At 43.7% G+C, this 69,945-nt stretch overlaps 1 protein-coding gene across 1 annotated transcript; it reads left to right on the forward strand.

Moving 5' to 3' along the window:
- The first annotated feature begins 32,841 nt into the window (after positions 1 to 32,841).
- On the forward strand, positions 32,842 to 54,933 carry LOC114043408 (lysophosphatidic acid phosphatase type 6-like). Its single transcript, XM_027862513.1, has 10 exons — positions 32,842 to 33,075; positions 40,273 to 40,401; positions 40,547 to 40,677; positions 41,037 to 41,116; positions 44,300 to 44,387; positions 48,100 to 48,232; positions 51,026 to 51,126; positions 53,314 to 53,409; positions 53,756 to 53,921; positions 54,735 to 54,933. Exons 1-10 carry the CDS (start codon positions 32,857 to 32,859, stop codon positions 54,903 to 54,905), a joined length of 1,314 nt encoding a protein of 437 aa, XP_027718314.1. The 5' UTR covers positions 32,842 to 32,856; the 3' UTR covers positions 54,906 to 54,933.
- The last annotated feature ends 15,012 nt before the right edge of the window (positions 54,934 to 69,945 follow it).

The following is a 69,945-nucleotide window of genomic DNA, read 5'->3' on the forward strand; positions in this document are numbered from 1 at the left end:
AGGAGGGAGAGATCATTTCTAGTTTCATAGAAGATAGGATATAGCACCTCTCTGGAAACTGGAAGGATAGATAGGATTTCAACAAGGTTGGCAAAGAGGGTAAAAAAAAGTGAAAAGAACACATTTTAGGCATGGTAAACAATATTGTTGAGGTTTAGAGGGTTAGGGGTACTGGGACCCCAAAATCACATGGGTCCTGCCGAAATGAATTTGACTCAAGCCTTCTTTCTTTTTTTTTAATTTTTTTTTTTTAAATTTTAACATGTGTTTTTAAAACTTTGGGTTACAAATTTTCTCCTTTCCTCTCTCCCCACCCACCCTCATTGAAAAGGAAAGCATCTCGATACAGGTTATAGACGTGCAGTCACGTAAAACACTTCCATAGTAGTCTGGTTTTGAAAAACTAAGTATATTTCCCTTCATCCTATCCTACCCCCATTTATTCTATTCTCTCTTTTGACCCTGTCCCTCCTCAGAAGTGTTTGCTTCTGATTATCCCCTCTCTCAATCTGTCCTCCCCCCATCAACCCCCTGCTCTCTTGTCCCCTTCTCCCCTTATTTTCCTGTAGGGTAAGATAGATTTCCACACCCCATTGTGTATGTTATTCCCTCCTTAAGCCAAATCCTATGAGAATAAGATTCACTCATTCCCTCTCTCTCACCTTCCCCCATTTCCCCTCCAGTGTAAAAGCCTTTTCTTGTCTGTTTCATGTGAGATATTTTACCTCATTCTACTTCTCCCTTTCTCCTTCTCCCAGTATAATCCTCTCTCACCCCTTAATTTTATTTTCCAGATATCACTCCTTCATCTTCAACTCACCCTGTGCCCTCTATCTGTCTATCTATACATACATATAATTTTTTTCCCTCCTACTACCCTAATACTGACAAAGGACTCATGAGTTACAAATATCATCTTTCCCTGCAGGAATGTAAACAGTTCAACCTTAATAAGTCTCTTATGATTTCTCTTTCCTGTTTACCTCTTCCATGTTTCACCTGAGTCTTGCATTTGAAGGTCAGATTTTCTATTCAGCTCTGGTCTTTTCCACAGGAATGCTTGAAAGTCCCCTATTTCATTGAATGACCATTTTCTACCCTGAAGTATTATACTCAGTTTTGCTGGGTAGGTGATTCTAGGTTGTAGTCCTAACTCCTTTGCCCTCCAGAATATCATACTCCATGCCCCTGGACCCTTAATGTAGAAGCTGCTAAATCTCATGTTATCCTGATTGTGTTTCCACAATACTTGAATTGTTTCCTTCTGGCTGCTCGCAATATCTTCTCCTTGACCTGGGAGTTCTGGAATTTGGCTACAACATTCCTATGAGTTTTGTTTTGGGGATCTCTTTCAAGAGGTGATTGGTGGATTCTTTCAATTTCTATTTTGCCCTCTGGTTCTAAAATATCAGGGCAGTTTTCCTTGATAATTTCTTGAAAGATGATGTCTAGGCTCTTTTTTTGATCATGGCTTTCAGATAGACCAATAATTTTTAAGTTCTCTCTGCTGGATCTATTTTCCAGGTCAGTTGTTTTTCCAATGAGATATTTTACATTCTCTTCTATTTTTTCATTCCTTTGGATTAGTGTTACAATGCCTTGATTTCTCAAATTGTCACTAGCTTCCAATTTCTCCATTCTAATTTTTAAGGAAGTATTTTCTTCAGTAAGCTTTTGGACTTCCTTTTCCATTTGGCCAATTTTGATTTTTAGGGCATTCTTCTCCTCATTGGCTTTTTGGACCTCTTTTGCCATTTGGGTTAGGCTATTTTTTAAGGTGTTATTTTCTTCAGTATTTTTTGGGTCTCCTTTAGCATCACTCTCAGTTTTTCCTCTACTTCTCTTACTTGCTTCTCAAAATCCTTTTTGAGCTCTTCCATGGCCTGGGACCAATTCATATTTTTCTTGAAGGCTTTGGATGTAGGAGCTTTGGCTTCCTTGTCTTCTTCTGGTTGTATGTTTTGATCTTCTTTGTCATCAAAGTAAGATAATATAGTCTGACTCTTTTTGTGCTATTTGCTCATGATCTCGGTCAATTATTTGAGTTATAAACTCTTTGTTAAGGTAGGAGTCTGTTTCCAGTGTGGAGAATGTACTGTCCCAAGCTTCAGGAGTTTTGTGCAGCTATGTTCAGAGATACTTCTAGGGACCCATAAATTTTCAGTTCTTCCAAGGTGATATGATCAAGGGCGAGGTGTTTACTCCTTTCCTGGCCTGTGCTCTGGTGTATGAGCACTCCTTTCTGTCTTGGAACTGTGAAGATGGTTTCCTCTCCACAGCCACTACAAGCTCCACCACACCAGCGCTCCTCCTTGCCCCAGGACCACCACCCAGAACTGTGACCCAGATCTAAGCACGGGCAAAGCAAGAGAATCCTGCACCAGCAGAGAGATCCCTGCAATCCCCCTCTGATCAGCAACTCGATTCCTCCTCAGTCTGTGGGCCAGAAGCTTAGGAGGCAGCTGCTGCCCCGGGGAATGGGGCTGGAACCCCACCTTCCTCTCTCAGCACCACAGAAACAGACTTTTCCCACTGACCTTCTAAGTTGTCTTTAGCGTTCATGGGTTGAGAAATCTGGAAACTGCCACAGCTGCCTGTGATTCAGTCCTCTGAGGCCTGCTCCAGGTTTGCTGCAGCTTGTGTACCCATGGCAAACTGTGCTCCTCTCCCCGCCCAGCGAGATATACATTTCTGATCAACCATCCAGGCTTTCTTTGGCTGGAAATTTGTTTCACTCTCTCTTTTGGTGGGTTCTGCTGCTTTAGAATTTGTTTAGAGCCATTTTTGATAGGTATTTGGAGGGGTTTGGGTCAGAGCTCAAACAAGTCACTGCTTTTACTCCACCACCTTGGCTCCACACCCTCAAGCTTTCTTCAGCCAAAGACAAGGTTATTAAAGATCCACCTCATTGGCCAGACTCTTAAGGAATCTGAGCCTTGACCAGATTATAAGAATCTGAGCATTGGCTAGACTTTAAGAATCTGAGCATCTTAATGGAGACAAGATGGACTTTATATGCAGAAAGACTGTGGGAGGGATCTAGGAGTGGCTAGTAGTTTGGGGTGACTGGAGAAGGGGTCTGGGAGAAGGGGATCTAGAAGGAGGTCCCATCTTGATGGGAGTGGATAGGAGGCAAGGGTGACTGGAGGAGGGGTCTAGGGAGGATCTTGATGGGAGTGACTGGGAGGTCCAGAACAGGGTCTAGATAGGATCAAGGGTGGGAAGTAGCCTGGGGCCATCAGACAATGGTAACAGACAATAGGGAGATAGGCTAAATTAAGGGTGACAAAGAACTGGGAGATTGGGCTAGGTGATCAGGAAAGGCCAGGTGATAAGATGATAGCCTCAGGCAAACGCTAGAGACATCCTTGATCAAGTAGGAGAATTCAAAGAGAGTTCAAGGAGGGGTTCCCTAGGACCAGCAGACAAATAGGACCCAAATTCTTTTTGGGATAAGGGGCAAAGGTCTCAGCTTGGGCCTGTACTCCATCAATGTGAGCAAAGGTACTAAGGAAGAAGGGTTCTAGATGAGTTTAGGAAATTTTGAAAGGAGCTGGAGTTCATGAAGGAGAATAGTGAGAAAGGAAGAAATGAGTGGAAATGAATTCCTGATCCAGAATGGGGACCATGGTGATGGGAAGGGAGGGACAGGGAGGAGGGTCATGCCACTAATGAGATGACCTTGTTGTGAGGAAGAGGAAAAATCAAAGATCTAAAGTTTCAAGGTTTGGTAACTAAGATAAAAGATAATATCAGAAAGAGAAAAGTATGGAGGAAGGGCAGATTTGGGGGGTGGGGTAAGATGGAACATTTATGTTTGGACATTGGAGTGCCAGTAGGAAGCCTAGATAGCTACATTTGCATCTGTAATGCCCATAGTCAAGAGTAATTTGTCTAATGGAAACATGGCATCAGTTGAGGTTTGGTTGGGGGATAGAATCTGTTAGTAGAAGACGTAACTGATGAGGTTGGAATCTGAGCCCCAGAAAGGAAAAACTCTGGCCCCCAGACCATTTCCCACCCCTGAGAATTCTATTACCTCACGGACACCCAATCTCCCCTCCATTGTCTTGTCTCCCTATGGCCCCTGGCCATTTCCCACCCTTGGTCCCACCTAGGCTCCATTTCCCACCCTTGGGAATTCTATTACTTCATGGACTACCTGGCCACTCTCCCACAATCTTTCTGTATATAAAATCCATCTTGTCTCCATTAAGATGTGCAGATTTTCACAATCTAGCCAATAGTCCACAGATGCTTAGATTCCTTAAGAATCTAGCTAATATGGTGAATCTTCAATAAACCTTTTTGGCTGCAAGAAGGCTTGGGTCAAATTCTTTTGGGCAGGACCGGGTGTCATGATTTTGGGATTCCAGGACCCCTAACCTCTAGACCGTATCATATGGTTCCCTGCACTGGGAAAAACTGCCTATACCAAGCTAGAAGGACTAGAAGGTATGGTATGCCTCCCCTCTTCCCCTAATCCCTTTTTTTTAACCCTTCAATTGGGTGGATTTCCAAGCAACTAGAAAGGCTTGGCTTGGAAGTACTTTTCAGGCCTGACCTCTCAGGTCCCATTAGGTCAGACAGCTACGAGGTTGTCTTGAACTCAGCCTGATGCTGTCAGGCTCTTGGTCCAGTGGTTCTGTTTAAGACCATGGATGTGGGCAGAATCATAGGCCCAATCCTCTCAATTCTCTCAGCGCCAGGGACTTGGGAAAACTTAACATACTTCTTTGGGTTTTTTACTTTTTTGTCTGTTTCCCAAGTCCTATTCCTAAATCTTCTTTTAAGGAGGGAGGGACTTCCAGTCCCTGCACCCGCAAAGGGTCAATCCTCTTCAATTCCTGAAGATTCGCCTTTGGGCTGTATTTTATGAAATCGGGAAAAATTTAGTTTCTCTAAAGAACTACAAAAGACAAGGCTGGTGTTCTTTTGCAACACCATTTGGCCTCAGTATCACCTGGAAAATTATGAGGCATGGCCTGTTTTTGGGACATTACAGCAAAATATGCTCTCAGAGTTAAAACGATATTGTAGCAGAGAAGGAAAATGGGTGGAGATTGTCTACATAATGACTTTTGTAGAACTTTTTCAGGACCCCATTCTCAGAAAAGATTGTAGGATGCTCATAGCTAGAGCCACCCCACAAATGGGAAATGGGGATCAATTAGACTTTTTGGATGACCCTCTTTTTATGGCTCCCAGGGCTATAGCACCTCCCCAGTCCCTATCCCTTCCCTATTCTCCCCATTTTCCCTCAGCCCCCCCCTGTTTCCCATCCCTCTCCCTCCTTGCCTAACTCCTCTTTCCCTTGCATTTTCTCCCCTTTTCCTCCATCCCAACCCCCTTCCCAACCTGCAATTTCTCCTCAGATCCCTGCTCAGGTTTTGGCAACACCTCCTCCCCAGGCCCTTTACCCAGAGGCAAGGACCACCCAGACCTTGGCCTCAGCCCCAGCCTCAGTGGTATCTCCTCCCTTGATCCCTCCCCCTCCTCCAGTGTCAGCTGATTTTAACCCTTGCCAGTCGGGTCCCCTCACCAGTCGGATCCCCTGGCTTTGCAGTCCAGTCCAGTTCAGTCAGCATTTCCCAGTCCCTCAGTCACAAGAAGTGGGACTTCCTAACTCCCTACCTCCCTAGCCCCAGTTCCCACAGCGCCTTCCGGGTTTTTTTCCCCAAGGGAAGTTCCTGTCTCCCCTAATGGGACAATTAGGGTGCATGTTCCTTTCTCCATTTCAGACCTCATTCAGGTCAAAGAGAAACTGGGGCAATACTCAGAAGGTCCCACTAAGTTTACTGAGGGCTTTAGGGATGTGTCCCCACAATTTGAGCTTTCTTGGGATGATTTGCATATCCTCTTCTCCACCTGTTGTACCACTGAAGAGAAGAGGAGAAGCTGGGAACAAGCCCAAAAATTTGGGGATTGTTTTGCTACTTATGACCCCACAAAATACCCCCCAGGAACAGCTACTGTTCCCACTACTGACCCAGGATGGGATTATCAGAAGAGTGAGGATAGGGCAAGGAGAGATCACATGGTAATTTGCCTATTAGAAGGACTAAGAACTGCATTCCAAAAGCAAGTAAATTTTCAAAAAATTAAGGAAATTACTCAGGGAGAAAAGGAAAACCCTGTCCTTTTCCAAGACAGGCTAGTAGAAGCTATTAAAAAGTATATGAATTTAGATCTCCTCTCTATAGAAGGGGCAAAAATCCTTAGCACATGTTTCATTAATCAGTCTGCCCCAGATATTAGAAGGAAATTGCAGAAATTGGCAATGGGACCCCAAACACCTCAGGCCCAATTACTGGAGAAGGCCTTTGGAGTTTTTAACAACAGAGACTTAGTAGCAACAGAGGAAAGAAAAAGAAGGGAAAGGGCTAGAGACAGAGAACATGCTCAATTCTTGGCTGTTACCACGGCCAGGAAAAGATCCAAGGGTACTCCTGGCAACTCTGGCAGTGGGAAAACCTGCTTTTGATGCCACCAGGATGGTCACTGGTCCAAGAAGTGCCCCACTAGGGTGTCTCCTCAGAGGAAGCCCATCAACTCAGGCAGTGAGAGCCACAAGGAGGCCCGCTGGTCCAAGGAATGCCCCTCCAGGGCACCCCCCCAGAGGGAGCCCCCATGACCAATGCCTCTGGGACTGTGCCCAAGATGTGACCAGGAGAGACATTGGAGGAAGGATTGTCCTCGAGGTTGGAAAAGTGGTGGAGTCGCCCCTCAGTACCCCATCCTCCAGTCTTCTCAAGATTGGGAATGACAAGGGAGCCTGAGGCTTGGTAGTACTCCCACTTTCTCCATCTCTCTCACTGAGCCCTGGGCAAAATCAAAGGTAAGGTTACCCACTTTATCTTGGCTATGTTCTCTGTTCTACTCTGGCCCTACTTGCCCCTCTACCTGTTGGGTCATGGGCATCGAAGGGACATACCCTCTCCCTTGCCTACTTGAGGATCTGTTGTTTGAACACTCCCTTTTTATGCTCTCTTCTTGCCCTGCTCCTTTGTTGGGAAGGAACCTGATGGTGAATTTGGGGAGCCAATCTTCTCTAGTTCTCTCTTTTCCCTCTGTGCACCAGACCTTCCCATGTTCTCCAGAAGTGTGAGAGACAGTTGAGCTAAATTTTTTTGACATCAGGGAATTATGTCAAGCAACTTGTCATAATTTGGTTACCGCTAAAATTGGCTATTGTGGGTTATTGTTTTAATGTGTAAATTTGAAAAAAAAACTTGTTTGGATTTTGTATAGAAATCTCTAATGATTGGCTTTTTACACCAGGACAAATTTAAGTTTGAGATGTAAATCCTGGAAAAGTTTCCTAAGGTGTGATTAGTAAAACTTGCTGTTTGAGGTAAAAGCTCATAGGCTGGATCCAAACAGAGTTAAGGATATTTTATCCTCTCAAAGTTGGGCCCTAAATCTGGGACCTGCAGTCTTTTCTGTCAGATTTGTGTTTTCCAGACTACAGGCCATTCACCTACAGTTGGTAGCAAACAGCCAGTACCAGCCAATGTCCCCACAGTGTTCCCTGGATGCAGCCTGTGCTCGGTTCCAGTCAACCTCCTCTTTAGGACCCCCTCGAGGCAGGGACAGCTCTATGCCCTGTGTCATCAGGAAGCAATTTCAGAAGCCAAGACCTTCGCCCTTACTCCAAAAGAATTTGAGTTCCATTTGTTTGAGGGGGGAATGATGGAGTTGGAATCTGAGTCCCAGAAAGGAAAAGATCTGGCCCCCAGACCATTTCCCACCCTTGGGAATTCCATTACCTCATGGACACCCAATCTCTCCTCCATTGCCTTGCCTCCCTATGGCCCCTGGCCATTTCCCACCCTTGGGAATTCTATTACCTCATGGGCTACTTGGCCATTCTCCCACAATCTTTCTGTATATAAAGTCCATCTTGTCTCCATTAAGATGTGCAGATTTTCACAATCTAGCCAATAGCCCACAGATGCTTAGATTCCTTAAGAATCTAGCTAATATGGCGACTCTTCAATAAACTTTGTTTTTGGCTGCAAGAAGGCTTGGGTCGAATTCTTTCAGGCAGGACCCGGGTGTCGTGATTTTGGGATTCCAGGACCCCTAATCTCTAGACCGCATCATAACCAGATCCTTTACCCCCTTTCCCCCCTCTCCCTCCAAACCTCACTCGGGGCCATGTTTCCATTAGGCAAATTGCTCTTGAGTACAGGCATTATGAATGCATATGTGAGACCAAGGAACATTTTCTTCCCTTCTGCAAAATAAGACAAAAAGACAGTCAAAATAAGCTTCTCTCTTGGAATGGTAACTGAAATGCTACTTGTCCCAAAACAAATTCATCCTTTCTAAAAACTGAATTCTCTTGCCCACTTCCTCATTTTGATCAATGGCATCACCATTCCCTCAGTCACAGAGGTTCTTGGAGCAGCTTTCCTTCATGCCCCATAGCTAATTACTAAGGTCCTTTCATTTTTCCGTCTCTTTCTTCCTCTTCACCCACTGCTATTTCTCTCTATGAGTACTCTTCTGTCATTGCCATTTCTGACAGGTTGTGTCTTCTAGATAACCATTTCCACTGCATCTATAAAATCAGCTGAAGAATTTATGTTGGGTAGTGATTACAGGAGGTTTCTACGTCCAGATGAATTATTGGAAATTGGAATGGAACAAGCATAAAGCTAGGATAAATAAAGAATCTGGAAAGGAGCATAAGGAGAGATTTTTGTCCTCCGTTTGTCCAGGAAGTGTCTTATGGGAATACCTCATAAAAACTGGGGACGCACAGACTAGGGCCAACCATATGTCATTTCTCAGGGTTGTTATGAAGCAGCTTGAAAGGGTAGAAAGAGGAATGAATTTGGAATGATATCATCTTTGTTCAAATCCTGTCTCCTACTTATTAACTGTGTGATCTTGGGCAAATTAGAACTTCTCTGGGCCTCAATTTCTTCATTAGTAAAATGAGAAGATTGGCCTATATGTCTCTTTCCGCCTTGAAACTTATGTCAGGAAGAAAATACTCTACAAACCTCAAACACTATACAAATGTGGGTGATTATTATTACTTTCCACTTAAAAGAAAGTAGAATTTGAATACTCCTACATAAATTTGTAACCAGTGTTAGAATCCTCCTACATTCCTCTTCTCTGAAGAAAAGTTAGGAAGATGAGCAGATTTGGGGGGAAAGATGAAAGGCTGCACTTTACTCTGGAATTTTCTCTCTAAAAATGATCTGTATAACTCTTTTTGTTCTTACACAGGGCTAAGATCTGGGAATAACTGAACTTGTGTCTAGATCTGGCATATAAGCGTTCGATTCTTCTGCAGTCAATCCAGGCTAACAAGGCATGAAGCACAGGATAGACAAAGAATGCAGAAATGACCGTGCCTGAGTTCATAGACAGAAATGCAGAGAAAGGAAACTTTTGCTTCTGATGGGCCTCACTTTCCCTGCAGATTGGTACAGTTATTCCACACTTACAATACTGTTCTGGAGTTGACACCTTCCCCAAATAGGAAAAAAAGGTAATATTGATAATCACTCCACATAACTCAGTACCAATGAAGAGCAAGGGCTAGGTTTGTGCTTTTACTGGCTTGAACCTGTGAACATCTGTAATGTTTGTACTAACCGCTTAAATATACTAGAGCAGGGGTGCACAACCTGCAGCCTCAAGGCCACATGTGGCCCTCTAAGTCCTCGAGTGAGGCCTTTTGGCTGAGTCTAAGTTTTACAGAACAAATCCTTTTATTAAGGGGATTTAATCCCAAGCACCTAGCAGGTCCCATGTGGTCTTGAGGCTGCAGGTTCCCCACCCCTGTGCTAGAGCTTCCCTTTTTCACAGGAGAATCAGATAATGGGTTAGCACAACTAGCCAATCAGGAGGACTTCTGATGCCCAGGGCTGCTTAACATACCAGTGATCCTTTGCAAAGTAAACTTTAGCTGAACTCAGAGATGCCTGCAACTGCTGACACCAGTCTTGACCAACTCAAAAAGAAAAGCAAACATTGCTTTCTGACTTATCGAAAGAGCAGCAATCCTCCTGCTTTCTGGTTTATTGTATTTACAGATATCTTCTCTCTAGAACCCCACTTTCCACCTGACTTCCCAATTTATTGTTTTTCCCTTAACCCTGACTTAGCCATAAATACCTCCAAAAGTCCTAAATACCTTAAATATATATAAATACTTCACCCTTTCCCACTCCCCGTTGAACAGATGAAAATATTGCCTCACAGATGTAGCTCGCAAGCTTCTTCTCCTCAGGCAATGAATGCAATTATAATCTTTGTAAACTGTGATCAGACTCTGGTTCATTTCAGGTCCCCCTTTTGGACCTGGGGTTTCTTCTGTTTTAGCAGTTCATGGGGGTTTTTATTTTAACAAACCAGAAGGTCCTCTACCTGGTCCAGCAGAAGCTCCATGACTCTGTTATTTCCATTTATGTCCCTGTAGCTCCCAGCTAGTCCCAGAAACTGCTTGCCTTGGTACAAGAGTTCTTCTGTTTAGTCCAAGAACATTACATTATTCCATTGCTCCAACATTACTTGACATCTGATCCTGCTCCTCTGGGAAATACACCAGCCCTTAACCATGGCCAGATGTGTCTGGTCCAGTTAACACATTTCTAGATCTCTTGTTAACCAGGACCATAATCAACCTTACTGATGCACAAAAAAAGTCTACCTTATTTTTCAACACACCTATCCCAACTGAATTGTCCCCAGTCCTCACTCTCAGCCAAGTTACAGCAATTAACAACCATGGCAATCAAATCCCATTATGAAGCATGGGAGCTACTGGCAAAGGACCACCCACTATGGAGTGCCCATATCAAAGAAGGCACTGTGCTCTATGAGCAAAGCAGAATTGTAGTAGCTCAAAAGAAATGTGAGGTGCACAAATTTAGAAACATTTCCACTCCAAATGTTCATATGGACTACTTGTACCTGACCTGTGGTAGACCTTCCAAGCAGGCTAATCAGCCACAGCTGGTCACACATTGACCCTGACATTGTGATGTCATTTTGGTCCTCTTCAAGTACAAAGGACAACAATCACTGCAATTAAATCCCACTCCCTTCTCTATATCAGGACTCAGGTAGCGTTAGCCCTACATAGTCAACACCTCCCATAGTATTTTTGAGCAGGTGAGAACATTTACACTGCTTTTCAATTGCTTTTCCAGCATCCAGCATCCCCATAGAGTTAGGGTGCAAATTACCTGAAGAAGCCACAAGAAAACACTAGGAAGAGAAGAAGGGGAGGGGTAATCAGTGACCTCAGATGGCAACCTTGCCATAATGTCATAGCCATAGGTTTGGTTACAATTTAGAAATACCAGATCATTAATACCTCACTAGGGTTTTGCCTCTTACTCCATCACAAAGTCACAATGTCAAAGCCATAGGTTTTGGTTATGATTTAGAAATACAAAATCATTAATATCTCACTAGGGCTTTGCCTCTTGCTCTGAGACTTAATTATATTGGAGTTTTTAGTCTTCTAAGTCAGCAATCATCTTAGTCTTCTTCAGTGAATCTATTTCTAATACTGGTTCTGTTCAGCTTTAAAAGTAGTAAAATGCTATGTGCACATCACAAAAGTAGATAACAATAGCCAGAACAATTGATAAAACTAAAAGCATTATCATAAGCATTTATATGATGTTTGGAATGCTTTGGAATATTTGACAAGTTTACTCCAAGATTAAGTTTTGTTTTTAATTTGTGGAATAAACAATTCTTCAGTATGACCTTGGTCATTTCCTGTTTTGGACTTAAGTCTTTGATTTCTCTACATGACTGTTAGGATAAAACTTTAAAAAATACAAATGAACAAATGGGGTATATTAATGTAATGGAATACTATTGTGCTGTAAGAAATGAGGAAGAAGATGGTTTCAAAGAGACATGGAATGATTTGTATGAACTGATGCAGAGTGATGTGAGCAGAACCAAGAGAATAATTTATACTATAAAACCAATAATAAATATATAAAACCAAAAACAAACAATTGTGAAAAACTTAAGAACTCTGATCAATGAAATGATTAACCATGACTCCATAGAGCTGAAAAAGAATGTAACCCATTTCATGAAAGAGAAAGGAGGGACCAAGATGCAGAGTAAGACACATTTTTGAATGTGACCAGTGTGGGAATTTGGCTTTCTTGGCTATGCTTATGTGATACAGGAGTTTTTCTCTCTTCCTGCCCCCTCCCTTTTTATTAGTCACTGAAGAGAGATAGAAGGAAGAAGATAAAATGAATGCCTAATAATTTTTAAATAAAATAATTTTTAAGTTAAAAAAAATAACCATACTAGCAGCCAGGCACAGAGCAATCAAGCACTCCATGAAAACAATGAGTTGCCTAGCATAACTGAATGGACTTTTGGGACAATCCTGGTCATTTGAAAGGTTTGGAGTTTCAAGCGGAGAGCTATGGCAGCTAATTCTTCCTAGGTCTCATACCCATACTTGAAGAAGGTGTTCCGAGGTAGCCGACCGGTGTTGCTTGCTTATGAGTGCTTGACCCCATGCGTCGGGACTCAGATGATCCACTCAGTGCATTTCATAAAAAAAAAAAAGTAGCTCTGCATTAAATTAGCAGTACATATTTTGGTTCATCTATAATTATATTTGGAAAATGAAACAATAGAACACGTTTAACAAATGGTGTGTGAGCTCTTAGAACAAAATATAGTGACCACTAAGAGATAGTGTGGGTTTGCTATCAATAGAGTATACAAAATAACTTTATTTCCATTTTATGTGGTTACCAGACTAGTATATTAAGGAAACATTGTAGATACAGTCTATCTGGATTTTGTTAAGGCATTTAAAACAAAATCTTGTGATACCTTATAAACAGAATGAAAGAATGTAGCCTGGATGGTGGTACAGTTAAGAGCTTCATAGCTAGTCAAAAAACTATACCCAAAAAGTATTGACATCAGTCTTGGGGAGGGTCTCTAATGATAGACCACAAGGCTGTATCTTGGTCATAGCTAGGTCAGCAATGATGAAGCCATAGAGGACATATTTAGAAACTTTAAATGTGACATACATCTAGGAGACATTGATAATATATTGGAGCCAAAATCCTAAAAGATCTCAACAATCTAGAATTATAGATTAAAGCAAGATGAAGTTTATTAAGGATACATACATATATGTGGTCTTTTTTTTTTTAATAATTCTGATCAGAGATGATGAGTTGATATAAACAGACTGAACCATCTGTAACTCCCATATCAATAATAAACGTTTTCCCATCTATTAATATTGTAGTGGTGGAATGGCATTCAACCACTCAATCAGCCCACCCCAATTAAAGTAACTAACACAATATTCTAGCTCTGAGACCTTAACTAGGTAGGGACAATGGTATTAGAGCAATTGATCAATGATTCAAAGGAATTTCACATGACAGGAAGTATTTTCAGATTTGTTGAAGAGGCTAGTGAACTCCCTGTGAGACTTGTATAGAAAAAGTAATACTCACTTGGGCATTTGAGCGTTTGATCAGCAGTGAACTGCTGGTACTCTGGACTTTCTTAGCCTTTTTCCCGAACCTTGTTTTTCTGTGCATTTGTCCTTCTACATCCTGATTTTTTCCTGCCTTTCCACTGAAGTCACCAAGATTCAAAAGTATATGCTGGTTAAATTTAGAGGGATTTGCCATGTTCTTGATGACCATTCCAACCAAGTCCCTAAAGAGGAATTTTCTTGTGGGTCAAGGAGGAAAAGAGTTTTGGTCCTCTGTCTGATGGTGACCAGTGGACAGAGTTGGGAACTTTGGAGGCTTGGAGGATTTGTACTTCTCACTGATATTTTAGCAGCATTCCAGGAATAGTCATGACTGCTGAGAGTGTCTATGCTGGGTGGTTGTTGTTGTTATTGTTTGTCTTGAGTTCTCGAAGAGGACCATGACATCAGGAAGGTGATGCCATGACTTGTGAGTCTGACCTTTCATGACCCCATTTGGGGGGGTTGGCAAAAATGCGGCAGTAGTTTGCCATTTGTTTCTCCAGCTCATTTGACAAATGAGGAAACTGAGGCAAATGGGTTTAACTGACTTGCCCAGGGTCACACAGCTAGAAAGTGTCTGAGGCCAGATTTGAACACATGAAGATAAGTCTTCCTAATTAAAAGCCAAATGCTCTATCCACTGTGCCACCTAACTGCAAAGATACTGTAGTGGTTTGCCATTTCCTTCTCCAGCTCATTTGACAGATGAAGAAACTGAGGCAAATGGGGTTAAATGACTTGCCCAGGGTCACACAGCTAGAAAATATCTGAGGTCAGATTTGAATTTAGGAAAAGGAGTCTTCCTGACTCTAGGCCCAGCACTCTAGCTACTGTGCCACCCAGCCGTCAACAACAAAATACTGGAGGCCGAAATAGAAAGAGAAGTCTCATTCAAAATAACTGTAAGATTCATAAAATATTTCAGCAGTCAATATACCAAAGGACATTTAATACTTGTATAGTATTATTCTTCATAAAGAAATAAAGAATGAAATAAATAGTTGGAAAGATACTCAGTGTCCATTTCTGGGCCATGCAAATATAATAAAAATGGCCAAACTTAGTTTACAGATTTAATACTATACCAATGAAATTACTAAGGGGATAATTAACAGAGCTAGACAAATAGTAAAATTCATCAGAAGGAACAAAAGATCAAGAATATCAATGATAAAAAGATAGGAATGAAAGAAGAGTAGCACTTTCAGACCTCAAACTGTATAAGAAAGCAGCCATCATTAAAAGCATTTGGTGCTAGTTATAAAAGAGAAAAGTAGATCAATAGTACAAACTAGACAAAGAAGAATACGAAATAATGAAACTCAATAACACAGTGTTTGATAAATCTCAAACCATAAATTATCTAAGAAAGAACTACTTGTTTGATAAGAAGAGCTAGGAAAACTGGACAGTAGCCTATCAGAAATTAGGCTTAGACAAATAGCTTACATTGTATTCCACAATAGATTCAAAATGGAGATGTGACCTGAATACTAAGGATCATGCCATTAAAAAATTAGGAGAAAAACAAATGACATACCTTTCATAGTTATGGACTGGGGATACTAAACAAGGGTCAGAGGCAATTACAATTAACAAAACTGATTATTCTGATTACATGAAATTGAAAAGCTTTTGCACAAACAAAATCAATGTATCTGAGGATAAAAAAGGAAGTGGCTATTATAGAAAAGAATCTTTGTATCAAATATCTCTAATAAGAGTTTGATATTCAAGATATATATACAAATATGTAAGAGCAAAAGCAATTCCCTGATAGAGAAACTAGGTGGTACTGTAGGTAGAGTGTGGGCCTGGAGTCAAGAAGACCTTGAGCTCAAATCCAGCCTTAGACATTTACTAGCTGTATGACCTTGGGAAATTCACTTAATCCTGTTTGCCTCAGTTTCCTCATCTGTCAAATGACCTTGAAAAGGAAATGGCAAACCGCTCCAGTATCTGCCAAGAAAACCCCAAATGGAGTTATGGGGAATCAGATGGGGTCAGGGAGAGTCAGACATGACTGAACAACAACAAACAGAAAAGTGATCAAAGTAGTTCACAAAAGAAGAATTATAAACCATATAAAAGAGTATTCAATTCACTCATAATAAGAGAAATGTGAATCAAAATAACCCTCGGGTTTTGTCTTGTACTTAGAAAATTGACATATATGACCAAAGATGGCAATAATTAATGTCAGAGGGGTTGTGGAATGACTCATACATTGTTGGTGAAGCTGTGAATTATTACAACCATTCTGGAAAGCAATTTGTAATTATGAAAAGGAAATGAGCAAAAATGTCCATACCCTTTGATGCAGAGATTCTCCTGTCAGGCACATACACCAAGGAAGTCATTGACAAAAAGAAAGACTCCATATATACCAATATATTTGTAACAGCTCTTTCTGGGATAGCAAAGAACTAGAAATGAAACAGGTATTGGTAGATTGGAAAATGGCTAAGCAAATTGTGGTACATGAATAAATGGAAAATATGATTGTGAAGTGAGAAAAGACAAATATGATGAACACAGAGAAGCATGGAAAATCTCATATCAAACTGATGCAAAGTGAAATAAGCAGAACCAAGAGAGCAATACCCAATGTAAGTGGAAAGAACAACCACCACAAGACAATCTAAACTGATTACTACACAATTATGAAGAACAAACTTGTCCCCAAAGAAGAGATGTGGAAAGATACTTCCTCTTGTTTCTTTGCAGAGGTCGGGGTTCCATGGGTATGGAATACTGAAATTGCTTTGTATTGTTTTTGTGTATGCTTTGATTTTACTTGCATGTTTATTGTGATATATGTGTGTGTGTGTGGTATGTGTATATTACATATGTGTGTGTATATGTACGGAGAGAAAGAGAAACTATATAGAATATATGTTGAATGTTCCTCAGTAGACTATAAGGTCATGCATATATATATATATATATATATATATATATATATACACACACACACATACACACACACACACACACACACACACACACACACACACACACATATATATATATATATATATATATGGAAAGAGGGAAAGAATATTCCTCAGTAGAATATATATGCCTCAGTGGAATATAAGGTCTTTTGTCTTTATATCCTAGCACCTAGCATTCTTATGGGGATCTGCCTAATACTACAGAACTGCTAAATAGTTAAGTACTTATTAGGTGCTTAATAAATGTTTGTTGAATTATATATCCTACAAATATGTGGTCCAATCATGCACATGGACCCAGCCCAATCTTCACTTCTGCTTTATGGATTTCCTTTATAAGTTTTTTTCCTCCTACACCTTCACATTCTAAGAAAAATCTATCAATTCTAATGTGTGATCTTTGAGGTTAGTGGTATTTTTTTTAATAGTCAAAGAAGTTTTTAAAACTAACCTTAGGAAATTAGGTTTAATGGAACTAAAATGTCCAGCTCCAGCTAGATAACTTCAGTCACTAGATGGAACAGTGAAATGATGGTAGCCATTAGGACAGTATGGGCTGGGGTGTGCTGGAGCCAGCTCTTACCAGCTTACAAGAGCCCATTATTATATTTTCAAGGTGGGCATTTGCATATTAGAAATTGGCAAACTATAAATTAGAGCCTGATTCATTATTTTGTTGATTGTCTAGACTTAGCAAAGCGTTAATGCAGAATAAACTTAAAAGTGTGTGAACGTCTTTTTTTCCTGGAGAACTCAGCTGTTAAACATTTAACAGCACACCCCTGAGTATGGGCATGCATTCTAAATTTTTTCTCTTGGCATGTGAAGGTGTTTGCAGATTTTTCTTCATCCATTTTTTTCCCCAATAAGTAGTATTTGGGCTTTTTACCTAAAAAAAAAAAAAAAGAATGTGTGTGAATCTTAAAATGGCAGCCTGTGCTCACTTAAGCACATTGCGAAATTTATGCACGTTGCCAAATTTTCTTGATGCTGTATTGTGCCAGATGCAGATGTTTTGGAGATAGATGTGAGAGAAGTATAAGAAATGGTCTCTATCTTCAAGGAACAACCAAGTGTAATTGGGAATATGTGACATATAGGAAGGATTTTCTGATATCGAGCCTCAATTTATCAAATTGAAACTTCGACGTGTTGATTCTAGTTATACCCTTTAGGGTCAAGCAGAACAAATCTAATCTGAGCAAGAACCTGATCTTTGATTTCAACAATGTAGTGAGCTCCTGGTAAGGAACCTCTGCTTGCAAGACAGACCCAAGCTTTCTCTATAATTTACCATTTTAAGGAATTGCCTGGGGGCACTGGGAAGTCAAGCAAGTTGCTAGGGTCACACAGCAAATATGTGTCAGAGGCAAGATTTGAACCAGGTCTTTCTGTTCTCCAAGACTTTCTCTCTAACCACTACTACACCCTGCTTCTCATGGTAGATAGAGCTGGTGAATCCCCACATCCTTCAGAGCCCAACTCAAGTGCTACCTTTCTTCTTTGTTGATTCCCTAGTTGGAAATGACTGTCTCCCTCAGACATCCAGTGGCACTTTATCTTGCAATTCACAAATATACTCAATAGGAAACAATATGTTTATACTTATTTGTATTTGTGTCTTATCCCTCTACTAGGATTGTAGACTCCATGAAAATATGGAGTAGGCCTTATCAAAATTTTTAATCTCTTCACGCTTCTTAAACTGTGGGTCAAAACCCCGTATGATCTTGATCCACAGTTTAAGAAGCGCTGAGACGTTTTCGAGTAGAAAAAGTTTAAGAAGCCCTGACAGTGTCAATACTTAGCAAGAAATTGTTCAATGAATGAATGAATGTGGGTAAAAAGGGACAGAATATGGAGTTCTTCAAATGCCAAAATAAAAAATATATTATAACTCTAAGCAATGGGGAGAGACTGAAGGTTTTTAACATGATCAAAAGTGTGCTTTAAAAAAAAATTGATTTCATGGTGGTGTGTAGGATGGATTACAATAGGAAGAGGCTGGAGGCAGGGAGACAAAATGTCTGAAACTCAACCAAAGAGGGTATAATGCCATCTTTGAATGGTACCCAGAGATGACCAAGTCTGAGAATCTGCCTAATTGATTCCAATGACCGTACATCTTATAATATCTGAATATGTCCCTGAAGCCTATTTATCATCCCCACCAAAGCCAGGAATCATTGGGACTTCAATGTAGAATCACGTGGTCTTTCAATCTACCTATAAGTATAGGGCAGGAAAGTTGCCTTATATTATTGAAGAAACCAACCTGAGCCAAGAGAAGTCATGGAAACTTTATTATTATGCATAGTATGTAGCTGTCTTTTTTAATATTCTGCTTGCTTGCTAATTTCCCTTTTGTATGTGTGTGTGCTTCTTTCTCCCTCATAAATCTTTCCCTCTCAGCTTTCTCTGTTCCTTCTCCCTTTTTGCTCAGAACTAAGAGTTCTAAAACTCTCCTCAAAGGTTAATCCACTCCTCCAAACATTGTATGCAGGGCTGTGCATTGTGAGCGGTGATTGCTCATAAAGGCAGGGTGACACCCTTTGCTGCCCACACCCTCTGCAGAGCCAGTGCCTGTGAACTGGTCATCTCTATGGGAGTGGGAGTGGGGTGGAGGGGAGGTAGGTAGGAAATTCTCCTGCCCCATGGCAACCAAAAAAGCATTTTTCAACCTTTTCTCTGTCAGCCCACTAACTAACAAACAGAGAGGGGACATCATGAGCTTTTTGAGAGAGAGAAAAACAGAGAGAGACAGAGAGAAACAGAGAAGTTGGAAACAGAGAGATAGATGAAGAGGTAGAAAGGAGTGCTTGAGGCAGATGAAGCCAGCAGGATGTTTGAGATATGAGATAAGATGCAGGATGTGACCAGGCAGAAAAGTAATCAAAGAAGACTATGCATCGAAGCCCGACCCCCACCCATGGACTTACCTGTGTGCTTTTACAAAGCACCCCCAATTCCAGAACAACTCTTCCCCTCTCCTCTCCTTTTCTCTTTGCTCATCTGTATGACTACCTGATATCCCAGGCATTTTGGAGCAGTGCTTGCTCCTCCCATTCTCTTGTCCCTTTCCCCCCTATTCCATATAATTGTATATAAACCAGCCACCTAACCCCAATAATGGCTTTTGCCTCCTACAGGAAGCAGGGGCCGCTCTGCTCTCTAAGGGAGCAGGGCCTGCCACCTATGCTCTGTCTCTCCCACATGGAAGCAGGCCCACTTGGGCACATCACCCCAATAAATGCCTTTCTTTAACTTGGAGACTGTCAGAATGAATTCTTTCAGGACAATAGGAACTGCATGTCTCTTCCTCATCAATTCAGATGGCACCCCAACATTCTTGGGGTGCATCCTGAACTCATCACAGAGACAGAGACAGAGACACAGACACAGAGAGTTCAGGAATTGAGAACCTGCTGAATATATAACCACTGAGCTGTTGTCTGACTTACAAGCTATTGCCAGAAACAAATGTACCCTGCCCCCCAAGAACCGGGGCAGCTAATGCCACCTAGTGGGCAATAAGGAAGCTCCTTAATAGGTGTAACATGCCAGGGGATGCTGAACCCAGTGTGTCTGCATCGAAAACTCAAGAAATGAACTCTTGAGAGTTCAGAATTCACATGACTATGCCAAGGAAGGAGAGAAGCATTCCTTTAGGGCACAGCAGTAATATCACAGTATCACTGAACGAGTCCAGCTTTAATTAGGTCATTTTCATTTTCTTTCTTTGTCACTGTGTCTATCTCTGTCACTGTGTCTATCTCTGTCTACCTCTGTCTGTGTTATTCTCTATCTCTATCTGTGTCTATCTCTCTCTGTCTCTGTCTTTGTCTCTCTGTCTCTCTCTCTTACACACACACACACACACACACATACACACACACACCCACACACACACACACACACACACATACACACACACACACACACACACACACACACACACACACCAAAACTTGTACTGTGTATTGGGTCCCGATGACGTCTGTTTTACATGTACCTGCATCTCACACACAGTATGTTCCAGGTCTTTAACCGCTTAGCTTCTCTCTTATTTCTGGAACTTGTAAAAATAAAAACATAAATTTAAAGGACTAGTATTGGGGCAAAAATTTCAGAAAGCAATTCCCTTATCCTTTGTTAAATATAACAGCCTCTGAACTTGCTCTCCCTAACTCTCACTTGCACTGTCAGGGCAGATCCCCAGAGGATAGCTATTGTTCCCTCTCCCCACGGCTTTGTAGGTAACCTAGAGGTGTTGGATAATAGTTGTCTAATACTCTAATGCACAAGCCCCCACCAGTGTGCTTCCCCTAGAATTATCAGTTAATATCAATTAGCTAGGCAGCTTTAGTTAGCTTTTCGATATGGCTATTTACTAAGAAGGTATAATAAGAATGGTTAGTACCAAATATACTCTCAAAAGTCTGTGACACCCTGTCTCACTAGTGTAGACAGAGTCCAGGGGAAGGCAAGCTCAGGCTGAGAGCCCATGGGGCAAAGGGGGCAACTCAAAGCTCCTGATAGCTGGAAGACCTTTTCTTTGCTCATCAGTTATTCATGAAGTTCTCCTTAAACATGGCATAGCTCTCTGCCAGAATCCTTGTAGGGTCTTGAAGCTATCTTCCCTCAGGGTTCATCTTCAGCTCCCAATGCAAATACTGTCAGCTAATGCTGTCCTGGGGAGGCGCAAGGATATTAATAAGAAATCAAAATCCTTCAGTTCTCTGAAGTTCAGCATATTGGGGATGAGTGAGAGGTGTTCTTCTCCATCTCCAAATGATTCTCACTGTGGGGCAAAAACTCAAATGTAAAGTGACTTTCTGTTTTCATATAAAATGTATGGAGAGTAACTAAGTTCCTTCAACCAATCAGAACAGACTTCCTATGATAGTTAGTTGAGAAGCCTTTGATTGCTTGATTCAATGGTGATATCTAAGTCTTGTTTTGACCTGCCTCACCCATCTGATTGATTGCTTGACTCAATGGAAGCATTTTTATGGGGTCAAGAGTATTTTATTAGTTATTTTAAGTGAGGTGAGGTGTTTAGTTGATTCAATCAACCCTCACCCTTACATAAAATAACTATGATCAACTTGGTTTACTGAGCAGTGAGCCCATATGGAGAATCAGGAATGGCCCCATTCAAGTCCTATCTCAGATGTATATTGGCTATGGGAACCATAGTATCATTTGATACTGTCAGTCATGAGGGCTTATGGAAAATTGTGGCAAAATTTGTTTGCCCAGAGAAGTTCATCAGTATTATCAATTTCATGATGCCATGCTTGCCCCAGTTCTGGATAATGGATGATGTTCACCAATGTAGTGAAGTAGGACTGTGTGCTTATTCCCATGCTTTTCAGCATGATGTTTTTATCAATGTTGTCAGGCACCTTCAACAAGGACAAAAATGGCATCAAGGTCAGCTACTACACTGATGGTAAATTATTTAACTTGAAGTGGCTACAAGCCAAGACTAAAGTGAAGGGAGGACTGGTACATGACTTTTTTTTTTTGTTTGTAGATGATTGTGCACTCAATACAGCCTCTGAGGCTGAGGTGCAACAGAGTATGGATCAGTTCTCTGTTGCTGGTGCTAATTTTGGCCTAACAACTAACACCAAGAAAAAAGAGGTTCTCCACCAGCCAGCACCACATCATCTATACATGGAACCTTTGGTTACAGAAATGGAGCAATTTTTAATGCAGTGGATAAGTTCACTTACCTGGGTAGGGTACTTTCCAGGGGCATAAAAAGCTAGCTCAGTGTTTGGGAGGCTCTGAGGAAAAATGTGGGAGAGAAGACTGCCTACCAAACTGGAAGTGTACAGAGCCCTGTGCTGACCTCATTGCTGTATGCCTGTGAAACCTGGACAGTATAACAGTACCATGCCAGGAAACTGAATCACTTCCATTTGAATTTTCTTAGTAAGATTCTGAAGATTACCTCGCAAGATAAAGTACCAGACACTGAGGTCCTTTCTTGAGCTAAACTGCCAAGCATTCAAACAACTGCAGAGAGTACAACTCAGATGGGTTGGCCATGTTGTTCGAATGCCAAATGTACATTTGTCTAAAAGACTATTTTACAGAGAACTCACACAAGGTAGGCTCTCACATGGAGGTCAGAAGAAGTGCTGCAAGGACATTCTCAAGGTCTCTCTGAAGAACTTTGGAATTGATTTTGTGACATGGGATACACTGGTACAGGTCCACCCAGTATGGCGTGCCCTCATCAGAAAAGGTGCCATGCTCTATAAGGAAAGCAGAATTGTGGCAGCTCAAAAGAAATGTGAGATGTGCAAATTTAAAGACATCTCCACTCCAAATGTTCATGTGAACTATTTGCGCCTGAGCTGTGGTAGAGCCTTCCAAGCTCGTATGGTCTGATCAGCCACAGTTGGACAGACTGCACCTTGACTCCAATATAATGATGTCATTTTGGTCCTCTTCCAGAATGAAGGACAACAACCATGAGACCATAGGCAAACCCCTTAACCTTTTAGGGCCAATCTACTTTGATAGAGAAAATTTCTTATCTAGAATTCCTTACACCAATGAAATCAGTGGTCAGTTAAAAATAAAATAAAATAAAGATTCTGAAGAGGGATACTTGTGTAGTAGTGTGCCTCCCTAGACATTGATCCTAAACAGAAACCCTGATCTCAAGTGTACAGCCAGTTGCTAAAAATCATTTTTGTTTTCTTCTCATATTCTCTTGCCTTCTTATCTTCCCTGTTTTGATGAAAGGTCCTTAGCTGGAGGGAGACTATGAGAGAAGTTTTCTACCTATAAAAGAAGCATGATGGTGCCACGGAAAGTACCATGGGCTCTGAAGTTGGAATACCTGTCTTTGAGTCCTGGCTCCATCACTTATTGGTTATAAGATCATGGACAAGTCATGTCACCCATCTGAGCCTCAGTTTCCTCATCTGTAAAATGAGGGAGCTGGACTAGATGATCTCTAAGGTCATTGATCTCTTAAGTTCTATGATTCTAAGTTCTGGAATGGTTTGGTTGGACATCTCTGAGTGCCAGATAGGGTTGAAAGTAGGAAAACAAATAATTGGCCTTGGAGATTGCTCCAGGCTAGAAAGGTGCATAGGAAACCCCAACCACAGAGCCCTGAGACAGAAAAGCATTTGCTGCGTTCATTCAATATTCAAATTCAACTCTTTTTGAGTAATGCCAGATACTAGAAGAGGGACAGAGGTAGAGAGAGTAGACATTGTTTCATTGTTTTGGTTTTTTTAATCTTGTATCCCCAGATCCTTTCGTAGTGTCTGGCACTTGGAAGGACTTAATCAATTGCTTGTTGATTCATTGATTTGGTTCCTATTCTCAAGAAATTTATAGTCAAGTAGAAGAGATGAGACAAGGATACAAACAATAGCAATACCAGGCAGAATGAGATCAGTGAGGGCAGCAAGGCTATCATCCTGTCTTCCCTAATTGATCCATAGTTCCATTCTGCACAATGGCTGTTTCAAACCTTTTCTTCTCTCTTCAAACTTCCCACTTTTCTCCCCTACCCCTATTCTTTGCTTTGGCCCTCACTTCTTTCAGGAAACTCCCTTATCTTCCCTACTTATCATTTCACATCACTTATACATCTTCTCCCACTATCTCTTACTTCATTCCAGTATTGAATTAAAAGATGGTCCTTCTCATTGCCATGGCCAACCCTTCTACATGGACCTCTGGTCCCATTCCTTCTCTTCTTCTCCAGCAGATTGCTTATCCCAATTCTTTTTCTAATATTTAATGTCTCCCCATCTATTTGCTCCTTCCCGGCTGTCTACAAACATAACCATGCTCCTCCATCCTTAAAAACCTTGGATTGATCCAACCATATCCATTAGTTATCACCACATAGCTCTCCTCCTCAGCTAAGCTCCTTAAGAAAGCTGTCTAGATTAGGTGTCTACACTCCTTCTCCTCTCATTCTCCTCTCAACCCTCTCCAATCTGGCTCATCATTCAACTGAAACTGCCCTGTCCAAAGTTACCAGTGAGCGTTTGATTGCCAAATCTAATGACCTTTTGTTAATATTCAAGTTTCTTGACCACTTTGCAGCCTATAATAGTGTTAATCACCACCCGCTCCTGGATAATCTTTCTTCTCTAGGTTTTTCTTGACACTCTCCACATTCTCCTCCTACCTATATGACCACTCTTTAATGACCTATCATAAACCTACATCAATATCATGCCCACTTGGAATCTCCAAAGGCTTTGTACTGGGTCCTCTTCTCTTTTCCATCTGTATTGTCTTACTTGATGATCTCATAAGCTCCTCTGGGTTCAATTGTCAGCTCTATATAGATGGTTCCCAGGTCTATATCTATATCTCACGCCTGAGCATCACCAACAGCTTTTTAAATGTCTTGAACTGAATATCCCATAGGCATCTCAAACTGAGCATATCCAAAACACAACCCATTATCTTTCCACCTAACACTTTCTTCTCTTTCAAGCTTCCCTATTAACTGTTGAGGGTACTACCAGCCTCATAGTCACTACTTCACCATCTTCACTATCTACTCCTCATTTTCACTCAGGAGAGGGGAGCTTCATGGATTATAAGAGGAGGCCCTATGAAGAAAAGATTGTGTCTCTTGACAATTTTATTTCCATTGTGAGTGCCTGTCTTCAACACTACAGCATTTAGCCCTTCCCCTCTTTCTATCCTGTAAAGCAAAAAGAATATTGGATAAGTCAAAAGACCTGAGTTAGAATTCCACTGTTGCCTTCTGCCTGTGAGATGCTACACAAATCATTTGATCTCTCTGTCCCTGTTTCCCTCATCCGTAAAATGAGAGTTAGACTAGGTGGTCTCTGAGGCCCCTTCTAGCGCTAAATATGTAACCCTGTAATGATATCCCCCTAGTATAGCTGCTAGCTTTAGAGTACCTGAATACTTTACAAAAAGAATGAAAGACAAATCCAGTTGGGACATTGGGCTAAGCATGGGTGCTTATCTGATTGATGGTTTGCTTGGAAAAGTGGCATTATTAAGGGCTCCTTCCTCCCACCCCATTGTTCTTCTGATCTATCATGGTATAAACCATTATTGGAGAAATTATCCCACGTTGATCACAAGTGGAATCCATTGGAATATTGACATTTCAGAGTAAGATATATAGTGTCCTTTAAAAGATCACATAAAGGAGAAAACACCCAGATATATTGGCAATGTTATATGCCAATGGATTTGTGGTCTTTTTGGTATACATAGCCTCTCTAACCATGCATACCATGGCTGTTCCTCCTGTAGGACTCTAGGTCATGTGTTGCAGCCTGTTCAACCCACCATGTAACTCTCCATCGACCTCTGGGTTTTCCTCACCTTCATTTCTTCAGAGAGTATAATGTTGCATGTTTTATACCTATACAACATACCTGAAAAAATATAAGAATTAAAGAGATGGGCTTTTGTCAAGAGGCCAGGCACAGCTCCCAGTCCATCAGATCATATTGGAATAGGGGTTGCCCTGATTACCCCCATTAAATATGGATCTATATATATATATATATATTTATATATGTGTGTGTGTCTATATATATAATGTGTGTGTGTGTGTGTGTGTGTGTATATATATATATATATATATATATATATATATATACACACATACAGATACTGAAGAATGAGTTCTAGAGAATGGTATATAGTAAAAAGCCCTGTATTTGGAGTCAGAGGACCTGGGTTTAAACCTTAACTGGCCTGCGTACTTCTGATGGGAACTTAAGCTCTTTAGGCATGAATTTCTCCATGAGTAAAATGAAAGAAATGTACTAGGTGATTTCTGATGGCCCTTCTCAATCCAAAATCCATAAACTACAAATCTATAAAACTGTGAATCTATAAAAGATTCAGACACTACTCCATGTGTATTTTCTCCTCTTTAGCCACGGGTAAATGTTCTGCTAAGTGTCCAACAACCATTAAAGAAAAAAAAAGTATGTATGACATACTTTTAAATTTAATCCACCTTATTAACATCTTTCATCATTTTCTTAAATCTGAACAATCAACAACATAAATCTAGCCCAGATTGTAATGTTTGCTGATTTCCAAGGTATAGATAGATAGACAGATAGAGAGATAGATAAAATTTTAAATCAGCTCTTCTGGTTTGAGCTGGCTCCAGCACACATCTAAGCCTAGGTCTCCTGATTCCTAGTTCCATGGCAGCCCTGGGTCAGATACTATCCTGTACTATCTATGTAACTATAGGCAAATTACATCATTTCTTGGGGCCTGAGTTTCCTTATCTATAAAACTATCTATATCAGGTCACAATGACCTCTGGAATCTCTTCTAGCTCAGAATCCTATTGTCTTTCCACTCTATCACCCTTGAATGTTGAAAATAACACCTTACATAAAACTTTTCTAGGAATCTGTCTTCAATGTAAAATATGGAGGAAGGGAAGTGGGGTTATGGGAGCAGAGGTAGATATCTGGGTGTGGGGAAAAGGGATCGGATCCTCAAAGAGAAGCTTTATCTGCTTCTTCATTTGGCCCAAGGATGGCTCTATTATGAGAAAAAGCAGAAGGCAGTCACAGATGAGGGGACCATAGTCCTAAAGCAAGAGCTAATGGAGAAAATTCAAACTTTGGAATATGTAAAACCCAAGTCCCAGTTGCTTTGATCAAAGGCTTTCTTTTACTTTCCATTTCGTGTATGCAGTCTTCTCCTGTTCTACCTCTCAGACATTTGGAGTGGGGGGCATTTATTCAGTCCTTCAGTTAGTATTCATCAGGTACCTACCAGGTTCAGGGCATTATGGTGAGCGGCTACAGTTCAATGGAAAGAGAACTGGGTTTGTAATCACGATTCTCAGGTTCAAATACCAGAGCTGCCACCGCTCTGCTTACTCTGTGTGTGACCTTGGGCAAATCCTTTGCCTCTTATCTCTTGCTGATAAGTTTCCTTATCTGTCAAAATATGGGGCTGAACTAACTAACTTCTGAGGTCTCTTTCAACTCTAAACCTGTGATGATAATACTAATTGTGTGACAAATGAATGGGCAAATTATTTAACCTCTGCGTTATCAGTTTCCTCATCTGTAAAATGAGGCTAGTAACATTTTCATTTTGGTCTGGGGTTATTTTAAGGATCAGATGAGATAATTGTTATAAAGATGACCCCAGACTCGGTTCCGAAGACTGGTGTCTCAAAGACTTTTTATTAAAGAGGTTGAAGTGCGCCATTTCGATGAAATGCGGGTGCACTTCCTTGGAAGGAGAGAAATGCATGCTGTAAAAGAAGCCAGGGCAAGCTTTATAGTTAATAATTGCCTAACTCCTCCCTTATGGATCAGGATTGGTCCTAACCCTTACTTATATGCCCCACCTCTAACATACATTATGTGCCTAGAATGGTGTTATCACTCCCCCCTTGGACGGAGAAGTTAGCCCGTCTACCCTGATTTCTTATTTACTTATGGGGAAATTTAACTCTTTCATTTCTCACATAATGAATGAGATAATGTGCTGTATACATGACAACTATTATCCTCATGAGAGGCAGGTATCACAGAGGTTAGAGTCAACCTCTGAGTAAGGGAGACCTAGGTTGAAGTGTGGACAAGTCACTTAACCTCTTAATGCCTCAGGCAGTTTAGTAAGATCATAATGTTTCAGGGAAAATGCTGATCTGCATGGGAAGAAAAAGTTTCTCTCCAGGAGCTCCTTATACCAATGAAATCACAGATTTGGTCAAAACTAGAAATGATTATTTTTGCTACTGTTTTCTTTATTACAGATCCCGTAGAGGGACAGGGGAAATTCAGAAAAGGTCACACAGTTGAGTGAATATGTGTGTGGAGAAGGGTGGTGGTGGAGAAAATTAAAGGCAAACCCAGATAAATACAAAATACCCCTTTATATAATGAAGGCATTCTGGAGTTGTAAGACAAGTTGGAGAGACAAAACATACATGAAAAGATGAATAACACAAGACACAATACAAGATGTTACAAGCTGACAATTGATAGGAATTCTGGGCAGGAAGAGATCACTGCAGGCTGTGAAGGGGTCAGGGAAGGCTTCTGGGAGAAGGTATAGGTTGGGATAGATTGCCCCTCGGGTTCCTCCCAAATCCCAGGCTGACAAGCTAAGGGATGAGAGAACCAGGAATCTGAAAAGAAAGGATAGTGTAGATTTGTACCTATTCTCCTAGGGATCAAGATTGGGAAGGGAGGCAGCGTAGCCAAAGTAGAGGTGATGATCCCACAAAGTATTAAGGGGTAGAGAGACTAATGGTCATGGTGAGTCTGAAGAACTGGTTTTAGAGGAGTAAAGTTCACAGGAAGAAATGGCATGATAGGGAATTGTGAACTGATAAAAGGAAGGGGAAGTAAATAAGCATTCACATAGCACCTACTACTAAATGCTTTTTATTTAATATTATCTCATTTAATCCTCACAACAATCATGCAATGAAGGTGCTGTTATTATTCCCATTTCACAGTTTAAGAAACTGAGGCCAACAGAAGTTTTTGACTTATCCAGGGTCACACAGCTAGTGTCTGAGGGCTGATTTGAACTCAGCTATTCCCTACTCCAGGCCCAACAAGCCATCTATCCAACTATCTGCCTCCAAAGGCATTTCATAGGTTTTTTTGTTTGTTTGTTTGTTTTGTTTTTGGTTTTTGGTTTTTTTGGCAATTGGGGTTAAGTGACTTGCCCAGAGTCACACAGCTAGTAAGTGTCAAGTGTTTGGTCTGAGGCCTGATTTGAACTCAGGTCCTTCTGACTTCAGGGCCGGTGCTCTATCCACTGCGTCACCTAGCTGCCCCCATAGTTCTTAATCATACAACACCTAAGACAAAAGATGTGGCCATCTCCGTGTGTAGCTGAGACGGAGTGAAAGCACAGATCATGTGATCTGAGTAGATTAAGAAATCGGGAGGCTAAAGTATTTTATAAAACATCAACATATATACTGAAGTCTGCTAGGTTGAGGGCAGGTGATGGGGAAGGAAAAGACTGTAAATCAGACATTGAACTTATGGGGAAAGGAGGAAGAATGTCTTGAGGGCTGCTGGGTAACCATCCACCAAGATCCAAATTAGGTGATAAATGGGAAGTGACCCTTAAAGGAGAAATTGCTGAAGGATGAGGGAGAGTCTAGAATCTGGAATGTGGGATTCGAGTCTGTGCTCAAATCCAGCCTCTAGGGGCAGCTAGATGGTGAAATGGTTAGAGCACTAGGACTGGAGTCAGAAAGTTCAAATCTAGCCTCAGATACTTAGATTCACTAGCTGTGTGATCCTAGGTAAGTCACTTAACCCTGATGGTCTCCAAAAAAAAAAATTCTTCCTCTAACACTCATTAGTTGTGTGACCTCAAGCAAGTCACTTAACTTTCATATCTATCTGTATCTATAAATATATCTATATATCTATATCTATAACTACATCTCTCTCTCTATATATATGTATATCATACATACATACATACATACATACATACATATATATGTATCACAGGCAGCTTCCTAGGACTTATCTACCAAGCTCAATCTATACTGATGGGAGGGATTCCACAATAAAGAAAAAAATAACAAAACCACAACTCAAATAGCACTGTATGTTTTACAAAGTCAATAAAGCTTTTGGAGAAGGAAGATAAAATAACTACTTTGCAGATACATAAACAGATGTAGAGCATTAAGGGCTTTTAAAAAACAGTACTGCTGACCTGGTCCCTGGTGTCAGTTATCTGCCAGCTGTGGAAGGGCTGAGTTTACAATCCTGTGTTCTGCCGAAGACCAGAAGCTTCAACGGGAGCTAATGATAATGAAGGTAGGTGGGTAGGGTCTGAATTTAACTCTTTTATGAGCGTACCTTACCCTGCATCATCTTTATGTATATGATGGCCAGCATTTTAATGGGGAATTATCAACATTTTTGTCAAAGTAGTAAAGATGTTATCAGGGCTGTGGATGCTGGTTACTGTTTGAAGTGCTTCCATAATGTGCTAAGTCCTGTACCTGCCAATTCGTCCGGCTTCCCAGGATGATGGCTGTGGGACTGAGCTGGAGGCATTGCCATCCCCAACGCTCTTGGATTCTGGGTCTTGGGCTATCTCCACAAGGGTCTGAGGGGAGATTATGGTCAAGGTGGTCAGAGATGGCCTGACCTGCCTGGCCCCCAGGATGCCTTGCTGCTTCAGCTAGGCTGGCTTGTCTGCTCTGTGAGTGACAGTTGGTCGGCAGTTGATGGGGTTGGCTGGCCTCTTCTCCACAAGAGATGCCTTCCTGAATGATGATAGTGAGGGATGCTCTGGGATGAGGACCACTCCCGCTATGATTATGTGCTTATATCCTAATACCCCATTCATGGTAGGTTCCTTAAGTACTTTTGCCACTGAAAAGCATAACAATAAGTATTTGAAACTTGAAAAAACAGAACAAAACAAAACCCCATTCATTCAACAAATATTTATTGAGTTTCTATTCTACTTAAGGTATTGTAGCAGATACAAAGTGGTAAGAAAGGGTAGGCTCCTTCCTTTAAGGAGCTGGTGGTCTAATCGTGGAAATAAGGCATGTACAAAGTCATCACAATATACGGCAGTGTAAGTTTCCTGTCATTGGTATAAATAGTGTTCGAGTGATGACAGAGAGCTCCCTTCTGGCTAGAATGATTAAGGTAAGGCTTCACAGAACAATTGGGCCTTGAAGGGTGGGTAGGATTCCTGTAGGTGGGTGTAAGAGGAGAAGGGATTCCAGGCAGAAAGATGGCCACGGTGTGTTTGACAAATGGCCACTCTAGCTAGGCTGTACCGTATGTGAAAGGAAGTCATGGGAGATAAGGTCAGAAAGGATTTATTGTATTTTTATTGAGAAGGGCCTTGAATGCCAGGCTAATTTGTTTGGACTTTATTCTGTAGACAATATGGGTCCACTGAAATATCTTGAACAGGAGTGTAACATGAGTTTTGCTTAACATAGGTTAACTTGGCGGTACTGTGCCTGATAGCTGGGGAGAGGAAGACCCATTAGAAGGCGATTGCAGTCCTCAAGGCATGAGCTAACAGTGGAAAAGGCAATGGATGAATGAAATGGAGATGACATTTTAAAAAGTAAGAATTAAGTAAGAAATAAGAAACTGACATCTCAGTTTTACACAAGAGAAATGTATCACTTATTCAAATTAAAACACGCTAATGTTTATCACTATGAATCGCTTTAGATTCCCTAGGCTCCTTAGTCTGGCATTTAAAGACCTCCACAAATTGTTCTAGCTGTCTCACATATTAATTCTTTTCGTGTGCTCTTAGAGTCGGGCCAATCTAAACCTGTCACTGTTTTCTGAGCTGCCATAATCCTCCCCACCCCCTCGAATTTTCAATCGAAAATGATCTTTCTCTCCTAGAACCCCTCCCAAACGTTTACCACGATAAAATTTGCATTATAAATATTTGTGGGTTTGACTTATCCTCCCAGCGTAGGGGAGAGTATCTTGTTTCATTTCTGCATCCCCAGTGCATCGTTTGTAAGTAGGCAATTAATGACCGTCTATTGAATGGAAGCGTATTTCTCATTTGATCATTTTGAGTGGCCAAGTTGTCTGAAGTTTGCTAGCTCCTCTTCTCTCCCTCCCAAACCCCGCGCTCCATCAGGGCTGATTTCTCATTGGCTGAAGCCGGGGCATCAATGTCTCCATCACTGGGATAATGACTGTTGGTACATCCCCTACTAGGGCAATGGAGAAGCATCAGGCGAAGGAGGGGAACGGAGGGGGCTGTAGGGTGATGTCCCATAGGACAATACAAGAGGGGCGGAGCCAAGTCTGGGCTGAGGGCGGGGGGAGAACCTCCGCGTGCAGGGCCCGGCTGAGCGCGCTTCCTGCTGGGAGTTGAAGTTCATCCCGCTGCAGGAGCTTCCGATTTCGGGCTCGCTTTGGAACTCCATCTCCCGTCGGGCCACGCGTGGTCGCGCCCCCCCCTCCCCCCGCCTCTGCCCCGGCCCGGCCCGTTTGTTGGCGGGGGCGGGGGCACTCTGCTGATAGGAAGGGCTGTCCCGGGAACCCGGCGACCGTCCGCTCGCTGAACGGCTCTGGGCAGGACGGGAGTTTGTGCTCTCGGGCTCTCCTGGCCGTCGTCGGGAGCCGGCGCACCCAGGCAGTTGGACGGGGAGGACCGGCCGGGGGAGCGTACGCCCGGAGCAGGGGAGCCTCCTACGCGGCTCGGTCGTCGGTCCCCGGAGGGCAGCGAGTGTCCGGAGCGGGGGCCCCGGGCTGAATGCCGGCGCTCGCCTGAGCCGCCGCTGCTGGTGGCCGCTGAGCCCCCGCGCACCGTCCGGCGGGTGAGCCCCGCGCTCGCCTGCCTCGGGGCGTGGACACCATGCTGTCCAGGCTCTTCAGCATGCGCGTCTGGGCGCCCGTGGGCGTCCTCACCTCGCTGGCCTATTGCCTTCACCAGCGCAAGGTGGCCCTGGCCGAGCTGCGTGCTGACCGAGGGCCGCCGGCCACCGACCCCAAGCAGCTGCAGCTGAAGATGGTGCAGGTGGTGTTCCGTCACGGGGCGCGGACGCCCCTCAAGCAGCTCCCGCAGGCCGAGCAGGTGAGGGGGGCGGCGGCCGGGGGGCAGTGCCCGGGCGCTCACTCGCAGGTGCCTTCCGTCCCCTCCGACGGCCGGACCTGCGAAAGGGACGCGGATCGGCTGGGCTGCTCCCCGGAGCCCCGCTGGGGCGTCCAGGTGCGCTTGGCAAGATCCTTGCAAGTCTGTGCATGCTTGATCCCCGGAACCTGGGCAACCGCCAGTGGCCCGGGGACTGTGGGTTTAAGTGGTGTTTGCCACGCAAGTGAAAGAGGCCGCCTCCCCGAACTTGCTGGCTAAGAACGTCCCAGCGGTGTTTCTTGATATCCAGCAAAGCTTTTCCGCATCCATCTCTCTCCCCCTCACCCCCACCTTGCTTTCCATTTCCTACGCAGCTTAATTCAAGTCAGCAAATAATGCTTTAAATTAAGTATCCAGGGAAGACAATGTGGTAAAATAGGGAAAAGACCTAGATTATAATCCCATCTCTGATGTTTTGGGCAGGGCATTTAAAACCTCTCTGGGCCTCAGTTTCCTCACCTGTAAAATGAGAGAGTTGGATTAGAAGGTTTTGCAGGCCTCTTCCTAGGTGTGGGATCCTATGATCCTAATTCCTACAAAACACTAGAGCTAGCTGAGGGATACAAAGGTAGATAAGATGTGGTTGACCTATTGACAAATGATCTCTTACTTTAATGAAATGAAGGGAAGAAGTCCAAGTTCGGTGAGAACACAACTGAATAACTGATGGAGATGTCCAAAGTTGCTGTGAGTCATTTGCGGATCCAGAGACGACTTTTGCAGAAGGGTTGGATGGGACGGGGTGGAGAGGAGGTATTATGAGCAAAGCATGAGAATGCAAAGGGGAAGTAGCCTTATGAAATAAGGCTGGTAACGTGAGTTGGAATCAGTGAAACACCTTAAAGGCCGAGATCACAAGCTTTGACTTTAATAGGGAGAAGCACTGAAATTTTTTGAAGAGAGGGTTGACATCCAGGAGGTGCGTTAGAAAGGTGTATTATTCATTCAGACAGCAGTGTGAAGAAGAGATTGGGGAAGGGGATGTATTGGAAATGGGAATAGCAATGAAGAGGCTTCTCCAGGTGAGGAAAAATGAGGCTGCATCTGGTGGGAGTAGAAAGGAATAAGGGTGAGTGCTGGAGGTATTGCAGAGCCAAAACTGGTGGGATTTGCCAACTGATGGATTTGAGGGGGAGGCAGATTATGAAATTACTCTAAGGTAATAAGCTTTTGGGACCAAATGATGGTATCAGCCACAGATCTAAATAAGTTGAGGAAGGGGCAAGTTTGAGGGACAGGGGTGTGCCATGGACTTTTGAAATTGATGAGTTTGAAGTTGCAGTGGGATTTCCAGATGGAGAGCTCCTAAAAAGTGAGAAATGCAGTCAAGTTCTAGGACAGGATAGCGAGGGATTTGGGAGTCACCCTCCAAAATTTGTAACTGAATCTGTGTATGAAACCAGGTGTGAAGGACAAGAAATGAGCCTTGGGGCATTTGCTTCTGTTCAAGGGATGGGAGCAGAGTAAGAAGAGTCGCAGTCAGGAAGGCAGAAAAACCTGGAAAAGGTTTAGTAAAGGAGGGAGTGGCATGCTTCAGAGAGCTGGAGGAGAAGGACAGAAAAGACCTTTGGATTTGGTTTATTGGAAGGATGATGAATAGGAACTGACATTAGAAAGTAAGAACAGAAAGCACCGTGGCTTGGTGGATAGGCGTGGCTTCAGAAACGGGACAGACCTGGGTTCAAGTGCGCGCGGGTACACACGTGTTGTGTAATTCTGGCCAAGTCATTTAAACTGTCAGAGCCCGGCTGTGCTGGAGGGAGTTTCATCAGCTCGCAATTCCCAATAACAATGAAATCACCAATCAGTTAAAAAAAAACTTGAAGAAAGTAAAGACATTTTTAAAGGATTGGTGATTTTAAAACTCAACAATTTTATAAAAACTGAGAGCTTGCTTGGCTAATTATAGACCAAATAGCAATCTCTAGGAATCATTTTCTTCATTAGCAGACAGCCTGGGGATAATAAACACTTTGTATTGCCTGCTTAACAAGGTTATTGTGAAGTACAGCTCAGAGATCAATGTAAAGATACTTCAAACTATAAAACCCCGTACAGATGACAAAGATTTTCATTATCAGAGGAAACATGCTTAGAGTTGAGAGACTTGTGTTCTGGGTAATCGCCAATTTTCTGGGGATGCACCAGAAATTCTCTGGACCCCTTTGAGCAGCTTTGACATGTTTTTTGGATTGGTGGAACTTTTCAGTGTTGTTTTTATACCTCAGAGTTTTCTCTCCAGCTTAGCATTGAGGCAGGGCCCTGGGGATGGTCTAGCATCTGAAAAATAAAGCATGTTGTCCTCCACTGGCTTGTGAGACCAAATTGCCATCCTCTGTACCACCCTTTCCTGGATAGATGGATTCTAGTATTTCAAACCTGCCAAAGCTCTCTTCAGAGCTCTTTTTAAGTATTTTCCTTCCAGTAAAAGCAAACAGCCCTGAGAAGAACCATTCCAGGTGAATTAGTTCATCTGCTTTGTTTTTCTGCTGCTTCTGTTTTTCTTTGCTTTTCCTTCTGAGAGTCCTAGAGACTTGCCCTTGGGTGATTTGGAGGAAGGTGAAGAGGGGTTGTGATCTGGACTGTGGGTGATCCTTCAGAGTGCACTGTATGAAGCAAGGTAACTGGGCCTGTTGCCCTGAGAAGCAAACATTCTGATAAAGGCGGCACATCCCTTAGAGTAGAATTTATAGGGGTGGTGTGTGTGTGTGTGTGTGTGTGTGTGTATGCCCACGTACACACACATAATTAGAATTACAGATTTGGGAAAGACTTCTGGAAGTTGTCTAGCCCAACCCCCTTTTACAGAAAAGGAAACTGAGATTAAGAGAGTTTTATATATGTCATACAGCTTGTGTTAAGGCAGAGAATTGGCCTGGGGTCCCTTTTACCTTCCTAGACTCTAATGCAACATCTCTAACTTTTTTGAATATCTCCATCTGGCATTCCTACCGATAACCTCAAATTCATCAATATGATCAAACTCATCAAGGTAAGAGATCTTGGAAATCATCGGGTCCAAAGCACTGATTTTTACAGATTAAGTAACTTGCTCAAGGTTACAGGTAGTGTTAGAGGGCAGATTTGTTCCAGAGCCAGTGTTCTTTCCATTGTATCACACTGCCCTATGACTCTAATTCTTAATGATCTTTATGTGGCTATGCACATATGCCTGTCTCTTCCTGATAGAGGAGAACGAAGAGCTATGTGAGTTTCACTTGGAGGGAAGGGCCATAGTGTGGCACCATGGTTGTGGATGCCCAATAACCATTTGGGATTGTTCTGATTGAAATTGACATCTGAGTAACATTAGCTTATAGTACAATTCTGTCTTTAGGCACTAGATACCACAGCTAGTTTCCAAGAGAGTTATGGCTTGGATAAGGGAGGGATGAAGGACATTCACTTTCTGTGCCATCTAGTAATTTGCCCCAAGGTTACCCAGACTAGGACCCCAGACTCCTGATTCCTATCCAGTGCTGCTTCTCCATTGATTTCTTTCCATTCTACCTTCTCAATTCTCTACCAAGCTGGTTTTGGAAGTACACCCTGTGGTCACTGGACAAAAAAATCTCTAGGGGAGCAGAGTTAGGAAAGCCATTTGATGGGAAGATGAGTCAAGGGGTTTGTAATGGGAATGGAAAGGAAGAAATGGGTTTAAGATATATTTCAAGGGAAAAACTGACAAGACAAGGTTATTGAAGTGGATTCTAGAGATAATGGTAAGGGATGAGTCTTAAGATAATTTCAAGATTTTGAGCCTGAGTGACTGATAATGCCATTGGGCAGGGGACCTGGTTGGTGGAGTAAGTTGAAGGTTTGGTTTTGGACGTGCTAAATGAGGGGATAGGATAGCAAGCAAGTGGATATGTCTCATAGGCAAGTCTGCAGTGCCATGGTCTGACTTCAAGTATCTGCCACTATTCTAACTAAACCCATCAACTCCAGCCAGACTTCACTATTTGCTGCCCTCTCAATACCATATGGTCATTCCCACCTTTGTCCCTTTACTCTATGTCCCATCCACTTAGAATGTCCTTCTGCTTTTTACCTGTTAATTCCTGCTGTATTCTTCAATGCCAAAGTCGCTTACTAACCTTGACCAGCAAGCTTTTCCCTTTCACCACTCACAGTTATGCCTTCACTACTCATTTTGTACTGAGTTACATATGGAATGGACCTTGGAGATCATGTAGAATACCCCCTTCCCATTTTACAGATGAGGAAATGAGGTCCTAGATGTGATCGGTGACTCACCTAAACTCACATGGGCAGAAAGTAACAGAATAAGGATTCCAAACCAGATCCTCTGAGTCCACAGCTATTTGACAAATATGGTTATTTGACTCATTTCCTGTTTCATTTTTGCATGATTTTGTGTTCCTAGCTAGTTTTTTTTTTCAATTAACCAGAATTAATTTTCTCCCCTTCTCACTTCTCTCCCTACTCAAAAAAAGCAAAAACAAAGTGCTTAGAACAAATATGTATAGTTAAACGAACGGGAGTGACCAAGTCCACAGAATGCACGCCCCATTCCGCATCTATGTCTCCATCGGGATGTAGGTCACTCTATTGTAAGTTCCTTGAGAGTAAAGGTCACCTTTTATCCCTTGTATCTCCCAGAGTGCTTAGCCCTGTGCTGGGAATGTGGGTATGTTAAATGAATGAGTCAAGGAAGCTGGAGTTAGAGGACAGTTCTGGAAATAGGAATTTTGGGAACTATCTGCACGGAGGTGGTTGTTAAAGCTGTAAAAATAGATTCATTCTCCAAGGGACAGAGACAACACAGGAGAACAAAACATAGGCCCAAAAACTATTGGCCTTTGAGAAGCGGGTGAGAGTGGAAAAGATCTGGTCAGAGACGGAAGAGAAATAGAATGGGGTCCTATCGCAGTAATCGAGGAAGAGAGGGGTGACACATCGTGCCGAAGGATGCTGAGGGTTTAAGGAGAATGAGAAAGGAAGGTGGAGGAGAGAAGGGCTGTTGGGTTTGTCTAGGAGGGGATGGCCATCGGTCATCTTTAAGTGAAGAGGGACAGGAAACAGAGTCTAGAGGATTAAAGAAGGACTAGGTAGTGAGCCACAGATGGAGACCACTTGTTCAAGAAGCTGGACCAAGAGAAAGAAAGGTGAGGAGCGGCCCCTGCTGTGGCAGCCACTGTGGTGCCCTTGGGGCAGGAAGGGGCTTCAGGCTTAGGGTAAAGGGTGAGGAACCGGAGTCCCAGAGCACAGCAGGTAGCCAGCACAGCACCACCGATATTCTAATCCAAATCCAGCCTTTGTACCGTGTATTGTACTCCATCTTTTCTCAAGTTGTGCTTGTTAGTGAGACATCCTCAGGATTCCCCAGTGGAAATTTGGAGATAATTAAAAGTGCTCGCCCCACTCCTTGGTGGCTTCATTCTGTAACTAACAGGGTCATAGCTTTAGACTGGAAAGGACCTCGGGGTCTTCCAGTCCAACCTCCATGAAACTGAGTCACACAGAAATGAAGTGACTCCCCTAAACTTGCACAGCTATTTGTGAACGAATGAGTGAAAATGAATGAATGAGGGAAAAGGCGTTTAAGGGCTCACCATGTGCAAAATGCTGTGCTAAACGCTGGAGTTACAAACAGAAAAACAACCACCCGGCCCAACCCTGAGGGAGCTCACCTGCTGACAGGCAGAAAACAAGTATAGGAGGTTTCAGCCGGAGTCAGGTGGAAAGACACCATGGTCCTTAGGGTCATTGGCAACGTAGACAGGGATGAATCTTCTTTACTGTCATTTCTGCTGATAAAGTCATATCCATTTCTAATGTCGATCCGTCGGACGGTGTCAGGGACTCTAGAGGCTGTCACAAAAGCGGTTGCTTCCGGTAATGATGAATATGGGGGCTGGAAGCAGGACCAGTGGTCTGGAGGTGCTGCTGCTCCAGGGGCTGGTGGGCTTACCTGCATCTAGGTGGCAAGGTAGATAATAGAGAGCTGGGTCTGAATTCAAATCCAGCCTCAGACACTAGCTCAGTGATCTTAGGCTGATCACTTAACCCTTGCCTGCCTCACTTTCCTCAACTCTAAAATGAGGATAATAACAGCACCCGGTTCATTATGAGAATCAGGGAAATAACATTTTTAAAGTGTTTAGCTAGATGGCTTAGTGGATAGAGTGCTAGGACTCCTCCTTAGACACTGCCTAGCTGTGTGACCCTGGTCAAGTCACTTCACCCTGTTTGCCTCAGTTTCCTCATGAGTAAAATGAGCTAGAGAAGGAAATGACAAACCACTCTAGTGTCCTTGCCAAGAAAACCCCAAATGGGGTCACGAAGAGTCGGACATGACTAAAATGACCGAATAACCAACAAAGTGCTTAGCATGGTGCGTGGCACATAGTCAGCACCTGGTAAATGCTTGTTTCCTCCCATTGGCAGTTGGTCAGTGGCTGGTGTTGGTGGCTAGCGCCCCTTGACTCTGTGGCCCAGGCTGAAAGCAGGACTTTTGCTCCTCTCAAGACTCTTGGGTTCGGGGTGCTGGGCTCTCTCCATCCGGGTCTGAGGGGCTGGTGCTGGCTGTGGTGTTGGCTGGAGTTTTGACTTGCCTGAAAGTGCTACCTGCTGTCTCTCCTTAGGTGCCTCACTGTCACAGTGAAATCTAGTCAGTCAAGAACAACTTATAGTTGGGAGGCCTGGACGAAGTCCTCAGTGCTACCAGAGGCTTCCTGTCTGTGCCTCAAATTTTCTTTATCTAGAACCTCCTCTTCCTCCTTCCCAGGGGTCGTGGTAACAGATGAGACAGTCCCTCTTGAGTGCTTAGAGTTAATTGGAAGACCTGTGTCTTCTCTTAATTCTTCCCCAGGGGATGACGGTTCCTGGAGTGTTGTTTATGTGAACGAAATGATAATGAAATTAAGTTTAAACTCAGATGAAATATGGTAGAAGGGGTAGAACCTTTCATCTCTGGGTCCAGGATTCTGATGCCCTGTTACTCCCTGGCTAGGAGGTAAACCTACATGCCATAGCCGCTCGTCATAGAATGGCAGCACTGAAAAGGATACCAGAGGTCCTTAATGGGAGAGGCTTGACCAGGAATCCCTGGATATCATGTCTGACAAGCTTTTAAGCAGTCCTTTTCATAGCATCTCGGTTTTGTTATTATGACAGGTAGAGTGGAATCCCACCCTGTTGGAGATCCCCGCCAAAACTCTGTTTGATTACGTAGTAACTAATCTTGCTGGTGGACCCAGACCTCCCTCTCCCTATGACAGTGAATACCAACAGACCAAGCTGAAGGTGAGCCACATTTCCTAGCTCTGCCTGGGATAAGCTCCCGAGTCTTTTGTGCTGGCCAAGGTCTCAGTGGGTTGTTATGGGGACTCTGTCCCTCCTCCATCTCCTTTCTTCCCTTCTCTCTCCCCCCATCCTCTCTTTGCACCAGGGTGGCGTGTTTGCAGGACAACTGACCAAAGTGGGAATGCAGCAAATGTTTGCCCTGGGAGAGAGGCTGAGAAGGAACTATGTAGAAGACATCCACTTCCTCTCCCCGACGTTCAATCCGCTGGAGGTCACGTGAGTCCCTTGTAAAGTTGTGCCTTTCTAGAGAGGTCACATGAGTCCCTTGTAAAGTTGTGCCTTTCTAGAGGTCTTAAGCCCGTGAGACCCCCTCTGGCCCCTAACCCTCCCCTTCCCTATATGGTAGGACACTCAGTATTCATCTTCCATTGCCATCCCCTAACTAATCTCAAAGGGCTTACGGGGAGGATGTGTTTTGTGGTCCTGTGGGATGTGATCCGTGTTAGGGAAGACAGTCCATTGAAAATGAGGCTCCAGTTGACCTTAAGTGTTTCTCTCGATGCAGTCATCCTGCCAAGAAATAAGTAGGTCTTCCTACTTTCACACTCCGCTTAAGAGGCTTTTTTTTCCCTCAGTGCTCGTTCTACTAACATATTTCGGAATCTGGAATCAACCCGGTGTTTGCTTGCTGGACTTTTCCAACACCAGAAAGAAGGTTAGAGTCTTGGCCCCAGGCTCTTAGCCACTGAACATCCTGTTTTTCAAGCTCACAAAACCCTCTGCTTTACTTTCACATCCTCCCCCTTCCCCTGTGCTTGGAGTCCAGGGAACGCTGCTCTTTGGCTGACATCCTCTGTGTTGCCTGGCAGTGTTTCCCTCCTAGGGTCGTCTGCCCTCAGTCTTCAGCAGTCATCGCACAAATCACCCTGCATGAGGGAAAGCCCCGCATGGGGAAGGGTACAGAGGATGGGAGAGATGGCTCAGCTGGCCTGGATGGAATCGGGCCTACAGTGGCTGCCTTGGCTTTGGATAGGCCTAATTGTGTACCAGATGGGCCTATCGAGCAAAACCTGTGTCTTCTCTTAATTCTTCCCCAGGGGATGACGGTTCCTGGAGTGTTGTTTATGTGAACGAAATGATAATGAAATTAAGTTTAAACTCAGATGAAATATGGTAGAAGGGGTAGAACCTTTCATCTCTGGGTCCAGGATTCTGATGCCCTGTTACTCCCTGGCTAGGAGGTAAACCTACATGCCATAGCCGCTCGTCATAGAATGGCAGCACTGAAAAGGATACCAGAGGTCCTTAATGGACGAGACTTGACCAGGAATCCCTGGATAACATGTTCTGACAAGTGACTGTCTGGAATCTGTGCCCGAAGGCCTTTTGGGATGGGGAATTCATGACCTCCACAGGCAGTCCTAGTTATGAATGTATTTTCTTTTCTATGGGGCTGAAACTTGTCCTGCTTCTGCCTCCTTGGGTCATGCAAAGCAAGGCTAATCACTCTGAGGCATGATGGCTCTTTGTATAACTGAAGGTGGCTAATTGTGTCTTTTGGCTAAACATCCCCATTTCTTCCATTTGATCCTCACGTGGCATTGGTCTGTTTGCCATCTTAGCGACCAGCTTCTGGATGTGCCCCTCACTTTTCAGGGCCCCTCTAAACCTGGAAGGGCTGTTCCATAAAGGAAAATTAGACCTGTCCTTGGCCCCAGAGGACAGAACGAAGCTAAGGCACAAGTTGGAGAAAGGCAGGGGTTGGCTTCTATCAAATCTGACCTGTCCAAGAGTGGAATGAGCTGACTCAAGACCCCTTAATGATGGGAGGTGGAGGTGGGAGTGGTCTTCAAATGGAGCCTGGATGATTTTATAGCAAGGACTCTTATTCAGTAAATCGACAAACACTATTAAGTGCCTACTGTATACCAGGCACTGAGGATATAGATAAGAAGAATGAAATGATCACTACTCACAAGAAGCTTACATCCTAACAGGGGGAGGTAGCAGCTATTGTCTTTTTTTGTTTGTTTGTTTGGGTTTTTTTGTTTTTTGTTTTTTGTTTTTTTTTAGTGAGGCAATTGGGGTTAAGTGACTTGCCCAGAGTCACACAGCTAGGAAGTATTAAGTGTCTGAGGCCAGATTTGAACTCAGGTCCTCCTGACTGCACACCCGGTGTTCTATCCACTGCGCCACCTAGCTGCCCCTAGTAGCAGCTATTGTCAAAGGAGGTAATGTGTGCAAAGCGCAATATGAGTGGCAGTTATTAATATTAGTCATCATGTATTGTTAAAATTAAGGAAATGTTGAAGCCCCCAGTATCAGGGTGGGAGTTGAGGAAAAGATGGTTGGCCAGGAGCTGGGGCCCTTTAGAAAGAAAGCTGGTACATAACAGTTGCCATGACCTGGATTGAGCAATGAGAAAGCATTTGTTAGTCACTTAGATGCCAGACACTGCTAAGGATACAACGGTCAAGAAGCTTGAGGGACAGGGTGGAGTTTAAGTTACTTGCCCAAGATCACAGGACAGCTGACTCCAAACCCAACACCGCTTCTGCTGTAGCCTACTTCCTTTCAAGATGACGTGTCTTCAGCGGGGGTTGCTACTAGAGTGTAGCTTGGTATTTACTCCTGTTTTTAATACATAAATAACTTCTTCTCAGAAGTGCTAGAAGCATGGTTGGGGCTGGGAGGGATTGTTCTCGCCAGAGGCCTCCTCAGCCCACGATTGACCCCAGGTTCCATGTTGGGGAGCCAGTGCTCTTCCTGTCGTAGCTGGGTTGGTTTCATTATGTGATAAATGCCAAGAAGCTCCCAAAAGTCTTGGTTATGGGCTTAGAGTTACCAGTACAAGAGACAAAATGTCAATATGGTGATCGCAGCCAGGCCTGTCCTGCTTTTCCATTTGTGTCCCCAGTGAGTAAGCCCCTCATTAGTGTTCCTTCATTCATTCTGAAAGGCTTCCTTTCTGTGGCTTAGCTTTGTTGCCCTCCGGCTCTTTCCTCTGCCATTTGGTGAGGCTTGTGCTTGGGTGGTGTGGGCACCTCCCACTTTCTCTTCCTTCCGTACACCACCCTGTCTTCTCCCTGCACAGTGCAGACGGACTGGAAGGTGGTAGGGTGTATAGCCTTTAGTCATTGACAATAGGACCTGTCCACGCTATGATTGGACAGTAGCTGCTGTCAAAAATGTGTGATGTTCTTGTGCCGAGAGTTACCATCTTTGAATGAGTCACAACTTCTGTTTCCCTAGTGTGGCTCAGGAATCTGATGTGCCTTGTAGCTATTAGGGATCACGCGGCTCAGTAGGCTTTGTTTGCTTGTGGTCTGCAGAAAGCAGAGCAGATGTTGATGCCGCAGAGTCAGGGGGAGACTAGAGTTGATGCCCTTGCAACTCAGAAGAGCTGGTGACTGATTTTTGCCCCCTAAGAACATGGAATGAACAGATAGTAACCCATGTCTGTGTAGCACTTCATGGTATAATGTGTCATTTTACACGAAGAGCCCTGTGGTTTGCCCACAGTCACAAACCTCCTTGAACCTCATGATGCCAGTGCCAAGTCCAGGGCTCTTTCTGCCATAGTGATGCTTGTCCTTTCTGGGTTCCGCTCCAGTCCTAGGGACATGATTGGTCAGTTTGCCCAAAGTGACTCACAGTGGGTGAGATGTACTGGGCAGCTGTGATTTCCTTTCTCTTGTTAGGTTGGCACAGCTAGGTCCTGTTTGCGTGGGATGCGGATTCAGGCAATTCTGTCTAGTGTGGGAGCAGTCTTCTACCTGGACCCCTTGGGAGAAAAGGAGGTTGTTCAGACTGCAAGAGACAGGCCGCTAAATGGATGAGAATGCTCCTGGGCAAGATGGGAAGACGTGATGCTGAAATCTCCTGCCTGTTCCCCTAGGTCCAGTCACCATCCTCACTGATGAAGCAGACTCTGAAATCCTGTACCCCAACTACCAAAACTGCCACTCCCTGAGACAGATGGTCAGGTAACTGCCCCCTCACACCCCCAGGGTTTTTACTCCCTCCGAAGTGTCCCCTACTAAAAGAACGCTGCCTTCCTCCAATCTTCCCATCACTCAGTGTTGGTTAATGAATCAACAGATATTTATGAAATGTTTACCCATGCCAGGCGTTGTGCTACGAATATAGAGACAAAAATGAAATATTCCCTGTCTTCAAAGAGCTTATGTTCTATTAGAAGATATATGTGTGTGTGTGTGTGTATATGTATATGTGTGTATATGTTTTTATTTATACATATCTAATGTATAAATGTACGTGTATATAATACTATACACACATATATGTATATATCAAATAACCATACTTGTAGGTATGTGTATGTATATATGTGCATTATATGTTTTTGTATATTTATTTTAACATATTTAATGTATACATGTATATGTGTATCATCATATACCTATATATAGATATCAAATGCCCATACCTATAGAACTGTGTGTATGTGTATGTATAATTAATTATATAAAAATCTGGTTGGGTGTCTCATGCCTATGGGTAGACAAGGGCTAGCTTCCTGATCAGGAGCAGTAGAAAATCTCTTAGGTTTATACGAGGTGAGGGAATTCACGTAGAAAGTTTGTAAAGGGACTGTTGCCCACTTGATGGGGAATAGGGGTCCCAATAGCTTTAGAAAGAGTTGTACGAGAGCCAAGAAACTTCTCTTGCCAGACGGGTAGAAAAGGATCATGGGATCATAGAACCTGTGAAAGGGATCTTAGAGATCACCTGACCCGGGAAACAGAAGCCTTGAGAGATGAAGGGACTTGGCCAGTGTTGGCCATAGATAGTGAGAAAGGCTGAATTGGAATCCAGATCCTTTGTCAGTTTTCGGTTCCAACAGTGCATTAACTGCTCCTGCAGTGATGCAGAGATAAGAGGGCACAGGCCATACTTTTAAGGATCTTATGCTTCTGAAGCATGGAGCAGTAGGGAAAGTATGCAAATACCTAGGACACAAGACTTAGTGGAAGAAATAGAAAGGAGCAGTCCGGACGCAATGCTCTGAAGAATTTGATGGAGAGGTCACTTTAATCAACAATTGTCAAATCTAATTGAGTTTGCCTGGGGAGGATCAGGAAAGGCTTCATGGAAGGGAGGACCTTGAGATGATAGAAATGGCGGAGCTGTGTGAGCCCAGCCCTAGGAATGAGCGCAGGCAAGCTCCTGATGGGGAACAGAGCAGACGGGCCACATGGAGAACAATAAGGGGGGTGCTGCAAGAGAAGGCTGGTCATATCGGGAAATGCCTTGAATGCCAGGAGCAGCACAAGGGGCTCCTTTATTTGGGGGGCAAGGATTTCAGAGCAGAAGTGAGGCACAGTCATAGAATCACATTGGGGAGATTACTCAGGCAGTGAGATGGAGGAGAGGGATTAAATTGAGGCAGGAAACCCAGCGAGAAGACTGCTAGCAATAGAGACCGGACCTCTGATTTCCTGAGTAAGGAAGCCCCCTCCGTTAGGGCAGGCTCTCACCTCTTTGTCATTTGTGGCCTTCGAGAGCTACTTAGAGTGCTCAGTGGGTAAGTCATTGCCCCAGGCCACACGATCTGGTCACTCAGAGCCTGGACTTGACCCCAGGTCTTCCTGGCTTCAAGGCCAGCTTTCTCTCTGTTACGGGCTCTCCTTCAAGGCTATTAAAAGAGTTTAATGACAGTGACTCATGTTTCTCCAGTGCTTGTAAGGTTTATCGAGAGTTTCCTTAATTCTGTGAGGCAGTTATATTACATAGTTGTATATTCCATATGGGTACCATCCCCACGTTACAATGAAGACACGGTATCAGAGAGGGTGAATGTCTTGCCCAGGGTTCTTACAGAGCTGGAATTCAAACCCAGGACTTTCACGTCTCGAGACCATGTCACAACACTAAACCGTCTTTGGTCCAGCAGAGAAGAGGGCCTGAACTGGGATGGCTGCAGTATAGCTGACCAGAAGCAAGGCCTGTTGTTGGGACGTAGGGGGAGGGGAGAGTCGAAGAGGATCTCGAACCATTTTGTTTCTATCATGGGAGAAAGTGGTATGGTCTGGTGGCGCTTTCTCCTCATGTGGAAATTGTTTACAAGGCCAAAAACCACAGAAATTGTACAGAATAATAACAGCTTAGGTCATTGGGTCATGGGCTCATAGACCCAGTGTTGGAAGGGAACTTTTATGTTATTGAGTCTAACCCCTTTTTTACAGATAAGGAAACTGAGACCCAGAGGAGTCAAATGACTTACCCAGGGTCATGCAGCTGGTAACCATCTGAGTTGGGATTTGAATTCAGGTCGTCCTGATTCCCAAGTCCAGTGCTCTGTACACCACACTGCCTCTCATTTTTTAGTTAAAAAATAGTTTCATGTCTACTTATCCCATGTGAGCTATGAGGTAGGCTAGATGGTTATTATTGTCCCCGTGTCACCTGGAAGACAGGGGCATTTTCATTTTTGCCTTTTCTGTCCCCAGTGCATAGTATGGTACCTGGCTCTTAGTTACCATTTACTAAAGTGAGTATTGAATTGAATGAGAAAACTGAGGTTTAGGAAGGCCTCCACAGTCACCCAGATACTCAGACATAGGATCGCAGATTTAGAATGGGAAGATACCTCAGAGGTCCAGTCTAACCTTCTCCTTCCACAGGGGTAAAGTGACTCATCTAAGGTCACGTCTGAGGTGGGGATTTGAACCCAGGGCTCCCTGACCCAAAGTCCAGGGCCCTGTCTGAATACCCTTTGCTGAATGCCTTATTGAGTGCTAGAGCCATGACTTCAACCCGGACTGCTGTGCCTCTGAATCCATTACTTTTTACAATATACTGTACACCTCTTCCTCGGGGATTATTTATGGACTTGCCATAGGTCCCATTTGAAAAGAAACCTAAGGTTGGCCTAGCTGTCTGAGTCAGTGCAGTAAAGTAGAAAGAGTTGCTGAGTATGAGAGATCTGGGTTCTAGTCCTGGCCTTGCCACTGAAGGACCTTGTAGAAATTACTTCATCTCTCTTTGAACCTCAGTTCCCTTGTCAGCCAAAGGGATCACAACCTTTTTTTCCACGTCAAAGGGTCTTTTTGAAGATCATGTGAGATTATGTACATGAAAGCTATCTGAAAATTGGCAAGTGCCATCCAGGTGTAATGGTGGTGGTGGTGGTGGTGGTGATGCTGCCTTGTATAGCGCTTTGTATAGATTTCTTTTTAAAGTTTGCCCTGCATCCTCTCATTTAGTCTTGGAAATACTCTGGCACAGGGTGGAAATCTTGATGTCCCTGGTTCACAGAGCAGGAGATTGAGGCACGGAGGGTTACACAAGGTAGGAATGGAGCCTAGACTGGAGCCTTGCTGTCCTGACTCTCAGTCCAGCATTGTCCCGTGGGCCGAGATGGGGCTTGGAGCTCCCCTGCTCCACCAGCACCACCCCCATGTTACAAAGGAGAACCCTAAGGCTCCGAGCAGCGATGGGGCCAGAGGTGGTGAGAAGGTGGAGCCAGAATTGGGACCCAGTGCTTCTCAGGCTCTAAATTCCAGGTTCTTCCCACTTGTTCTCACCTGTTCACTCTAGTAATGGCAGCTCAGCCACCACTCCTGCCCTGTGCCATGCAGGGGATGGGGCCTCATAGTGAGTGACTGGTTATTCCCTTCCCTTGGTGGGTAACATGGGAGAAGGCATGATGGCTCTGCTTTTTTTCCTCTGTAGGGTCAGGAAGCTGTCGGCCTCTCTGCAGCCTGGGATCTCAGAGGATTTGAAAAAGATACAGGAAGAGATGGGCATAGATGGGAGCAAAGACGTGGACTTCTTCGTTCTGTTAGACAATGCGTTAGCAGAGAAGGTGAGTGCAGCCTTCCCCCGGGAATCACTCCTTCCCCGGAATTACAAAATCTCAGATTTGGAAGGAACCTCCAAGGCCCATTGCAGGGATCTCCTTTACAGGATCCCTGACAGGGCGTCCACTAACCTCTCCTTACATATTTCCAGTAATTTTACAGAGCACCATTTAATTCTAATTTATAGAAAATTCTTCAACCATCTCACATCTGATTTGGTTTTAAAGACCTCACGATCGTGATTTTTCTTGGGACACATTTCAGGGAATCCCTTTTAAAATGTGACACCCAGTTCTTCCCATCCTCTGGTCAGACGTAGTGTGACCAGTACACCCTCGACATTGGTTTAGTGCTAAGGAGACACGTGAAGGAGTTTGGGTCTCAGACTTGACTTTTACTACTTAAACTATAGAAATGGAGTCAGATCTCCGCTTTGCAGACAAGGAAACAGAAGCCCAGGGAGGCTAAGGAGTCGTAGGCAGAACCTGGCCCCCCAACTCCCAGGCCATTGTCCTTTCCCTGCACTGACCTGGGGCTAATGCTTTACTGTGACTGTGACACATGTGCCCGCATGTCCTAATGCCCCATAGTTCAGTATTGCTCTAATGTTTGGACAAAGCACCATCCTCAGAGGAACCACAGGCCTGGGACACGGCGATTCCAACATCTCAAGTATGTTTTATCCTCCCCATCAGTCAATCAACGAGCAGCGGTTCAGTGTTCGCTATATGACAGGCACAGCAATGGGCACTAGGGGTATGGGAACCGAAATGAAGCAGCGTCTGCCCTCAGGGAGCTTACAGCCGGTCACCCTGAAAAGTCAGTGCTGGAGCCAGGATTCCAAGCAGCCCCAGTCCCCTGACTTCAGGAGAGGGAAAAGGGAAGGACTTTGGGCCAGGCATGTGTATGGGCATGGGACAGGAGCCAGTGTAGGTAGAACGGAACTAAAAGCCATGTGATCTTAGGGTTGAGGCCAGACCTCTCTAGGCCTGTCCAGAGATCCGGGACCTGCCTTCCAGCCCCTCCCTTCTGTAGGCCTCTGTCCCTTCATTAGGAAATAAGTAGCGTTCCTCTTTTTCTTGGCATCCACTGCCCTAAGGGAATTATTCCTATAGAGATTAAGATGGAGAAATTTTATAGCCCTGTCCCACCCTGCTCACTCAAAACAGAGCATAGGAAAAACATGTACAGACATTTTAGAGCTGAAACAAAGTTGGCACCCAGATCAAACTAACAAAAAATGAAGCAAGACTAGATTTCTTGCATCTAGCTCTTCTGTGTAGGGCAAGTAGGTGGTATAGTGAGTGGATAGAGTGCCAGGCCTGGAATTAGCAAGACCTGAGTTCAAATTCAGCCTCAAACACTAGCTGTGTGACCCTGGGCAAGTCACTTAACCTCTGTTGGCCTTAATCTACTGGACAAGAGAATAGCAAACCTCACCAGTATCTTGGCCAAGAAAGCCCCAAATGGGGTCACCGAGAGTCGGACGTGACTGAAAATGACTTCTGTGTTACCAGGCAGATTATATCTCCTGGTCTTAGACCTTCTCATTCCTGCTTTTCCAGAGGCATGACCGAAGTATAGATCTTTGTGGCCTCGCCCATACCCAGCCCCATAAAGCTATCCCCAGTTTCCTCCCCAGCCCCCTTAGCAATCTTTCCCCCTCAGATTCACAGAGGCCTTCGTCTCCCATCCCTCTATCCACTTAACTACAATACAGAATAATATGTGATGCTTTTGTATACGCCCTATCCCCTTACTGGTAAGTAAGCTCTGTGAGGGCAGGGGGACCGAGTTCTACTTATATGGGCTGCGTAGCTCTCCCCTCCATGTGCCTGACAGGGAGCTCTCCTAGGAGCGGGCGAGTGGATTAGCTGCCTGGCTGGCTCCCTGAGAAGGTTCAGGAAATTTGTGGATTCTGTCATTCCTCAAATAGCGAGGATCCAGCCTGTACAAGGCCCTGTGCTAGACGCCCCAAGGAATTCAGGGGAAAAGGAGCCTGACCCCCTGTGCCTGCCAGGACTGGCCTGGAGCGGCCAGAGGAGGGAGGAGTGTCCTGCTGCTGGAGGAGAGTCCCTGGGTTTTGGAGCTCAGCCATTCCTGGGGGGTAATGGTACAGTAAAGAGCCCTGGGCGAGGAACCGGGAGATTTCAGTTTCTGGTCCTGGACACGCTGTGTGACTTTTGGTAAGACACTTAATCTTTGTGTGCCTCGGCTCCCTCCCCTTGTCTATAAATAAAAGAAATGGACCAGAGGATCTTTAGTGCTGAGCACAGCACCTGGCATACAGTGGTCACTTTATAAATGTTGATTGATTGATTGATTGATTGAATTCTGCTTTCTAAGATTGATGAAGTATGAATTGTGGGAGACAGTGTGGTGTAGTGGAAAGAGCTGGCTGGACCAGCTGAGAACCTGAGTTCAGATCCTGTCTCAGATACATAATACCTCTGAGACTTTGGGGAGCTCGCTTAATCCCCTTAGGACTCAAGCTCCGCCCCTGTAAGATGAGGTGGGTTAGGCTAGCTGGCCTGTGAGCTCCCTTGTAGCCTATATAGAATCATATTAACTAGAAAACCATGCCAGCATAACGGAGCAGAGGAGGCAGCAGGGTCAAGGAAGACCTGGGTGTGTTCAGGGAACAGCAGTGTTCAGTCTGGCTGGGAGGAGTAGGAGATGGGGCCCAGGGAGGGGGCCTTGAATGCCCAGAGAAGCTCTTGGGGTTTTATTTGGTGGGGTCCTACCTAGAGAGCCAGGCAGCGAATGCTTTCTTCTAACTGAATTCATGGCCCTTTCAGGTTCACGGGCTCCCCAGTTGCCCCATGCTAAAGAAATTCACACAGATGATTGAGCAGAGAGCTGTTGACACAGCCCTTTATATCCTGGGGAGCAGAGACAGGTGAGGCTCCTGTTTCCATGTCTGGTCCAAAGGCGTCCCTGCTTGAGCATTCTCGGACCCGGAAGGCAGTGAGGGTGACCCAGCAGACCTGCCCCATTGTCAGCTGGCCCTCATGCAGACTGCTGCATCTTGGTGACGTGCTGGCTGGCGGGGACAGACAGGCCCTAGGACCCGGGGCTTCAGCCCTGGGGCTGACAAATTTGCATGCTGCCTGCAGAGTCAGGCATGATGGGAAACAGTGGTCTATCAGCTTCTGCTGCTCGGCGACTTTTCTTTCTTAGTTTGAAGCCTTGAGAGACAAGGTGGGTGTTCTTGTGACCACGAAGGGATTGGGGTCGGGGGTGAGGTCTGTCTTTAGAACCTCAGAATTGGGGCGACCTCAAGTTGTCTGAGATTCCCCTGCTATACCATCATGACTGGTCAGCCAGCCTCTGCCTGAAGCCCTCTGGAGACGGGGAACTCACTACCTGCAGAAGTGACCTGGACCACTCTGGGGCAATGCTAATTTTTAAAGTCTTTTTTCCCTTTATGCCACGTTACCTTCCATGTGTCCCTGTTGCTTCTCCTCACTGGTCCTAGTTGTGCCCTGGTCAGCCCTCTGGGGCCAAGCAGAACAGGTCTAATTCTGCCTCTTTCCTATCAAAGTCCTGCCTGTTGGGGCAGCTTTGCTGCCCCACTGCCAAGTCTTCTCTGGGGTAGATAGCCACAGTTCCTTCCACTGATCTGCTGCCGGTCACCTTCTTGACATTCTGTCGGTGTCCTTCCTAAAATGAGTTGTCTAGGCCTGACCGGGATCAAAATGTGGACTGACGAGGGGGCCTCGCCTATCTCTTCCCTAGTTCTGGACACGGTGCCTGTGACAGTGAACCCTAATATCTAATTAGCTTTTTGGTGGCCGTGACCCACCGATGACTCACCCCGCTCCTATGGTGTGCCCAAAACCTCAGATCCTCCTCTTGTGAGCTGCTGTCTCGCTGTGTCTCTTTCATCCAAAGTGCAGTTGATTTTTTTAACCCAAGCATAAGATTTTACATTTATCCTTATTAGATTTACCCCGTTGCTCCCTGTCATCCTATATATGCTAGCCTCATTAGCAAGTTCCCCTCTTCTGACAGTAAAAATATTAACTTGTCTCCCCAACTAAAGAGTCTGAGGTTGTGGGTCATCAGGAAGGCAGTGGGAGCTGCTCTGTGAAAGATGAATGGGGAAAGTAGCATAAGATTTAATGTTTCAAGAAGCATCATGGTCTGCTGCATAAAAATAATAGCAATCCAGTGCATTTCCTCCTCTTTGGGAGCAGTGTGTACACTTCTGTTCCCCCAGCCCCAATCACTTAAGAAGATTAAAAAGTGGTTTCGGTCTTGCCAGTCTGGGCTCTGCACTTGGCCACACACCTTTGCTCATGAAGTACCCCTTTGCCTCTCCCAGGCCTGCGTCGTCCTTCTCTCTCTTCCTCCTTTGTCTGTCCACAGCCCTCAATTTCTTCACCTTCAAGACCCAGCTCAAAGGCTCCTGCCTCTCTGTCATCCTGCCTTTACTCCACCTCTCTTCAGCACATCTGGATTCCATTTCTGAGACTCCTAGAATATTTGATCTTGGTGAGACCTCAGAAATCACACAGTCGATTGTTCCCAGAGCCTCAGTAGGAAGTCGGGGACTGCTTGTCAGCTCACTTCATGCTTGCCCGTGCACTGACTTAGAATTATTTTTTATAATTTCTTTGTGCAGTGTTGATCATTTGGAGCAGGGTATCATTCTTCCACGTCATCTTCTGCTTTCCTCCCATGACCAAAACCCTTGGTGTAGACTCAGTAAATTATTAGTTAATGAGCCCTCCTTCCACGCTTCACCGTCTCTTCACAGACTGCCTTGGCCCAGGCCTGTACTGTACCTTCTCCTCTTCCCTAGGTCTACCCTCTGCTCACTCTTAAGTCTCTTTCCCTTGTTCCCGGGATTGGAGCTAGCACTACCTTGAAGGACCCTCTGCATATAATAGGAAAAGTGTCTATCATTCTTTTCCATCATTGAAATGACTGCCAGTCTCTGTCTCTAGGCCCTGTCTGATTTTTAGGGTGTAAGCCTTTTGAAAGCAGTTGACGCCATATATTTATGTATTTCCCAGTCACGTACACACACGACATTAAGCACAATAGGTGTATAGACATCATGAACGTGCCTCCATCCTAGGGAAGGACTTCAGATGGCAGTTGGCCTCATACTGTACACCCTACAGAACAACATGCTAGAAGCAGTGAACTTATCTACTGCACCCAGAAACACCAGGTATCTAGTAAAGCCCTGGGACCCAAAACTGGGGGTGGGGCAGAGGGGTGGGTAGAACAGGGAGGAAAAGAAGTTTGGGAACATGGTGATGGAAGATGGAGCCCAAGCTTTTAGGGACCAGGAATAAAGAACACCCAAAACCTTCAAGTCCCTCTCGGGCCAGGGTAGCCCACTGGGTGGTGGCTTTCCTCATTATTACCCTTGGCCCTGGGTTCCAGTGGATTCCCCAGGGTCTGGATCAGAAGCACTTTTAACGGAGTTCTGCTGGGATCCAGTCCCCTGGTTGTCTGCAAGGTCATTGGGTAAGGAACGTCAGAGAGGTTTCTTCAGAAACTCTTTCTTACAGAAAGCTCTACCTCTATGCCACCCATGACGTGACCCTCATGCCCCTCTTAATAACACTGGGGATTTTTGACCACAAGTGGCCCCCCTATGCTGCAAACCTGATCATGGAACTCTACCAACACCAGGAGTCCAAGGATTGGTTCGTTCGACTTTCTTACAATGGCAAGGTAAGTCCTCTTCGGGAGGATCTTTAAGGCTGGTCAGTTTATGGGTCTACATGCAGCACTATAGCTCACTCCTCACCCCTGCACAGTGCATCCAATGCATTTGATCTGTTCACAGGTAGAGTGCAGCCAGGCTCCTGAATTCTGCTTCATAGCTTCAGGTGCAGCTTGGGGGAAGGGATGAGTTAATATGGTGCAGAATCTGGGATCAGAGATCCTGAGTTTGACTCCTTTTTCTACCCTTGCTTGTATGACTTCAGCTTCTCGGGGCCTCATATTTCTAAGCTGAGAATGACGGGGCTTGACTTAATTACTTCAAAAGTCCCATCTGGCTCTCACCCTATCCTGTGACACCAGTTCCCATCTCAGTTCTGCTGTAAACGCATTCTGGGACACTTGGCCCAACATACCCCTCCTCTTCTATGTGTGCCTCCTGTTAACGGCAACATTCTGTCCCACTGGGCCCTTTGGGAGGATCACTAATAACAGACTTGGCTGGTGAGGGAGCAATTATGCTGATCTCTTTAGCATCTTGATTGTTTCATACTATGTGACCCAGGAACTGGTGGCATCTTGAGGAGTGGGGAAAGAGAACCTCATTGAGCCCGGTCCGTCCATGAGTCTGGGCATCTGAAGGGCAGCACAACACAGGCACATGGGAATATTGGAGTCGGGGGTTCCATGGCTGTCCTGCCATTTGGCTGTATGTGCTTTGTGCCTCCAAGTGTTAGGGACCCTCAGAGCCGTGCCATCCACAGCGGCAGTTGTTCTATGGGCCTCAGTCCACCTCCTGGCTTCTTTTTCCTTCCCCTCCAGGAACAAGTGGTGAGAGGCTGCCCAGCAGGATTGTGTCCCCTGGCAGAGTTTCTGAATGCGCTGTCACCTTACACTGTGAGCCCAGAAGAGTACACCATGCTCTGCTCACAGCCAGCAAATATGGGCGTTGGAAATGACAAGCGATCAGATGGCACACCTGTGGGAGACTAATTTTTAAATAAAGACCTGTTTGCATAAACATCTGGGGCTCTGTGTATGTTTGAGTGGAGATCATAGCGATTAAATCCCAAGGTGCATCTGTTGTGAATGAGTGAAACAGAGCAGACATTTACTGAGTGTCTCTTCTGTGCGGGGTGCTGTGAGGAGAGATGTCGAGTCTAGAGAAGATACAACCCTGGCCTCGTGGAGGTTACAGTTGAGTAAGGAGATGGGACCCATGCCCAGGTAAGACTTTGGAAATCCAAGATCACCTCCAGGTCACAATGAAGTATCATCGTGATGAGGGGAAAAGAACTGCATGAGCACTTATTTGGTACCTGGAATCATGGCTAAGACTTGGATGCAGATCCTGGCCCTGCCACTTAACACTTTTTGTATTTCAGGTTCCTCATCTGTGAAATGAGGATGGTTTCTAAGGTACCTCTGGCTCTACATCCTATAATCTCCAGAGGGTTCTGGGCCAGCAGCCCCTGCAGCTCTTCATTTCCAGTCACCCATGCAGATCCCTTAGTTTCCTGCAGGGCAGAGCACCTCATTTATTCATTCATTCAATGCTAATTGTAGCACTGAGATGCTGGAGATGCAGTTGAGAGATCATCAATGATTCCTCATTCTCACTTTACGCATCCAATCCATTGCCAAATCTTCTCATGTCTTGTATACATCCCCTTCTCTCCACTCACACAACCACCATTATGTTTCTGGCTCTCCTCACCCCTCCCTGGATACTACCAACATCTTTCTACCTGGTCTCCCTGCCTTGCATCTCTCCCCACTCCAATCCACCCTCCACCCAGCTTTTAAGGTACTTTTTTTTTTGTTTGTTTGTGAGGCAATTGGGGGTAAGTGACTTGCCCAAGGTCACACAGCTAGTACGTGTCAAGTGTTTGGTCTGAGGCCGGATTTGAACTCAGGTCCTCCTGACTTCAGGGCTGGTGCTCTATCCACTTAAGGTACTTTTTCTAAAGCATAGGTATTACCTATCACCTGTCTTCCCAAGCAAGCAAAGTTGCTCCTATTACCTTTAGGATCTAATTTAAATTGCTCTATTTGAAGTTTAAAGCTCTTTATAACCTTCATAAAAGTTCTCCATAAAGACTCCCCCGCTCCCTTTCCAGCCTTCTTATACCTTACTCCCCTTCCCCCACTCTACAATCCAGCAATGCTGCCCCACTTTCATTTTTTTTCAAACATGGTACTCCTTTCACCTGGCCGTCCCCCAGTCTGGAACTCTCTGTCTCTTTACCTCCACTTTTGAATTCTCTTGACTTCTTAGAAGACCACTCAAATCCCACCTTCTGCAGGAGGCTTCTCTGGGTCCCCTCTGCTGCGAGTGCCTTCTTTCACATTACCTTCATCTGGTCTGTATATATCTCATAGGTACCTACTTAGTATGTTCTCTCCATTAGAATGTATAGTTCTTGAGAGCATGGACCATGGTGGTTTTGTGTGTTTTGTTTTCCTTTTATTCCTGACACATGACACAGAACCTGGCCCATAGTAAGGGTTTAATAAATGCTTATTGACTGACAATGAACAAAAAAAAAAAAAAAAAGGAGGAGGGTAGAGTCCTGCCCTCAAGGAGCTTATCATCTATTGGGAAGGTATACAGGTACACACATACACAGCACCCCTTCTAGGATTACTCCTATATCTCTTCCTCCACTGGATGGTTGAGTTCCCGGAGGGCAATGACTACCACTCTCCTGAGGGTTGTAGGGGATCCAGTGCTTAGCAAAATGCCCAGAACACAATAGGTGCTTAATAAATGTTTACAGATTGGTCAATGGATTGCCTGAATAATCTGTGATTTCACTGGCGTATACTGGTGTATACTGGTGTACCCAGATGAGGAAACTTCCCCTACCAATGTGGATTGGCACTTTTTTTTTTTTGCAATCTAAGAGTTGTCTAGAGCATCAAGAGATTAAGTGACTTTCTCATAGTATGTGTTAGAGGCTAGATTTGAACCCAAGTTTTCCTGGCTCTAAGGCTCTATCCAATACATCATGCTACCTCTCAAATACAAAATATATACAAAGTAATCTGGGGCCAGGGTCCAGTGTTAACAATGCCAAGTACCCAGCTGGCATTTGGGATGTGTCCAAGGCAGGGCAAGAATCAAATGGCACCTAATAGGGGCTTTGGCTGATTGTCTTCAGGGAATAGCTAATGAAGGCCTCCGTGGAGTCTTAATGGAGATGCAAAGACCACCTTCATTCAAAACCTTATAATGAAGCTCCCAGAAAACCTCCTGCTTATGGTCTCTTAGCCCTTCCTTGACTAGGAGTTAAGAATGAGAGGTGAAGTAATTAAGCTGGGTTTTCATTTGTTTAGAAACAGGGTGTGGATGATGAAGAAAAGGAAAGGGAAAATAATGTTCAATAGCTCTTTGTATATGTTAACTCATAAAACCAAACTTTTAAAAGAAGGCAAGATCATTAGAAGAGACGCAGTGGGGTAAAGTGGATCAAGGATTGGTCTAAGAATTAGAAAGTCACCACAGGGCCACTCTGGGTGAATCATTTCAACCCTCGGTGCTGGTCTAGGTAACTCTTTGAGACCATAACTGCAGAAAAGGTGCCAAGAGCATTCCTTAGCAGAAGCACCCCACACAGACAGGTAAGCTTCATTTTTTTTTTTTTTAAGAAAGGAGGAAGGCAGGAACAGTATTTTTCTATGGTGTGTATTTTTTGTACAGAGCCTAGCAGTGGCATAAGAGAACAAGCAATGAACTTGAGACAAGGCTCAATCCTCAATCAAGAACCAATCCTGGTTCTTGTCATTTAATACTTAATACTTAACTTGAGCAAATACTTAACTTCTCTGGACCTCAATTTCCTCATCTATTAAAAAAAAAAGGGAGTGAGATTAGATCAGCATCTCTCAAATGTTTTGGTCTCAGGACTCCTTTATGCTCTTTAGAAATGTTGAGGACCTCAGACCAGACATTTGACACTTACTAGTTGTATGACCCTGGGCAAGTCACCTAACCCCAATTGCCTCGCAAAAAAAAAAAAAAAAGAAAGAAAGAAAGAAAAGAAAAAAAGAATTATTGAGGACCCCAAAGACCTTTTGTTTATGTGGGTTATATCTATCCATATTTACCATATTAAAAGTTAAAACTGATAAAATGTTAAAATATTAGTTAATTTTAAAATAACAGTAATCTCATATGGTAACAAAAATAACATAGTTTGATGAAAAATGACTACATTTTTAAAAAAAGAAATTTAGTGAGAAGCACAGCATTGTCTGATATGTTTTTGCAAATGTTTTTAACACCTGGCTTACTAGAAGATGGCTGGATTCTCATATCCGCTTCTGCATTCAATCTGCTAAGATGTGTTGTTCTGCTTGAAGCATATGAAGAAAATCTGGTCTCACATAGATGTGAAGTTAGAAAAGGGAGGAGTATTTTAGTAGACACATAACATTTTAGTATTATTATGAAAATAATAATACTTGAGGACCTCATGAAAGGTCTCCTGACTCCCAGGGGTCCTCACAGAATACTTTAAATCACTAGATTAGAAAATGATCCCCAAGGTTGCTCTTAGTTCGAATATTCCATGATTAGCTCTAAGGCAGCCAAAGAAAAGTTGGTGATCATGCTCCTATCTTCTTCTTCTTGCTGTACTTTTTGCTTTCCCCATATTTCAGAGACCTCTCCTCTCTGGACCATTCCAGTGAGATAGTATCTACAGCCCTTCCTTTCTTAAATTCTGTTTTTCATCCAAATTGGATTGTTCACCATCCTCCAAGCACATCCACCACTATCTACCTCCCTGCCTTGGCTCATACAAGACTCAGTGCTTATAATACCACCCCCACCATCACTGCTCCCATCTCTGCCTGTTGAAACCATCCCTACCCTCCAAGGTCTAGCTCAAATAATATCTTACCTATGAAGTAGCTAATAGAGATGTGCTTATGCTCAACCTGGAGAAGACTTAGAGTAGGGGTCCTTCTCTTTTTTTGTCCTGAACCCCTTTGGTAATCTGGCAAAAACTATAGACCTTTTTTGTAGAAAAATATTTTTAAATTCATAAAATAAAATACACAGTAGTGCAACAGAAGCCAATGATATTGAAATATAGTTATCAAAATACCTTTTTTTAGAGAACTATCAGGGTTAAGTGACTTACCCAGTATCACACCACTAGTAAGTTTCTGAGGCTGGATTTGAATTCAGGTCCTCCTTATTTCAGAATTGTGCTCTATCCCTATGCCACCTAGCTGCCCTTCAAAATACTTTGTAAAGAAGAGTTCATAGATGTCAGGTTAAGAACCATCGACTTAGTGGGAACAGGATTACTGTCGTCTAGTATTTGGATCAATCAACCAACAAGGACTTACTATGTGCCTGGGCCCTGGGCTAGACATTAAGGATACAGAGTCAAAAATGGACTTGTCCCTGTTCTTGAAGTTTCTGATCTAACCACAGGAAACAATATGTGCATAGAAAGGGAGATAAGAAATATATACAAGAAATTAAGGAGGAGTGGGGAACTATTGGCCGCCATTGCCATTGACAATCAAGGCCTTATAGAATAGATGGCTTGGGGAGTATTGTGTTTGCTTCTGGCTGCCACATTTTAGGAAAGGCCCTGGCAAGCTACCACATAAAGAGGGAGCATAGCACAACATAAACACTGGTAGAAAAACATTGGAAAGCACCTAGTGCAACGCTTGGCACAAAGTAAGTGCTATATAACTATTAGCCATTAGCTATTATTATTGTAGACCTCTCCATGAGGTGGCAGGCCAGTAGATGTCCCACAGAGGTCCTCAGCTCAATGTAGTCAAAACGGAACTCTTTATCTTTTCACCCAACTCCCCTCCCCCAACTTCCCTATTACCGTCAAAGGCACCACAATCCTTTCCATCGCCCACAGCCTAGGGGTCCTCCTTGACTCCTCACTCTCTTATCCCCTGTATCCAATCTATTGCCAAGGTCTATAGAATTTACCTTTGCAACATCTCCTCTCCACTGACTCTGTCACCACCACAGTACAGGTCCTCATCACCTCACACCTGGACTGTTGAAAAAGCCTACTGATTGATCTACCTGCTTCAAGTCTCTCCCCACTCTAGTCCATCCCCCACTCAGCTGTACGATTAATCTTCTTAAAACACAAATCTGACCATGTCACCCCCTAGGGGTTCAATAAATTCCAATGGCTCCCTATTGCCTCTAGGATCAAATACAAAATTCTCAGACATTCTAAGTCCTTCACAATCTGGTCCTATCCCGTCTTTCCAGTCTTCTTATGCTTTACATCCTCCAACCCCCAAGTATCCCACAATCCACTGATATTAATTGACCTTCTTACTGTTCTTCATAGAAGACATTCCATCTTCTGACCCTGGTCATTTTCACTGGCCCTTCCCCATGCCTGGGATACTCTCCTCTCCCATACTCACCCCCTGGCTTCCTTGATTTCCTCCAAGTGCCTGCTAAAATCTTTGTTTCTACAAGAAGCCTTTCCTGATACCCTTTCATGATAGTGCCTTTCCTCTATTGATTATTTCCCATTTATCCTGTATATAGCTCCTTTGTGCATAATTGCATGTTGTCTCCCCCATTAGATTTAAGCTCCTTAAGAGCAGGGACCACCTTTTCCTTTCCTTGTATCCCCAGCACTTAGCACAGTGCCTGGTATACAACAGGCACTTAATAAGTGCTTGTTGATTGACTGCTTTAAGAAACTAACTTTGGCATTCGTGTGGAGGGTAAATTGACACGTGGCTGGAAACTTAGAGCAGGGAGGGTGATGAGGAGGCTATGGCAACACTCCAAGTAAGAAATGATGAGGACCTTACCTACGGTGGTAGCTCTGTGTATGGAGAGAAGAGGAAAACCTGAGGGAGAGATTGTAGGGGTAGAAATGACGTGATTGGTGAATCAGTTGCATCTGTGAGGTGAATGAGGGCAGAGAGCTGAAGATAGCCCTCGGGTTGTAAACCTGGGGGACTGGAAGGAAGGCAGTAGCCTACACAAAAATAGGAAAATCCAGATGAAAGGTGAGTTTGGGGGAAAAATAATAATTTCTGTTTTGAACAGGTTGAGTTTGTGATACCTGTGGAATATCCAGTTCCAAACTTCACATGACCATCTATGTTGTAGGACTGGAGTTCAGGAGAAAGGCTAGGGCTGGATATATAAATGTGGGAGCCATCAACACAAAAATAATAAATGAGGCCATTGAGAGAGGGTGTAGAGAGAAGAGACAAGGGCCTGCCCAGGACAGAACCTTGGGGCACATGACAATCTGACAACATGACGTAGATGAAGCAAAGAAGACTGCAGAGAAGGGCTTAGACAGGAGAACTCAGGGAGAACAATGGCACAAAAATGCAAAGCAGAAAGAGTGTGCCAGAGGACAAGGTGTCAAATATAGAGATGGGCATCCATTTCATTTTTTATCCTACTAGCACCTCAAAATTAACATGCCCACCTATCAATTGGGGAATGGCTGAACAAGTTATGGTATAGGAATGTAATGGAACACTGCTGCGCTATAAGAAATGATGAGCGGGCACACTTCAGAAAAACCTGGAAAGACTTGTATGGACTGATGCTGAGTGAAGTGAGCAGAACCAGGAGAATGTTGTACACAGTAACAACCACATTGTGCAGTGACTAACGTTGATAGACTTAGCCTTCTCAGCAATGCAGGATCTAAGATATCTCCAAAGGTCTCGTGATGGAAAATGCTCTCCACATCCAGAGAAAGAACTACAGAGTTAGAATACAGATCGAACCATGTTATTTGTTATTTTTTTTCTTCTGTTTTGTTTTGTTTCCTCTTTCTTGTGGTTCCTCCTATTGGTTCTAATTCTTTCATACAACATGACTAATATGAAAATATGTTTAATAGGAATGTATATGTAGAGCCTATATTAAATTTAAAAGTGTGTTGAGTGTAGTTTTCCCCCTCCCCTCAGAGAGCCTGTTGTTCAACATTTACCAGCATACCTTTCCCCCATCTCCAAACAATAACTCTACCCAGGAGGTAGAGGCACCCAGAAAATTCTACCAGTGAACATTCACTCTCTGGGTGGAAGTTTACTGTCTCTATGTATTCTTCTTTCCATCTTGAAATTCTTCTGGTAAGAATGAGGATTTGAATCACTGACATCTTGGGGTGCCGTCTTGGGGAGGGAATGGGGAGGGAGAGGGAGAAAAATTTTAAACTCAAAAGCTTATGGAAGTGATTGTTGATAAATCAAAATAAATTAATAAAAAAAATGAGCTAGAGAAGGAAAAAAAAATTAACATGTCCAGAATTGAACTCCTCATCTCTTCATCGCTTTCCCTCCCTTGCCAAACCTGCCCCTTCCTTTACCTCTATCTCTGTAGATGGCACCATCATCTCCCAGTCACTCGGGCTTGAAATCTCAGAGCTATCTTTGACTTGTCTCAATTCTTTACCTCCCACATCCAGTAGGTAGTGTAAAGGAAAGTACACTGGACTGAGAATCAGGGGACCTGAATTCTAATCCCAACTTAGCCACTGACCTGCCCTGGTGGAGGGGCTGGTTTGGCAGGAGAGGAAAAGTGAGGATTTCAGTTTCACTGTGTTATTTTTGTGGTCCTAATGGGACAATAATGGAAGGCATGGCCTTGGGAAGGTAGTTAATTCATTATTGTTGCACGTATTCAAACAAAGACTGGATGGCTAGTTGTCAGGTATATTGTAGAAGAGATTTCTACTTCAGGAATGTATGTTGAGGTAGAGGGGCTTAGAGCAGACTAATGGTTCTTAAACCGGGGTCCACGGACAGATCTCAGGAAGTCCATGAATGTGGAAGGGGGAAAAAAACCTTATCTTTGCTAACCTCTACTTGGAAATTCAGTAGTTCCGTCAATTATTTGGAAACATTCTTCTGAAAATGAGTCCATTGGCTTCACCAGACTGCCAAAGCTGGCCATGGCATACACAAAAATATTAAGTAAAATGCCCTGAACCAGATGATCTTCTATCCTCCTTCCCAATCTGAAGATTCAGTGATTAAGCCTTCCTTGATCACATCAGAAGTGCTCTGATCTCTCTCTGAACTCAGCCTTTCTTTGTGCCTTTTTCGTCTTATCACAGCTTGTGTTTAATATTGTTATGTATATATGTTTATGTGTAGACATATATATGATGTAGATACATACATAGAAGTTTTCCCCTTGATTGTAAATCCCTTGAGGTCAGGAAGATGATACATTTATATGAGTATTTCCCTCAGGCTCAGCAGAGTGCTTTGTCCATAGGAGTCACTGGAGATTGTATGCACCACACACACACACACACACACACACACACACACACATATTTTTTGAATGAACTCATTCATGCTGAAGATGTCAGTGATTCAAAGCCTCATTAACTAGAAGAATTTCAAGATGGAAAGAAGAATACATAGAGACAATAAACTTCCACCCGGAGAGTGAATGTTCACTGGTAGAATTTTCTGGGTGCCTCTACCTCCTGGGTAGAGTTATTGTTTGGAGATGGGGGAAAGGTATGCTGGTAAATGTTGAACAACAGGCTCTCTGAGGGGAGGGGGAAAACTACACTCAACACACTTTTAAATTTAATCTGCATCAACATTTTCTTCATTATTTTTATTAAATCTAGAAACCAGTGATACAATAACTCAAGCCCTGATTTGTAGCATTTGCAAATTTCTGAAGTGTAAATGCTCACACTGAAAATTTAATAATCAGCTCTTAAGACCCAGTATGAGCAGGCTCCAGTACAGCCCCAGGGCAACATAACCTTCCTGTCTCCAACAGATAATACCATATGTACCAATATGTACAAAAACATTTCTAGCATACTTTTTGTGATAGCAAATAACCAGAAACAAAGGGGGTACCCATCGATTAGAGAATGGCCTACTAAAATGTGGCACATCTAATGGAATATTCTTTTGCCATAAGAAGTAACAAATATGTGGATTTCAGAGAAATCTGTGAAGACTTGTGTGAGCTGATACAGGATGAAATGAGCAGAAACAGTAAAACAATTTACGTGAGACCACAATAATATTTAGGAAAGCAACTTTGAAAAAAAAACCTACAAAACTCTGATCAATGCAGCTTTTCATAACAGCAGAAGATTAATGATGAAGCCTGCCTCCCAACTCTTGGAAGAAAGTTGATGGACTAGATGTTCATGTTCAAAGATGACCAAGGCAATGATTTTTTTTTTCTTTTTCTTTTTTTTGGTCAGGCAATTGGGGTTAAGTGACTTGCCCAGGGTCACACAGCTACTAAATGTCAAGTGTCTGGACTGAGACTGGATTTGAATTTGGGTCCTCCTGACTCCAGGGCTGGTGCTCTATCCACTGCACCATCTGCCCCAATAAATGAAGACTTTTTTTTTAGGCAATTGGGGTTAAGTGACTTGCCGAGAGTCACACAGTTAGTAGTGAGTGTTATGTATCTGAGGCCGGATTTGAACTCAGGTCCTCCTAACTCCAGGGCCAGTGCTCTATTCACTGTGCCACCTAGCTGCCCCAGCATTGATTTATTTTACTTGACTATATTTATTTGTTACAAGGGAGCCCTACAAGAGAGGGCTTCTATTCAAGGAAAGAGTGAACAGCTTAGTGGGTAGTGATTTAAAATTTTTTAAAGAAAGGAAAGAGCACCTGTAAAACATGAGAGAATACCCAGCAGAAAACAAAAGAAGTTCCAAAAGGGACACAAAGAAACAGGACAATTTTCTTATTATCTTATTAAATTATGCAACAGAAGTTTGTGGTTTCATATGTAATCTTTTTTTTCCTTTGGTTCTATATATAGCAAATTATTCTATTTTTGATATGCTTATAATAAATTTAACAGGATGATGCAAGCAACCTCAACTGGAACAGGGAACCTTCCAATGAGCTGGGCACCTGCTTTGGTCCCTTTCTGTAGGACACGTGCTCTGGCCCCTTCTGGAAGGACACAGGTCTGTTAAGATAATATGGCAACTCCCGATTGGTCACCAGGAATGGAGATCGTGTCAAAGAGGATTGGCCACAGACTTCTAACAAAGAGGAGAGGGGATTTTTCTCCTATCCTGAACCCCAGAGGTGATGGCTTCTGTGAGTGCATTGCAGTGAGAAAACGAGCTTGCGTAGGAAGTCTGAATCCTTGGTCTCTTTCTGTGTTCTTTCCTGAGCACTGACCAGCAACCAGTGGTCCTGATAGTTTACAAACTCCTACCTGTGTGCTTCTCATTAACAGTTAGTAGTCACAGCTAGCTCAAAATAAAGGCATTTACTAGAATGTCTTAGAATGATAGGTTCAAAACATTTTTGCCCCATTAACCTGGTTTGCACTGTCACACAATACAGTTTCTGTGGGAATCATGGGCACAAGCCTGGTGCATAATAGTAGTGAGACATGCATGGCGGGAGATTGACCTGCTGGTCAGTTACCATCTCTGGGCCTCTCACACTCATGAGGTCTCCACCAAGGCCATCTACTTTTCAGGACCACTGGGGTACCCCTTGAACCTCGAGGTAGCAGCCAGGCAGGTAGGTAGCTCAGTGCATAGAGCACCAAATCTGGAGTCAGGACGATTCAGGTTCAAATTTGTCCAACAGCCTCAGACATTCACTAGCTATATGACTCCCGGGAAAGTCGCTTAACCTTCATCTGCCTCTGTTTCCTGTAAAATGGAGATGATAATAGCACCTACCTCCAGAGTTACTGTGCGGATCAAATGAAACATAAAGCACCATACAAATGCTAGGTATTGTTCTTAGGACCCAGTCTGTGACTGAATACAAATTGTGGCGCAGAGGGAGCGCTACAAAGACGTCATGCAGTTTAAATATCACTGCCTGACACTGGAATGGTCCAGGCTCTCTGCCCCTACCCTCCTGCCTCCCATACATTCCTCTGAGGCTGACTTCTAGTGCCCTCCCTGCCTAACCACATTGTATTCATGTTTGTGTTTATTATTGATGCCTTATTTATGTGCGGGTTGTCTCCCCTCAGGAGAAAGTGAGTACCTTGAGAACAGAGATTCTTCCTTCCTTTCTCCCTCCCTCCCTCCCTCCCTCCCTCTTTTTCTTCCTACCTTCCTCCCTCATTTCCTTCCTCCCATCATTGTATCCTAGCATAATGCCTGGCCCATGATAGAAACTTAATCAATTCTTGTTGATTGATTGTTGGATTAAGAGCTCAGCCTGGCTGTTGAGGCTCCCAAATCCAACTTGTTCACTAAGGACTTGGGAGCGTGTTAAATGTCACTGGTTTCTGATGACGCAAAGAGTGTTAATCTTGGCAGTTGGGATAGTTGGTGTCTAGGCTCAGCTGGGTCAGTAATCAGCTGTGGGACTTCGGACAGTTTTCCTTTCTCTGAGGCTATTATCAGATTAACTATATGGGTGGATGGCGTTAAATTTAGTATTCTCGAACATGTTACCTTCTAGCTATAGCTTTTTGTTTAGCCGTGTTTGACTCTTCATGACTTCATTTGGGGTTTTTTGTTTTTGTGAGGCAATTCGGGTTAAGTGACTTGCCCAGAGTCATATAGCTAATAAGTGTTATGTGTCTGAGAGCCGGATTTGAACTCAGGTCCTCCTGACTCCAGGGCCTGTGCTCTATCCACTGTACCACCTAGCTGCCTCCTGGGTTTTCTTGACAAAGATACTGGAGTCATTTGCCATTTCCTTCTCCAGCTCATTTTACAGATGTGGAAACTAAGGCAAACAGGGTGAAGTGACTTTCCCAAGGTCACACAGCTGGTAAGGGTCTGAGGCTGGATTTGAACTCAAGATCTTCCTGATTTCAGGCCTGGTTCTCTACTCACTCTGCACCTAGCTGCCCCTCTGGCTCTAGCATTCTGTGGTTAAACTAACTGGTTATTTCCAGCACTCAGATTTATAGATTTTGTTTTTGCTTTGCTTCACGCCCCCACATTTGGCTATTTAGACCTGGCCCTGTCCATTAAGATTCCGGGGCTACTTGACCAGAATAACAGTGTTGAGCAACTTATCACATTGAAGTGGTAGCTTTTTAAATGAACGAACAAATAAATAACTTGTTTTGGTGGCGCCGTTTCTATATCGGAAGGAAACTTGGACTGCCCTTAGTTGGGCTGGGCTTTCCCCAGAGGTCAGCCTACTTTCAAGAGAGATGTGAGGTCTTAAAGGGAAGGGAATAATGTGTGAAATCAGCCTGCAGTGAATCACTGCCGTAGGACGAGATTCATCAGAGGATTCATTTGGAAGGAAATAGAGTATGAAATAGCAGCGAGCCTACGCAACACAGCCTGAAAATCCCAGCAAGGGCTGCTGTGGCCGCGGCAAAGTCTTGGAGCCTGCCTCCCTGTAGCAGAGGAGCCCGGGGGTAGCCGGGAACTCCAAATTGCTGCGCTTGGGAGGAACTGATTGAGTGGGTAATTAAAGGGAGGGCTGTGTAACACTTGGGTAAGTATAACTTGATGGGGTCAAACCAGCAGGGCTTCTGTGAAGAAAGAGCGGTCCCTGGAGCTTTGAGTGACTAAAGCGAACAGAAATAAGGGGCCAGGTGGGCTCAACTCACCCGTACTCTACGGAGAGATGCAAAGAGGAGCGAGCAAAGGCCTGGATTTGGATTTGTGTCCACTGCCTGCAAACTTTAGACAAGTCGTTTCATGCCGTGGTCCTGTCACAGCTGGGGAAGCAGTGTGGTTTCATGGGAAAAGCACTGGGATGGGAACCGAGCCAGGCGGGATCTCCGCTCTTCCTCTAGCTGGGTGATTTTGACCAATTCCCTTCCCTTCTTTGGATCCCTATATCTGGACATGTAGACCAAGGAAGTTGGAATGGTTGAACTCTGAGGTTTTTTCTGGTTCTGATACTCTATGATAAATTTTAGCATTCATTAAATACCTCCTGGGTGGTAGGCACGGTGGGCATACAAAAACAGTAGATACGCTCCTTGACCCTAAGGATTTTATCTGCTAGTTGAAAGGAGAAGACAGATGAGAAATATCTGGGGAACATAAGCAATCTCAACTCAGACACTGGCTGTGCGATCCCAAGCAAGTTAATCCACGTCTTGGAAAGCAAGGGATGACGATATATTCTATATCATGGATACCTTTAGCAGCCTGGGGAAGCCTATAGATCCCTTCTCAGAATATTGTTCTTAAATGTATAAAACAAAATACACAGGATCACAAAGGAAACCAAAGATTAATGAAAATAAAGATGTAATTCCCACCCCTGCCCCACAATGTTCACTTTATCTTTTTTGGGGGGGGAGGGGGGAGTTCAGGTAGAAACTGTCTCATTACTCTATTTTTAAAAATCAATGTTCTGTGTACTTTTGCAAGTGGATAAAATAACCACTTTTTATAGTTTATCAAAATCATTAAGACACATGGTCATCATTTGTAGACTTGGAAAGCACTGGGTACAACTCCAAAGCAGACAGGACGAAAGGAAATGGTGTGCACCTCATCCTTTTCCCATATGATTTTGATCTTCCTGGCTAAGGTTAGTGCTTTGAGAGCTTTTAATTCCATGTGATTTGTAGAGTGTGGGCATTTGGTATGGAGACAGGTACTAAAAACATGGTTCTTAAATTTTTATGCAGCAATGTTATGTCCCAGACACTGTGGTGTCTACAGTTAGGTCTGTAATAATGATCTGGTTCTAAAATAGTTTATTAGTAGAGTTCCCCTGAATATTTTTACCTTTGTCTTGGTAGTATGGAGATTCATTACAGTATGAGATGTCATTCTATGAAAGAAATTCAACAAAGACAGTATAAATATTATAGTGCTTTGGAGCAGCTTGTTTGATAATTACCAAAGTGATATTAAATTGCTTTCCATACTTCTGGGAATTTTTGGTACATTTTTTTTGCTTCTTAGCCAATATATTGTTTTCTTGTAGGTGTGAATAGATTTGTTTTAGTGATGCAAGCTATGACTGCTTTGTAGAAAGTAACTAAATGTTTAATTTGTAATTGGCAAATTCATAGGAGTTTTATCATACTGGCTGGTATACTAACCTAATCAATATTAACTTCAGAGCCCATAGTCCAGGATTTTAGAGTTGTTATAGTAGTGCTAGCTCAAAAGGGCAATTGTGTAGGATTCTCTCCTCATGGGTAGAGAACAATGCCCCTACACCTGCCTGAAGGGCAAGCCGGAGTATGAGAAAGGAGAGAGATACAGGATTCTATTAGCTTCCAGAGGAAGGAGAGAGGGAGAGACAGAGAGACAGAGAAAGAGAGAGAGAGACAGAGAGAGAGAGAGAGACAGAGACAGAGAGAGAGACAGAGACAGAGAGAGACACACACAAAGACAGAGAGAGAGAGAGAGAGAGAAAGAGAGAGAGAGAGAGAGGTGTCAGTGAAGGGAGAAAAGACTCTGGGAAAAGGCTGACGTAAAAGCAGCTGACAGTCTCTATCATGTTCCTATCCTAAGTTTTCTACGCTAGAGACTTTGGGGAATTTTTCCCTTGGGTGAGATCTAAGACTCTCTTGATTAAGCTGATATATCTCACTCCCAGCAGCATAGGCCCTTCCTTCCATCTCTATTGCCCATATTAGCTCATATATACTTGCTCTGATTTTTGTTTTGCTATCAGCTTGGGTAAATCGGTTTCTGTGCTATTTTCTGTGTATTCATTGTAGAACTAGTATATTTGGTGGGAAGAGAATCACACTCAGATAGAAAGCTTTGGGCCTACCTTTCCCCACTAATGAATAGTTATCAAGAGTTTAGCCTGAACTTTAAAGTTATTTACCCTAGATTAACAATATTTAAGGGACCAGGTAGATACAATTCTAATCGGGCACCCCCCTCTCTCAGAAGATCAAAGTATCAAACCTCTGGCCCCAACCTCCTGCTTCACCTCCTGGAAGAAATTAAAGTGGGGGAAGAAGACACTAGAGATGCCTATGCTACACTATTGTTTGTAATTGTTGTTATTATTATTATTAGTGTATCATTTGCTACTCTCTCATATGTAGAGGTCTCTGAAATAATTACTTTAGGTTCAAATGGCTCTATAGGTTTCTCTAAAAAACAAACAA

Source organism: Vombatus ursinus, unplaced genomic scaffold (assembly GCF_900497805.2).
Source record: "Vombatus ursinus unplaced genomic scaffold, bare-nosed wombat genome assembly UNPS02014768.1, whole genome shotgun sequence".
In the NCBI taxonomy this organism is placed as follows: Eukaryota; Metazoa; Chordata; class Mammalia; order Diprotodontia; family Vombatidae; genus Vombatus; species Vombatus ursinus.

Excerpts from the sequence above, each read along its gene's own strand:
- LOC114043408 (XM_027862513.1), top strand. The coding sequence starts at position 32,857 with ATGCTGTCCAGGCTCTTCAGCATGCGCGTCTGGGCGCCCGTGGGCGTC. Across the intron at positions 40,678-41,036 it reads TTCAATCCGCTGGAGGTCAC|TGCTCGTTCTACTAACATAT; the intron begins GTGAGTCCCTTG and ends TTTTTCCCTCAG. Across the intron at positions 44,388-48,099 it reads TCCCTGAGACAGATGGTCAG|GGTCAGGAAGCTGTCGGCCT; the intron begins GTAACTGCCCCC and ends TTTCCTCTGTAG.